General features: G+C 47.7%; 1 protein-coding gene across 1 annotated transcript; it reads left to right on the top strand.

The window, feature by feature from the left end:
• The first annotated feature begins 59,249 nt into the window (after window positions 1-59,249).
• On the top strand, window positions 59,250-61,384 carry LOC120646430 (serine/threonine-protein kinase ATR-like). Its single transcript, XM_039922999.1, has 5 exons — window positions 59,250-59,588; window positions 60,232-60,344; window positions 60,428-60,762; window positions 60,848-60,972; window positions 61,163-61,384. The coding sequence occupies exons 2-5, from the start codon at window positions 60,329-60,331 to the stop codon at window positions 61,176-61,178; spliced, it is 492 nt and encodes a 163-aa protein (XP_039778933.1). The 5' UTR covers window positions 59,250-59,588; window positions 60,232-60,328; the 3' UTR covers window positions 61,179-61,384.
• Window positions 61,385-72,089: the final 10,705 nt, after the last annotated feature.

The raw sequence follows: 72,089 nt of genomic DNA, 5'->3' as shown, positions 1-72,089 counted from the left end.
GCCGGTTGCTTGGGAAAAGGCATCAAGGATGCATTTGAAAGCCACCATGGATGCGATGTCACCTCGAGTCAAGATCAATTTGTCGTCAGCGTACTGAAGAACCGGGCATGGTAAGTTGGGATCAAGTGGGTGCTGGATCTCACCACGGTTAGAAGCTTGGCGGATGAGGCGCTGCAAAATGTCAGCCACAATGACGAACAGATATGGAGAGAGTGGGTCTCCCTGACGGAGACCGCGTCTACATTGTATCCAACGACCAGGGGTGCCATTAAGCATGATCACTGTCTTGCCACTCGTGAGAATGGAGGAGACCCAGTTTCGCCACCGTTGATCGAACCCTCGTGCAGCAAAAATCTTGTCCAGACTAGACCATTCGACGGAATCGAAAGCCTTCTTGAAGTCAAGCTTGAGAATGGCAGTGCATACTTTGCGTTTGTAGAAGCAGCTTAGGAGATCAGCCGCATACACGAAGTTTTCTGCGATGCACTGTCCCTGCACGAACCCTGTTTGGTCGGCATCGATGATGGTAGGAATGGCGGGTTTGAGCCTGTTAACCATGACCTTTGTGAATAGTTTCATGGGGGCAATTCTACAGGGAGATGGGCCGGAAGGCGTCAGCAGTGCAGATGCCTTCTTTCTTGGGAAGTAGGACTAGCAGTGCACGATTGAGGCCGTCGAGATCCAAGCAACCAGCATGGAAGCTGTTGAACAGGCTAAGAATGTTGTCTCGAAGGAGCCCCCAAAAATGCTTGTAGAAAGATGGGCCAAAACCATCTGGCCCCGGACTAGCATTCATATCCATGGAGAAGAGAGCGGTAGTGATTTCGCTTGTGCTGAAAGGGGCGGATAGATCCCAAGAAGCAAGATCAAGGGACGGGTAGAGTTCCTGTAACACAAAGCTCCAAGAGACGTCGCGGCTGCGTCCAAGAAGTTCCAAGTAGAAATTATGCAGGATGGCACTTTTCGCACTATGAGTGGTGACCGTGCCGCTCTCGCTGACTAGGGCAGCGATGTTGTTCCTACGCCGTCGGCCAGACACAATAGCGTGAAAAAACCGGGAGTTTTCGTCCCACTCGACGGCAAGCCGAGAGCTGAAACGCTGATGCCAAAACGCCAGGCTTTCGGCGTGAGTGTCCTGGAGGCCCTGGACAGCAGCACGGTGTAGGCGCAGCTCATCAGGATGAAGTGAACGTTGCTCCTCTAGAAGATCCAAGGCCTTCATGAGAATTCTGATGTCAGTAGCTCTTTGTTCAAGTGGTGGGAGGCTCTTGGCCCAAGAGCGACAGGCACACCGGCAGTGTTTGAGCTTCAGGATAAAGCCTTTGGCGACCTCACCGTGCATTGGCTGGCTAAGAGCAGCAAGGATTACAGAGCGGAAGTCGTGCCGAAACAGCCACGAGTTCTCGAAGCGAAAGCATGAACCACGTGGAATCCTAGTGCAAGCAGTGAGGAGCAAGGGAACATGGTCAGAGCAGAAATGGGTTAGGGAGGAGAGAGTGGTGTTGGGGAAGATCGCATCCCATTCCACATTGACAAAGCACCTGTCAAGCCTCACCAGGGTTGGATCGGCCCGGTTGTTGCTCCAAGTGTACACCCGGTCGGCCAGTGGGATTTCAATGAGACAAAGAGCATTTATAAGATCGTTGAAGTTATTTGCTTCAGCAAAGTTGAAGTTATCGTTGTTTTTGTTTGCAGGGTCGCGAGTGAGATTGAAGTCACCAATCACAATCCACGTGCCATAAATGGTTGCAGCAACGGACACGAGCTCAGTAAAGAAGGCTTGTTTCTCATCCCGGCGTATTGGCGCGTACACATTCGTAAGGGTGAACTCGGAGGCATCTGAGGCGAGTTTGAATTTCGTAGTAAGCGTGAAGGGGCGGCATCCGGTGCCGATCAGGGAGCAGACCTGCTGGTCCCAGGCCGTAAGCATTCCACCGGACGCGCCGATGGCGTCGCGCGCAACACAACTCCGGAGACGGCAAGGCAGGAACGAGGACGGCTTGTGCACCTCAAGGGACTGCAGTTTGGTTTCTTGGAGCGCCACAAAGGTAGGACGAGCAGAGATGAGTTCAGCCAGCACATCGTCGCGGCGCGTGGTCTGTCCTAGACCGCGAACATTCCAAGAGCAAAAGGAGAGTTGGCGATTCATAACACACAAAACAAACACCAGCAGTACACAAACAAAGCACTTATATTATGGCAAGGTAGGGGCGTACAACAAGCCAGACCAACTGAGGTCGGCGCCCTACCCATGGCAGCGCACAAGTTACACCGGCAGCTGCAACACCGGGACACGAACAACCGAGAGTACAACACATAACAAATCACCATGCGCTCACGACCTAGCGCAGGGAGGCCGAGCAAAGCATCAGGCCAGAGAGAGACGCTCTCCCAGAAGGGGATGAGCAGCTCGAACTTGGAGAACAGGACCATGCCCAGCCAAGGGGATCTCCCTAGTGGAGATGCCCCAGCACGCAACACAAACGGAAAAAATAAAACACCGGCATCTGAGGTATCTAGATCTTCCTAGAACCATAGAGAGCTCGACACTGATATGAGCAGTTTGATCAACCTGCGACACCTTGATGTCTATAGGGAGCGCATCGCGCAGATAGGTCAGGTGGCATTGGCAACATGAAAATGCTCCAAGGGTCGGTCGAGTTCGATGCGAGCAACAGGAAGAAAGGGCACGCCATGAGGGAGCTGGAGGAGCTGGATTCTCTCCGTGGGACGCTCGCCATAAAGGGCCTTGAGGCTGTGGAAAGCAAGCAGGAAGCTGACATTGCTCACCTGGAAAACAAGGGAGTACTCAAGGCTCTGAAGCTCGAGTGGGGTCACCGGAGTGAGCAGCAAGCTAAATCATCAGCTGTCCCGGGCTCCGACTCGATCGTCCTCGCAGGCCTCCGACCTCATCCCAATCTCCAGGAGCTGCACATCACAGATCCACAGGGTACAAGGGGACGACGTGCCCTGGCTGGCTCGCAGACGCCAGGGCTCTGCAGAACCTGAGGTCGCTGTGCCTCAGGAACTGCAGGAATCTGGTGGCGCTTCCTCCCGTTGGCGACCTCCCTTGTCTTGAGGTTTTGGAGGTCAAGGAGCTGCGCTCCGTGGAGAGGATCGACGGCATGTTCTGCGCCAAGGAGCGGCGCGTTCAAGTCGCGGGAGAAGATGGTGTTGCACGACATGCCGGCGCTGCTCGCCTGGGACGCTGCTGCTTCCGCTGATGCTGAGCCGCCGGCAGCGGGCGGCTGCGCCACACCACCAATACTGTTCCCTCAGCTCAGGGAGGTGGAGATCGTCGACTGCCCCAAGCTCGCGTCTCTGTCAGGTCTCCTCTGCTGCCGGGCGTCGCTCGGCGTCCTGTGCGTGAAGGGATGTCCGGCGGATACAGCAACTTTTAGCAGCAGCAGCAGCTTCCCAGCCCTCGTGAACCCGGACATACAGGAATGCCCCGGCCTGCAGTTCAAAGGGTGATTTCTGCTTCAGTTGTCTACTTTGCACTACTTGAATAAATTTGTTGTCGGCCGCCGGACCGGACTGGGCCAACAACGTACTCGTGGAACTGTAATAAGTTGCATTTGTTTTGCATTTGATGCTGTAACAGAAAACTACAACAAGTTGTGGTCATCTGTAATCGAACACTGCTACTGCTTCCAACTCTGCTCAATCCTTCCGACTGCCGTGTTCTATAGGCAGCTACAATATGCTTGGAGATATATTTTTTTCTTTCTCGAACACAGAGAGAGCTATGTGTCATCATTATATAATAGAATAGAAAGGAGTCTAGAAGACTCCTACAACCCCTAATGGGCAAAAATAGAACAAATGGACTCAACACTAAAGCACAACCAACGACTAAGATGGAACATCCGAAGCCTTTTGGCTCCCGCCATACACCATAGCATAGCGTCTTCTCTTATATCTTGCATAATGACATCAAATCTAGGTGAGGCTCCCTCAAAGACACATCAAATGTATTACCAATCATAGAAAGTAGCTTTTTCTCGACGAAAAAGAGAGTAAAAAATATCAATGCGGCTTTTGGTAAGTTTCTTTTACCCAGAGATCAATCATATTGATGATTTTTCAAAGCATCATGATCAACCTGCCCATTGTTTTGTTATAAAAATATGATGCTACGTATACATAGGATAAGTGAAAATATTATGCTATTAAAGTGACATGAGCAAGCAAAAAAAAAAAGAGTGACAAGTGCAAGCTGCACATAAAACCAAATCACAGCTATAAACTGAAGCACACCGCAACTTGAGCTAACCTGGACCATACCAGAAGATGTGCTAGCACCAGTAATTCTTTTTGTAAAGAGTCCAATCAATTCAGGATTCTCCTACTGCTACCATGTATTTTGACAACTGAATCTTTGCCCTCGAGTGTGTGTGATGATGAGAAGGTGTGTGGATGAGAAGTGGTGGGTAGTGAGTGATATGCGATTTATTCATTAATACTTCGCATGCATAGGAAACCCCCAGTCTAACTCTTTGAAAATGCACTCATGCCCCTGATTCTTGGCTTGCTGGCTTGGGGTGTTCGAATTAGTGACCTGTGCGCCTTCTTGGCACAGACTTAGTTAAGGTGGAGATCCCGTCAGCAAACTTCGCCAACAACAGACGAGAAGATGGAGGACTGTGGAGCTACGCTCAGCTTTTGCCTGTGGAGATCGGCGTGTCTGCTTCCGCAGTTCCGCTACGTTAGATGTTTTCTGTTTGATTAGCCAAGCTGTGCCTTTAATTCCTGTCTGCGACCGATGAGTTAGCCTATGTGAGGCTTGTATCTCTTACTTTTCTCTTTTTTTGTAATCAAAGTCTGGTTATGATATCAACAAAACGATGTTCTGTGATAGCTTCATGCTTCCTGGGACTATCACTGGTGGATTTAACCCGATTTCAGCACTTTGAAATCCGGGGTCGTTTCAATTCCTTTCTTATATATTCCTGTTCTCTTCCATTTGTAGCATTCACTACCGGAATTGGCTAATTCACCGTGTGCACCAAGCACACGGCAAAGGCTTAGTAGGCACACGACGACGTTTTCGTCGTCGGTGGCCGACGGCGAACCCCCGACGGCAGCGCTAGGCACGGCAAAGGCCTAGTTTGCTGTGTGCCATTTATCGGGCACATGGCAAACACATTCGCCGTGTGTATCCAAGGGTACACGGCAAAAAAAAGGCATTGACGTCGTGAGGACGGCCTAACGGCGTGACAGAAGACTTCGCCGTGTGCCAGGAAGTAGGCACACGGCGAAATTTCCCACTTCGCTGTGTGCCACGTGGATAGGCACACGGCGAACTTGGTCACGCGGGGCCAGCAGCAGAGCTCTTCGCCATGTGCCCAGGGCTTTGGCACACGGCAAAGTGTTTAGGTTCGCCGTGTGCCTTTTTCCTAGCACACAGCGAACAATAGTCAGTTCGCCGTGTGCCCGGTCTTGGCACACGGGGAACTTGCTGTTCATGGCTGGCCAAATGGTCACTTTGCCGTGTGCCTAGTCCCTGGCACACGGCAAAGTGACCAAACAAATACTATTTTTTTGGTTTTTCACGTATAAAGGACCCCATATCACAACATATATATCACATGCATTACATATCACATATATATCACAACAAATATTATAGGCACTATATATCACAATATATATATATATATATATATATATATATATCACAACTTGCCACAAATAACTTCAAACACATCCAGAAGTCCAATGCAAACTCCTACAAGTCCACAACATATCCAGAAGTTCACAAATACATATCCAGAAGTTCACAAGTCCATAAATATTGAAATAAACAAGTTATGGCTGCGGTGGGCCGTCGAACGGTGGTGGGCCGCCGAACTGAGGTGGGAACAACTGCTGTGGGAGCGTCGGTGAGATACCTGGCGACAAGTCTGCCGTATTCGATGCCGCCGATAGATTCTGCAAAAATGTAAGACAGTAAATTGCAGGTGAGACAAAAACCAAGTTCTCAAGTTATAATCTAAACAAGTCTAGATATGTAGGTCCCCTAAATCGTAAAGTGAGTAATATAAGTCACAATCTCTAAGTCTAAAGTTCTCTAAGTATCTAATACTTCAAAAGAAACTAAAGGGTTTTCAAGATACTCACCAGAGGAGTAGTAGGAGCAGGAGCCACAAGGAAGGCTGGGATGGGATTACCCATTTGGACAGAAAGAATTTGAATGTAGTTGTACATCTGGGCCATCTCGGCCGCCTGCTTCTGGTCATTCTCTTGTTGTATCCTCCTCTCTTCGGCCAACGCCGCCTCGTACGCCGCCTGTTGCGCTTGCATTTGGTGCTACAATAGTTCATGACAATGTTACAATGCAAAGCAAATATATGTACAAAACGAAAGAACTATGAATAAATAAGAAATAACCTGAAGTTCCTGCACTTGGAGCTGCAACGCGGATAGCCGTGGGCGTATGGCCGGGCTATTGGCCGTGCTCCTCGCTCGAATCTGAGAGAGGGTGGGAGTGCTGGCCGTGTCTACAAGCCCATCGCCAATGTAGTCGTGCCCATGTTTCTTGCCTCCTCCCACCCTCATAATGACTTCTCCATCAAGGGGCTGGGTCCTCGGATCCCAGTCTGGTCCATGGACATGTCTTCCCATCTCTATGTACGCCTGGATACGACTGTGGACGGATGGATTGCTGTACGCCGAGGGCGGGACGTCAGGGTTGTAGGTGATGTTGGATGTCGCCTTGCCCTTGCGGGCCAGAGCCCATCCCACGAACGGGTTGCACTCCTGGCCTTCATGTGAGGATGACTGCGAAAAAGGAAGAAGTTGTTTACAAATTATGCTGAACTGAACGTTAGATTAGAGAAATGAGTCTGTGTAGTGTGTACCCATCTAGCCCTGTACTCGTCGTTGTTGAGGCTGCCTTGATGGTGCGCCGGACCTGGCATCAGCAATCGCCGCTGCCGGCTAGCGTAGTGCAAAGCCTGGCACTCGGGGTCGAACCACTTGTCCACTATGCGCTCCCAGCACACGGTATCATTACGACACCACCACGCAGGAACCTACACGTGATCAAATGCATGACATGTAAGAAGAGAGACATTTAACGATGTTTTTCATCTTACAATAAATTTGAACTTACCTGTAAATATTGCTCTCGGGTCAGCTTCAAATCCCTCGCCTCAGTCTTCCCGATCTTCTGCTTTAGGAAATGTGCACAATAGTTGATGACGCAGTGGACTTGCGCCTCATAATGCATGTCCTTCACGAGTTTAACACATCGATTGTGAGCCACAATCGCCGCCCGCTCCTCATATCCCTCGTCACACCTGTAAAAATCCTGCATATAAAGACGATGGATCATGTCATTATTAACAAAATGTTCAATGAATGTGATGTATTGACCATTTTTTGCCGGGGAAAACTTACCCAGAGCTCGGCCTTTATCCGCTCCGCCTTGTTCTCAAAGGCTCTGCCGCTCCGATCCAACTGATCGTTGTTGGCGGCAATGTAGTGGTCCCACGTCCAGGCCGGCTCGTACCGTCCTTGATAGTGGACCAGGCCTGGGAAGTGGTCCCTGCACAAAAGACCCAGTATGTTGTTGACCTTGCATTTGTGAGCATCACCACTGAGGACAGTCCAACTCCTGCAAAAGTGATTAAGAGAAAATATTAGTTTGTACCATGATTTTCGAGTTAGGAAATGAAAAAGTAGTAATAACATGTCAAATTACTTACATATCCCCGCTCGGTCGAATCAGCAGGCGCAAGGCAACAGGTATCGGCCTATCTGGGAGTCGCGAAGGACCTTGCAACCAGACAGCCGGCGTAGAGGTATCCTCGGCCGTGTCCTCCTCAGACGACTCCCCCTCCTCCTCCTGCACGTCTGCCTGCCACTCCTTCTCCTCCCGCTCCTGCTCCTGGTCATGGGCAGGCTCCTCCTCCTCGTCCTCCTCCTCCTGAGACGGCTGTACAGGCGAAGGCTCTCGACGCCTCCTGCCTCCACCCTTCCCTAGACCCCTCTTGGGTCCACCCTTCCCTTGACCCTTGCCTCGTCCCAACCTGGAATTCCTATCGGAACCCTCACCAGCATCCGAGTGTGGCATCATTCTTCTATACAGTGAGGCGACCGATCGTTGAAGTCCGCCGCCCGGCATCTTTCTTCAATCACCTGCAATTACAAATAGTAAACCAATCAGCACATATATACAAAATGATCTTATAAAGAGAAAGAAAATAAATGCGACATAATTAGAAAGTAACATTAATAAATCAATTAGTACGGATCATACATGTATTAGAAATAATCATCTTCATCAGGATTAGCTGGATCATATGTCTCATCATCACTATCACGCAAGTCGAGAAGTTCAAGCCCGTGCTCTAATGGTGGAATTTCATCCTTATTGTGATTGCCTAATTGTAATCGCTCAAGTAATTCTAGGTCCTTCGCATTATGAACCTCCTCACCAGCGCCCTCGTCATCAACCATTTCATCATCGTGTACTTCCATTTCAATCACTCCGGTTAAGTCTATCTCAAAATGTCCTTCAAGCCCATCTTCTTGAAAGAATTCCCCGTCATATGTGTTTGGGTCTATGTTGTAATCCTCATTATTTGGAATAGGTACTTTACCGTGTGGTGATACCTTGTACACAACGTCCCAACCCATAAGGCGATCGTCAGTTTTGCACGGATATGAGAGATAATAAACTTGTGTGGCTTGTTGAGCCACAATATACACATCGTCAACTGGATACACTGATGACTGGCGAATTTCGACTAGGCCGAGATGAGGGGTCCGTCGCGCTTCATTAGGATCAAACCAATGGCATTTGAATATGACAGGCTTAAGAGGTTTGCAACCATGAAATGTGAGTTCATAGATTTCTTCAATTATGCCATAATACTCGACCCCATCAAGGGCTGTCGTACAAACTCCGGAATTTTTTGTTCTTTGATTGGGCCGACTCTGCTCGTTGCTTCTTGTGTGAAAGTGATATCCATTAGTGTCATAACCGGAATATGACAAGACCCTACAGGCACAACCGTTGGCAATCTGTCTCAACTCGGGACACATAGACGCGTCATTTTGGGCCTGCAGGTAGAAGCATGATGATTTGTCATACTATTCGCACGGATAAGAAACTTCAAATGTCTAACAAGCATGATGGTTTGTTATACCTTGTGCTTGAACCAAGAAATGAAATCGAGGGCTCTTTGTCCCGCACCGGATTTAAGAAGGACGTCAACTTCCTGCGGGGTTGGATCTCTTCGGCGATGCCAGAATTGTTGAGTAAATTCCCTATATAAACGAGAGGTAAAGGGGGTTGGATGCAGAATAGTTAATACTCGAGGAAATAGTTTGTTGAGAACTTACTGTATGTACGGCTCGACTTCCACTAGGTTTGTCAACACAAACATCATGATAGTGCGCAACTCTTCATTGAACAAGGCCTTAGGAGTCTCACCACTTGTAATTCCAAGTTGCCCTTTGAATAGGCTGAGGTTCGTTTCATTTTCGGCTTCATTGTAACGAGTGAGTGGATTGTGCACGCTTGGAAGGGTTTCACTATAGTATTTTGTTGTGTAGTTCGAGACCTCATCCAGAATGTATGCTTCTACAATGGAAGCTTCTATTTTGCATTTGGTTCGAAGGATTTTTTGTTGTCTCTCATTCGAGTAGCACCAACATCCCTGAACAGGCCCCCCCATCCGTGCCTCATACGGGAGGTGCAAAATCATATGCTGCATTGGATTGAAGAAGCCGGGTGGAAAGATTTTCTCCAACTTACAAAGCAACACAGGGGCCAATTTTTCCATTTGTTCAACTACAGCCCGAGACAACTCCTTAGCACATAGCTGGCGGAAGAAATTGCTTAACTCCGCTAGCACTTGCCAGACATGGTCAGGGAGATAGCCTCGAACCATCACCGGAAGAAGCCGTTCAATCCATATGTAGTAGTCATGACTCTTTAGCCCATTGATTCGCATAGTAGATAAGTTCACCCCTCTCCTTAGATTCGCTGCATACCCATCGGGGAACATTAAAGTCTGGAACCATTCTAGTACTTCTTTCTTTTGGAGCTTCTTTAGGACGAATTCAGCTGCAGGCTTTTTCCATTTCTTACCATCTTTGGGTGGCGGAATATTCAGTTTTGGTCTATTGCATAAACTAGCTTGATCCACTCGGGCCTTAACATTGTCCTTTGTTTTATCAAGAATGTCCATGATTGTACCCCAGAGTGCCTCAGCAATATTTTTTTCCGAGTGCATCATATCAATGTTATGAGGAAGAAGAAGATCATCCATGTAGGGGAGCCTCAACAGGCCCGACTTCTGAGTCCAGGCATGTTCTTCGCCATAACCCACAAAACAACCACCTTCTTTAACCCTCAGCGACTGTAACCACTCACAGACCGCAACACCTGACATCATCTGCGGTGGAGGTTCATCAACCACGACACCTTTCGTAAAGTTCTTGATGTCATGTCGGAATGGATGGTCAATAGGGAGGAATTGTTGGTGCTTGTCGAACGAAGAATACTTGCCACCCTTCGCCAACCAGATGAACCTCATAGCTGCCTTGCATACTAGGCAAGGGAACTTCCTGTGCACACACCAGCCGCAGAATATCGCATACGCTGGCAAGTCATGCAGGGAGTACATGTACCACACTCACATTTTGAAGTTTGTCTTTGTAGCTCGGTCATTTGTCCATACACCTTCCTCCCAAGCATGGAGCAAATCATCAATAAGAGGCTCCATATATACACTCATATTATCCCCTGGATATCCAGGAATTATCAACGACAAGAATATGTTCTGCCATTGAAAGATAACTCCAGGGGGGGAAGTTAAGGGGGATAACAAACATGGGCCAACAACTGTACGGGGCAGCCGTCATTCCATAAGGATTGAATCCATCTGTTGCCAATGCAACACGTACATTTCGAGCCTCCAGAGCTTTCATTGTGTGACGCCTGTCAAAATGTTTCCATGCTTCACCATTGGATGGATGTATCATCTTCTCAGGATGGTAGCGTTTGTCGTTTTTGTGCCATCTCATCTGTTGTGCTGAATCCTCGGTCATGAACAGACGTTGGATTCTCGGTATGAATGGAAGGTACCGTACGATTTTCACGGGGATTTTGAGCTGTTTCTTTTGACCATCACCAGATTCTACCTCCAGCCACCGAGATGATTTACATTTTATACAGTAATTTGCGTTTGCATGTTCTTTCCTAAACAATATGCATCCCTTCAGACAAGCATGTATCTTCTCATATGGCATCTTAAGACTACGAAGAAGTTTTTGTGCCTCGTAAAAGCTCTTTGGAAGAATGTGTCCTTCCGGAAGCAGACTACCAAAAACCGTCAACATTTTGTCGAAGCCATCTTGACTAATGCCACACTCAGACTTTAGGGCCAGTACGCGTGCAAAAGCATCGAACTGAGAAACATTGGTATGCTGGTGAAGTGGTTTCTGTGCCGCAGACAACATGTCGTAATACTGCTTTGCCGTAGGCTCTGGCGGTTCCTCTCTAGGTCCTTCTTCGAAGTGTGCTTCATGAAAGTCTACTAACATGTCTGCGCAATCGGCATCAGCATCATAATCATTGATGCGTTGTCTGACTGCCTCTTCTCTCACACGATGGGCTTCACCATGGCAGATCCACCGGGTATAGTTTTCCACAAACCCATTTTTGATAATATGTTTACCCATAGTGAGTTGTGATTGATGTATCCAATTTTGACACTTGGTGCATGGACACGGCATTCTACTCTGTCCTCTATCAAATGCCTTTTCCAAAAAGTCATTGACCTTTAGAGCAAACTCAATATACTCTTGTTCGCTCTGCCAGCCCTTGTACATCCACTCATGGTCATCCATCCTTTAACATACGAGCGAGAAATTTAAAAATCGATTTCATATACACGTTATCTAACAAACTCTAGTAGGTGAAGATAGGTCCTAATCCTACCCGATGATGCGTAGATATGGTTGGTTTCCATGATCCACTCCTAGCCGAGTGTTGGCGCTCCTTAAGTACCCATTTTATTCCTTGTTTATCCTTGATAATGGCATGAATTTAATATCAAAATCACTAACCGTCCTAACCCCGGCCTAATTATTGGTCATTTTCACACTTGCACATATATTTTGGAGGAACTTCGTTTTTGTAGGTTTTTGGCCTATTTTGGAGCATGAAATGACGAGACCCGTGATCGAGTGCTAACACGAAGAAAGACGAAGGCCAAAGCCCAAAGGAAGGACCAAAGCCCATGTTGATTCGAAGCCCATTCATGCACATCCAGCCTCCAAGAGAGCCCAAAGGACCGAGGCCACGAAGATGAGATCAAGATACTTCGGGATTAAGCAAAGCAAATGAAGATTTAAGGAAGGATTCCCTATCCTATCCTTTTCTCGAAGATATCTCCAAGATAACGATGTCCAAAGGGGTGCAATCGTGAAGGAATAAACTCTAGAAGATGTGAGGAGTCTACACGCGAAAGATGAGACCGAGGTGGGCCTGAAAGAGGGTATTCCGGCCGGCCTAGCCCGTTTCCAAGGCGGTTCGGCCTCCCCTTCGACTGGTGGCTTCCTCGGCTTATAAATAGCTTGCACCTTATTCAACTTGGGGCATCCATCCACCCAGAACTCGATGAAAACCTAGGGCCAAGACCGGAGGGAGACGACGGCCGCCGCAAGTCTTCGAAGTTGTCTAGGAGATGGCTTAGGCCGCCCCTAGCCGCGATGGCCTCCCTGTGTGGTTGTGCCATTGTGGAGTTCATGAGCTAGTTGGAGTTGTCTATGGTATGTACTCGGTGGTGACGTTCCAAACGAATCTATTATGTGAGTAATGATAATCATGTCTTCCGAATCTTTTAGCGACCATGTTCTCTCTTTCGATTTCGTTCTTTTCTTTGGGTTTATTTCATCCTAGATCTATTATCGAGATAGATCGCTTAGCATGATCTTGTAGTCATGGTGGCTAGAGGTTCATGGCAGAACTACCAAAGGGGGTTCGACTTGCTTCAGTGTGCTTTCATCCAAAGGAGGGGTGTCGTGACAGGGCATTGCTTTAAGTAGATGGGGTATCGAAGGATCGGATTGGAGATTTTGGGTTTAAAGATGCCATTGATTGAGATGCATGATTTATTTGCTCGTTAGCTTGAACTACAACTAAATGACAATAGGCCTAGTCATGTCTTTGGTTTTGCTATGGTTACGCCTATGTTCATGGATGAGATCAACCTTTACACAACACCCATATCTATTAAAGGTTACTCTATATGTGCAATTCATGCTTCATGTTAGGATAGATCCGTTAGATTAGATGGAAAACCTTGGGTAGTTCTTTGTTGATCCACGGATTGATAAACCTTGGGGGAATACTCTAAGGGAAAAGCTACACGATCCTGTGCGCTTGCGGTATATGAATTGGGGCGCTAAGGAGCATCAACAAGCTTTTCTGGCGCTGTTGCCGGGTATCGGCAACTCGAACCCTAGGGTGATCTATCTAGTTTTTTTGGACTAACCCTAATTTTTATTATTGCATATACCCTTGTTTTCTTGTCTGTGTCCTTGAAAGTAGGTGGAAAAAGCTAGACACCAAACTTGGACTTCGAGAAGTCCATAATCCACTTCAAAAAATTTCAACAATCGGCAACAAGATGATCGAGGATCCTCGACATGGAACATCGACAACGTCGACATCGACATGACGGAAACAACATCAAGATTCGCTCTTTAGTGGTAGGTGCTAACTTTTGTTAGTGGCCCAGCATCCGCTATCGAGTCCCCACTCCCCAAAGCAAAAGATGATAAATAAAGTACGCCGCCGTGTCAATTAATTTTAAAGACTAATGTTTTTGGGAAGAATTGTTTGTTCAAGCAATAGGTATGAAGCATGCCCGCGAAGAAAATTGTGCGATCATCATTATCTATGAAGTGTTACTATTGTGATGAGTTTTTCATCCAAGATCAGAGAAGTACCATGAGAAAATAATAGATTATTTTGAAGCTCCATCAAGTCTTCTTTCCAACGGATCAAGAACCGTCAACTTTGGAGATCGATGTGAAGAGTTATGGTAAAATCTTTCAATGCTACACGTTCTGAAATCCCTCTGGACAGATTGCAGCGCCGTAATAAAACAAGTATAACTTCTTTATCCGGAATCCAATTGGGGAGAATGACCACTTGTTGAAAAGATAATTTGATGCACCTTGCAATGGAGTAGAAGTTTGGTACACGTTCTCCACTGGATGAAGGGGAATTCAACGAGGACAGAGGCAGTAGCAACCGACGAAGAAGGTGATGACGATGTCAAGGGATGATTGGAAGGCTGTGTACGCAAAAGATGATGATTTGAAGTTGACCAAAGCTAGAGGCAACAAGATTAGAAGAACCATGACACCACCTATCTTCTCTAGTTGGATGCTCGATATACTTCTAATCGACTGATGCTATCAAGGAAGGAAACCGTTCGGATCATCAACACGAAGCACAGGAGCATCTTCCAATCCCGACACCTTGGGTAGAGCAAGAATAATGGAGAAGACACATCATTGAAGCCATGATATTTGTTGGTAATCAATGGTGATGACCTTGAAGCCTAGGGACGCACAACACTACGTTCCAAAGACCACATGATCGAGATCATTGACATCTTCGGATGAATTCACAAGAAGATATTGTTCTCATCAATGTCCAGCTCGACCTCAAAAGCAAATAGCAGCATATTTTTGGATATTCAAAAGCTCCACGAAATTCCCGTTCCAACGAATCAAGAACCAAGTCAATCGGAGATTCCTACAAGCGGTTATGGCCAAAACATTGAAGGGTGTGCACTCTGAAAATTTCTGGACAGCACGCAGCACCAAAAGTGAAACGGGCATAACTCCCTCGTTTGGACTCGGTTTAAGATGAATGACCAATCGTTGGAAAGGTAATTTCATAAACATTTCAATAGATCTATATTTTGGTATATGTTCTGTTGAGTATATAAGAGATATTCCATGAAGAAGAGGCAGGAGCAACGAGATGAGAACAAGATAGAGAAGATGACGATGACAACAATGAAGGGGAGCTTGGGCGATGCTTTCATCAAGCGTACATGATAGAATTCAGAGACTTGGAGTAGAGGGAAAACCCCAATGATGAAGGCACAAGCGGTCGACCTTCGACAAATGAAGATGTTGCAAACAAACCACGACGGATTACAAGAGCGCAACAATCGACACATGGAGACGTGAGAAGCAAACCACGACGGACCACGAAGAATGCATCAAGATGACATCTCGCACAAAGCACCACAACTCCAATGAGTATGAAAAAGCTTCGAGGCTAAGGTATACATTGAATTCTCAAGCTTCTATTGGTTTTGTTGATAATCTTTAAAAATCTCATGCTCGAACCGATAGTCGGAATGAAAGTTTAAATTCTATGCCTTATTCTTTTCATGATGATAGGCTAGATTTTCTTGAGAATGTTGATTTCATGCTTAAAGAACCTCTGCCTAATAATGAGCTCCGCACTATGCAAGAAGCACATGCTGCATTTAATTACACCATGCCTTGTTAATGAAATTTAATTGAGGATGTGATTATATTGCATATGTTTACAAATAATTGTAAATCTCGATTTTGCTTTGCGCTTGGTCAAGCTCATGACCCTAAAAGAGCACATGTCGGGAGAAGCCCCGAATTTCACTAACCACGCAGGACATGAAACTCAAATGATGAGGAGGAAAACCGTGCCCAAAATTTTGAACGCCATCATCAACATCTTCAAGTTTCAAGAACGGACGTCGCTAAGCCTCAACAATTTTATGCACAAGTCCAGAGATTTACAATGCAAGAAATTTGAATATTCAGGATCTCCATCAAGTCCTCGGTTCAACGCATCCATGATCGATACAATTGAAGACCCACGGGAGGAGCTATGTCTCAAACATCAGAGATGCACGTGCTGAAATCAGCACGGGATAGATTGCAGTGACGGGAAAAAGGGGCATAACTCCCTCAATTGGAATGCGTTTTGGGCAAATGAAGACTTGTTGGAAAGAAGATTTCGTGCACCTTGCATTGGATTAATTGGTTGGCGCAACTGCTAATCTGGACAGAGAGGAAAATCCGTGAAAAGAAAGGTAGCGACGAAGGACAACAAAGAAGGAGGTGACGATGATGTGAGAGACGATTGGACAAATTTTCCATTAAGCGTGATTGATCATGTCCAACATGGGAAGTGGAATAAGAGCTACATGGAACACCTTCACCTCTTGTATGAAGGACCATGGCTTCACATCAATTTGAAGGTAAGAAAGTCGAGCTCTATGACTTTAAATGAAGCGCTTTGCGGGAGGCAACCTGATCTTTTATTATATATATATATATATATATTAATATGACCGTCTACATTGCACTCTTTAATCGGAATATCAAGTAACATTGTACCATTGCTCTAACAAAAACCACAACTTCATGTTGTTCTTTCTAAATGTTATTGAGGGAGCACTTTGTTATTTGATCTTGGGAAACTTGTAGACCTTTTTGTGTGCCTATTAGTGTTTAGAGTCTTTTTATTTGTGTCCTTTTAGAGGGAAATATGAAGTGTTGCACCACCCTTTGATTCTAAACTTGTGGCTAGTTAATTTAGTCTAACTTTTTGTTTTGTTTTAGACCACCTCAACATGTCATATCATTTTATTCACCCACCCCGTGTTGCATTGCATACCATGTTGTTCGTCTCACCCTTGCATTGCATTGCATGTTGCATTTAAAAAAAACTTTTTCTAAAAACATTGACTAGCCTCGCTTTTGAGATCCTAAAACCCTTAGGAAAACCACTCATAGAGTAATCCTAAAACCATAGGTTATGTTTTTCATTCAAAAAAAATCTAACTTCTGTTTCTCTCTAGTTTTTTTAAAAAACCACCTTAGATAGAATTTCTATACCCAACACTCTCTCTTCAAAATTTTTGTTTTAAACCAAAAAAAATATAGGAAACCCATAAACCTACTTCTAAAATCTTGTTAGCTCAGTTGCTTGGTCCTTTTCGATAAATAACCATTTCATTGACAAAAGCCTCACTTCTATGAAGTGTCACGAAGGATTTTTGTCACTCTTAGCAATTGTTTTTGAATAAGCTAGTTGCAGAACAACATCGAAAGGTCCTTTCAACCTTGCTAACACTTGTTTTTGCTAACTTTGCATTTGCACTTTGCCTCCATTCCATTGTTCATGCCACAAGTTGAGTCTAGGGATGCTTTGTTTGTTGGCATTTGTCTCTACTCCCGACCATCACCCCGGGGGTAGTGTGTACACTTGATTGTTTTGCAGGTATGACAAAGTGTTCTCATGAATTAGTGATCAAAGAAGAAATCAAATTCGTCAACATCTCCAAAGTTCGAGAGCAAGCCCCGCTGTTTTCATCAAATTTTTGCACATGAACAGAGACGTACAAGGAAGAAAAAGTTGATATTCAGAAGCTTCATGAAATTCCCGTTCCAATGCATCCAAGATCAATGAATTTGAAGACCCGTACAAGGAGATATGGCAAGAACATTGGACGTTGCGCGTTCTGAAATTCGGGACAGATTGCAGCGCTGGGATGAAATGGACATAACTCTCTTGTTCGGAATCAATTTTGGGCGAATGAGGACTCGTTGGAAAGAAAAATTTGTGCACTTTGCAATGGAGCAATGTTTCAGTACATGTTCTGTTCTGGAAATTGAAATAAAAATTCGTGAAGATGAGGCAGCAATGGGACAACGAGGAATTGAAGGAGGCGACGACGATGTGAAGCAATGATTGGGACCATGACTTAGTACAAGAAGAAGTTGAAGGAAATTGAGGCAACAAAGGTGAATACACATTGAAGATGATATTCATACACATGAGGGAAGTACTTCAAGAATTGCAAGATGGTTCATCTTCTCCTTCCACGCCTAGCATCATGCTAAGCATGGGGGAGGATTTCGTGGACAAGAAAGAAAGATCTCATGGAGTAAGATAATCACTGTTGCCACAAGATGCTCATGATTCTTCTTCCATGCTTAGCACAATGCTTAAGTATGGGGGAGGCCGAGCTACACTTCATTAGAGCATCGAGAAGGACGGTAATTCTTCCTCAACTCTCTCTTTTTCTAAATGCTTGTACATATATGCCTTCAACCATAAATGCAACCTTTGTATATCTCTCTCTCTATAATAACATGGCTACTAGGAGTACAACCTAGATTTGTTTTTGTTTTCAATGAATGATAACCACCATCACTTTGTGCTCACCACATTGATACATTTTGGCAATGCCTTATGCTTATGGAAAAATGATGAAAGTTGCTGCTTTGTTTTACCTACACTATGTTGTATATGACTTGACCATTTGCTCTCAATTAAATGGAATTAAAATGATTAAATACCGGCTCTTTTATTTGTGGAGGTTAAATAACTAAATTCTAGATCCACATATTCTATGTTGCTCTTTGATTTAAGTCTACCGATGACCTTACACCTTGTGTTGTTTAATTTAAAAATATAATTCCAATGCTATCTACATTTGTGAATCTCTTGCAAAGTTCTACCTACCAAAGCCTATACATACATATTCTTTCCTGATGAAACCTTTAGATTGCAAACTTATATTTTGATGAGTTGGATTAATATTGATTTCTTTGGTATGAGACTAAGAAGCTGGTCATTCTGTTTTTTTTTTGTGTAACCTTCTTTCTACTAGCCTATTTATCCATGCATTGTGAGTTTCTACTTCGGGAATTTTGCAAACCTCACTGGATATACACCCTAAACCAAAAATATCTTTTTGTGATTACCTCCTTGACAAAAACCCAATTTGAGTATGGATTATCATTTCGACGGAATCAAAAGAATCAAGGGCACCATATAAAGAAAAGTTTTGGGAGACAAGGCTCCCCCGGAGATTCAAGAGGTTCTACGAAGAAGAAGGTGAATTTGAGATACTTACCCTATCTAGTTGGTTCTCCCACTATTCATACTCTAGGACAAGCATTCGTTCAAGCATGGGGGGATGGCTGGGTAAGTATTCTATGTTATCAAAAGTTCTAAGGAGCAAAAAGAAAGAAGAAAAAAAAGAAAGAAAAGAGTAAAATAGAAAAATGGAAAAAAGGAGAAAAGAAAAGAAAAATGAAAGAAAAAAGAGAAGAATAAAATGCTCCTTAGCTATTTTTGGCTTCATTAATTTTTCAAGTTACTTTGAAGAATTATTCCATACTCAAATCTTCCAACCATGTGCAATCCGATAACGAGAACTTCATTTGTGTCTCGGGATCATCCATTTGCCACTTGCACATGTCCACCTATCTAAATGTGTGTGTTTCATCTTTCTCCCTCTCCAACATTATTCTCCAATGGCCTTTTTGACTAGTCTCGGTAATTCCATTAGATCTCTCTCTTAGTTTGATAATATTTCAAGTATAATGTTTTGCTAGGATTGTTTTTACGTACCAAGCTCCACATAAGCCTTCCACTTTTATATATGAGTAGAATAGGTTGAAGACAATCTAATGTAGGCTTGAGCGACTAGATGAGATGAGTGTTTCCATGATCTTTTGCAAGAGAACCTCACTTATGTTTGATATGCATTCTTTTGAAAACTCTTCACGATGAAACAAGGTAAAGGTTTGAAGTTCGCTTAAGTTTGAGAGCATTGCATTTATTTATTATTGTGGCTTGTTCTTTAATTGCTAGTCTATCTTCCATAATGAAAAAGTAGCCGGTCACAACATGAACTTAAATGCTAAATACTTGAGAGAGCAATATGTCTTGTTATGTATGACTAAGTGCAGAGATGACATTGAGGGGCAACGCTTATTTCTTTATAAGCAAAGCTCCTGGACTTACTCGAGGATGAGCAAGGTTTAAGCATGGGGGGAATGTTGGCGCTCCTTAAGTACTCATTTTATCCCTTGTTTATCCTTGATAATGGCATGAATTTAATATCAAAATCACTAACCGTCCTAACCCCTGGCCTAATTATTGGTCATTTTCACACTTGCACATATATTTTGGAGGAACTTCATTTTTGCAGGTTTTTAGCCTATTTTGGAGCATGAAATGACGAGGCCTGTGATCGAGCGCTAACACGAAGAAAGACGAAGGCCAAAGCCCAAAGGAAGGACCAAAGCCCATATTGATTCGAAGCCCATTCATGCACATCCATCCTCCAAGAGAGCCCAAAGGACCGAGCCCAGGAAGATGAGATCAAGATACTTCGAGATTAAGCTAAGCAAATGAAGATTTAAGGAAGGATTCCCTATCCTATCCTTTTCTCGAAGATATCTCCAAGATAACGACGTCCAAAGGGGTGCAATCGTGAAGGATATAAACTCTAGAAGATGTGAGGAGTCTACACGCGAAAGATGAGACCGATGCGGGCCCGAAAGAGGGTAGGCCGGCCGGCCTAGGCCCATGAGCCGGCCGGCCTAGCCCGTTTCCGAGGCGGTTCGGCCTCCCCTTCGACCGGTGGCTTCCTCGCCTTATAAATAGCTTGCACCTTATTCAACTCGGGGCATCCATCCACCCAGAACTCGACGAAAACCTAGGGCCAAGACCGGAGGGAGACGACGGCCGCCGCAAGTCTTCGAAGTTGTCTAGGCGATGGCTTAGGCCGCCCCAAGCCGCCATGGCCTCCCTGCGTGGTTGTGCCATGGTGGAGTTCATGAGCTTGTTGGAGTCGTCAATGGTATGTTCTCGGTGGTGACGATCCAAACGAATCTATTATGTGAGTAATGATAATCATGTCTTCCGAATGTTTTAGCGACCATGTTCTCTCTTTCGATTTCGTTCTTTTCTTTGGGTTTGCTTCATCCTAGATCTATTATCGAGATAGATCGCTTAGCATGATCTTGTAGTCATGGTGGCTAGAGGTTCATGGCGGAACTACCAAAGGGGGTTCAACTTACTTCATGGTGCTTTCGTCTAAAGGGGGGGCGTCGTGATAGGGCGTTGCTTTAAGTAGATGGGGTATCGAAGGATCGGATTGGAGATTTTGGGTTTAAAGATGCCATTGATTGAGATACATGATTTATTTGCTCATTAGCTTGAACTACAACTAGATGACACTAGGCCTAGTCATGTCTTTGGTTTTGCTATGGTTACGCCTATGTTCATGGATGAGATCAACCTTTACACAACACTCATATCTATTAAAGGTTACTCTATATGTGCAATTCATGCTTCATGTTAGGATAGATTCGTTAGATTAGATGGAAAACCTTGGGTAGTTCTTTGTCGATCCACAGATTGATAAACCTTGGGGGAATACTCTAAGGGAAAAGATACACGATCCCGTGCACTTGCGGTATATAAATTGGGGCGCTAAGGAGCGTCAACACCGAGACAGAATTTCGGCAGCACCTCCCCGCTGCTCTCCAAATACACGTCCTGTCAAGGAGATTGTGTATCCGGGGAACAACAGGGAGGTGATGCCGAAACTCTGGCACGGATCAGAGTTGACCATGAAAACTAACCATATCTACGCACCCTTGGGCTGTCCAAATGACGTGGACAATTCGAAACACATACGGTTCCATATATGCAAAGAGCTGCATATTTCGAATCGTATCTCTTTTGAACGGGAGACGCCTAGGTTACGTGAAGCACAAACAAGATAAGTAAATGAAAGTCTGTGATGACTCACCTAGCTGTCCTGTAAAGTGACGAGTCAAGAACGGTGCCACAACCTCTCCTAACAAAAAACAACTATATAGTATCAATAATTGAAAATTTCAGTTTCAAATTCTGCAAAAATAAAACAACACAGTGCTCGACAACCAACAAACATGCCTCAGATATGTTCCCATTCATTTGACCTTGAACTTGAAGCATAAGAAACCTAAAATAAATTCATGACCGCCATTAAACGATGTGACACATCCAGCCCAATCTTAACATCATCGCATCCGAGTTGTTGCTTGGGCATGGATGTGTCACATGGTTTCATGACAACCATGATAAGCATATCCATAGAACAGAAATAACACACTTTGACTAACACTCATGCTCAAGCTCAAGGTCAATATATATATAGCATATAAAAACACAGGCAATACAATTTTCTATCCAAAATACTCTCCAGCTTTGGCGAGAGCGGCAAAGTGAGATACAACTACCTACCAGGCAATCGAGTTTTCTATCTAAACTAGTGACATACAACTACCTACCAACAAACTAACTAAAAGCACTACCAAAATACAGGATGCAAAATTTTTGTTCAAGTCCACACCTAGGAGCATAACGGCGAGCGACCTTCTTCTTCTCCTGTAACGGCGAGCGGCGAGAACATCCGATCTTCTCCTCTTCATGGCCGGCTCCTCTTCCTTCTTGTCCCCACAGCCGCCGCCTCCTCTTCCTGCTCTTCTCCCCACGGCCGCCTCCTCTGCTCTTCTATGTTCGGCCGGCTCCACTTCCTCCTCTCCTCCTCCTCCTCCTCCTCTTCCTCCTCTCCTCCTCCTCCTCCTAGGCCCGCCGGCAGGGGCGTGTGCCGCGCGCCTCCTCCTACTGGGCCCGTGGCCGGCGGGGGCGTCGGTCGGCTGGGGGTGCATGCGGTCGGGGCGGAGCCGGCCGGCGGGGGCGTCGGGCGGCCGCGGCGTTAGGCGGAGCTCGGCCGGCGGGGGCGTCGGGCGGCCGCGGCGTTAGGCGGAGCTCGGCCGGCGGGGGCGTCGGGCGGCCGGGGGCGCGTGCGGCCGGGCCCGGGGGCGGGCCGCGTGCGGCCGGGGCGGAGCTCGGCCGGCGGGGGCGCGTGCGGCCGGGGGCGTCGGGCGTAGCGCGGCAGCGCGTGAACTCGAGGGCGAGCTAAGTGAGAGAGAGTGAGAGAGTGAGCAGGCGCAGCACAGGTGAAACGGCTAAGTGTCTGCTCGTTCGCCGTGTGTCAGATCTAGGACACACTGAGAACACGGGGGCAGACGGCAAACTTTTTTTTTTCAATTTTAAATCAGTCTATGGAAAAAAAATATGGCAAAACACCACTTTGCCGTGTGCCAGGGGTATGGCACATGGCAAAGAAGTTATGGCACACGGCAAACATTCTTTCTTTTCATTCAAATTTGAAAACATGTTTCACTAAGTTTAACGAAATGTATGCTGCAAAGGATTATCAAATTAACTAAACATATCACTAGAAGTCCTTATTTCAAAATTTTATATTTTTCTATGCGTGTATATCTCAATTTGAATATTTCGACTTTAATTCTAAGGGTACTAAAAATTCAAAAAATAGCAAACAAATTCAAAAATTTATCATGATTGAACATTAACTACTTTTATGTGGTGTATTGCCCATATAAAAAGTTTAGAACTCAAATTAATACTTGCAAATCATTACGCATACACACAAAACTTAAATCTTTAAAAGTATATGGATCTTTTCCGGAGAAACAACAGTTTGTAAGCAACATTTGTGAAAAAAGTGAATAATCAAACCATATTTTTACCAGAGACTCTATATATCATGACATGAGATCGTGACAAATTTCATAATTTTTAGTTCACATTTCGAATTTATATAATTTATAAATGTTTATCCATAATATTTCTATTCATGAGCTAGTTTAGTGCTTCGTGCTGTTTATTTTTATTTGCCGTGTGCAATAGGGCCAGCACACGGCAAAACCTAATGTTTGCCGTGTGCCTGTCTCTAGCACACGGCAAACACTAACCTTTACCATGTGCCTAACTCTAGCACACGGCAAAGGACATGCCTTCCACGAGCCGTTATTGAAGCGTCAACAGGTTCATGACTTCGCCGTGTGCTGCCCCGAGGCACACGGCAAAGAGTAAGGTTCGCCATGTGCAAACCTGTGGCTCACGGCGAAGTTTGACAGCGTTGAGCCGCAACCCACGGCCGTTAACGTGGATGGCCGGCAGGCGCACATGGAGCCCGCTTCGCCGTTTGTCGTGGTTGGGGCACATGGCGAACTTAATCTTCGCCGTGTACCAGTCCGGGAGCACACGGCGAACTTAATCTTCGCTTTGTGCTTTTTGTTTCGCCGGGTGTTTTGTTTTCTACGCACGGCATATTGGCTCTTTCACCATGTGCCCGAGAAATAGCACACGACAAACCTTTAGGCACACAACGAACTCGCGGTTTCCGGTAGTGATTTTAATCCATTTAAATACAGGTGAACGAGGTCTATTAGAAACTCATTTTATCTTGTGTTTTTCACTCTTGATCCTTCCAGGCCATGAGTAGATGGTACTATAGCAGTAACAAATGTGGATGAAGTAGATGAGCATGAAGAAGTGTAACAGCCAAATTTTGGGTTTTTCTAAAAATTCACTAAAAATTTGAATTTTTGAATTCATAACTAAAATTTTGCATAGTTTGAATGCGATAGGATTTATTTCGCGCTAATTATTTCAAAATTCAAAAACTTTTACAATAAAAACCTCACAAAAATATGTTCTAGTGCATCTTTGAGTTGTTTGGCTTTTAATGAGGTGTTTAAGTCATGTTGTGTATTTGAACCTTTTGAATTCAACCCAAATTCAAATTCAAACTCATTTAGAAATTGTTTGAACATTTAAACCTCAAACGGGCCGCCCTAACCCTTTTCCCCTCTCGGCCCGGCCCGACCGGCCTTTCCCTCCCCTCCCTAGGCTGCCGCGCGCTCCCGCGCCCGGCCCGCGCAAGTGCCCACCGCCTCCGCCGCTCACCTCGTCCGCTTACGCCTCGCATCCGCTCCCCGGCGCCCGTGCGTCGCCGCCGCACCACCGCCTTCTTCGCCGACTCCGGCCCCTACACCCCCCCCCGCGCAATGTGGCCCGCGCTCGCGCAAGCTCACCCCTGCCCCACTCTCCGCTCCCCTTCCAGCCCATACCCCTGCAGCGCCCGCGCGCAGCACCGCTTCCCGCGCGCTCCCGTCCCCTACCACCATTAAAGTCGGCGAGGCTCCCCGAGCTCGCTCTGGCCCCTACACCGACCTTGGCCTCCAATAAAAGGAGCTCCGGTGACCCTGTGCCCATTTTTGCGCATGCCCAAGCTTCAGCTTCGCCTCCAACCCGAGCTCCAGCGCCGCGCACCCCAAGTCCCCAACCCGGCTATCGCCGCTCCGCCGCAAAATTGCTGCCACAGATCGCCGCTCCGGCCAAATTGAACCCTAGGTAAGCTCCGCCCAGACCCCCTCTACCCCATGCGCCAAAATTGCTACCGTGGCGTGCTCGCTGCAGTGCGACGCAGCCTCATTTCCCGCCCTGCTTTCACTTGCACTCGCTCCGCGCACGCTCACTGAGCCCGTAGCTCACACTCCCGAGCCTCAGCATAGCCCAACACGTGCTTGCCGGCGAACCTCGCCGCGCAGAGCCGCCACCGCCGCCGCTCCCGCTGCCCCGAGCCACTCCGAGCCCAACCAAAGGCCCCAGGTGGATTACGCATGACGCGTAGTCCATCCCAGACCCATGCCCGGGTCGATTTGACCCCCGGAGCACCGAATTCGGTGAACTCCGGCGAGCCCCGAGCCGCGCTGCCGCGAAGTTCGGTTGCCGGCGCCTCGCGCCTCCGCCCCGCGCGCCAACGCGCCCTTGACCGTCCAATCAAGATCCAGCGCCCCAGATTAGATCCCAGATCCATCGAACCCGAGCCGACCGATCCCAATCCAGCGGATCAGATCGCGAGATACCGATTCGCCTGGTATTTTTGTAAAAGAGCTCTTGAGTTTAGTTAGAATCAACCCGCAGTCCAACCCAGTTCAAAAATAATTACGAAATAGCTCGGGTTTTTACGTTTTAAACCCCAAGCTTTTGAATATTAGAACCCGCTGTCCCTGGCCGAGTTTTTCACCCGCAGCCCCCTAGAACTTTTGGATAATTATGTTTAAGCCCCTAGTTTTTGCAAAAAACCCCTCCAGAGAACTTTTCCTCACAAATAAGCCCCTAGATCACCTTTTTCAGCAAATCAAACTTCCCCAAGCCATAACTTTCTCATTTCTCATCCAAATTCGATGATTCTTGTTCCTAAAATTTTCTAAATTCAAAATCTATCCAACCATACCAAAGTTTACCCAAATTGAATTTTATTTCCAAATAATTTGTATTCAAAATTAAATGTTTTCTCCGGAGAATCATGCTTAACCTTAGTAATCACGCCAGCTTTAAAGATCTAAAAATGGTTAGTTTAATAAGTTAATATGGGATAATCATAATCACCTAAATAATACAAGATTAGGTTTAATAATGATTAATCTTGGTTCTCACATAAAATGATAAGACAACTATATCCGTATAATTTTATGTACTTATACAAATTGCTTAGCATTAATATGCTTAGTTAAGAAGAGTAATGTAACATGCTAAGTTAATAATACAAATAGGGTTAAAACTAATACAACTTGTTGAGTATAAGTCATCGCATGAAATAATAAAACCTAGTCGTTACGTAGAACCATCTCACACACTCTAACAACCTCGGTTCCTAGGAGAAAATGTCTTTTCAAATCCTATGGTTCTGTTGCTTGTATGATTTGATGTGTGATCTGCTTGTGCAGTTAGTAACGTGACTCGACGCTTATCGCGTAGGTTTAAACCATGATGCTTTTAGCGACCATCCGTTCGACGGACTTTCATGAGACGAGAAGGACGTGGGAGAGCCAGTCAAAAATGTCAGAGAAGGCAAGTCCTACCTTTCCTTGATCATGTTGAACCCAGTTTTTCAAATATTAAAAATTGACCAACCAAGAACCTGTTATTGCATGTTGTTTTGAAAAATAAAGCTATTATCATCTGCTAGCGCACCCCATCTTGTTCAAGCCACCCCTTGACTTTTGCTAAACCTTAATCCTTGCTTAACCTAGATTAGTTGATCATTAGCTATGCTAATGGTGAACGTACATGCATTATGCTTAGGATTTAGCGCTACGCTTTTAAATAAACTATTTCAAAAAGGTGCATCATGTTTTTGAACTTTTGCAACCATTTTGGAAAACTGTGTAATTTGTGTGAGTTCAATGGTGGGTGAAGGTTTATTGGGTTGTTTTCAAAAACAAAATGTTTTAAGGACTGGGGTAAGCATGGCCGTGTGCCTACTTTGTACACGTACTAAGGAGAGCTTATCTCGGCCGATTAAGGACCAGTTCGTTGAATGCGGCTCACCTAGCATTACCGTACAACCACACATCCGGTATGGGACAAACTTGGATTCAAACCCATTGTCTTAGCACAGCAATCCACCTGGAGGCAGGGTGCAACGGGCGCCATGAGGCGACATGTGATCTGGTGGGATCCGTGGTCTGGCTCGGCACGGGAGATGCGCATGTACCATGTTACTAAGTTAGGGGCAGTATCAATAAGACCTCATTCATGGCCAAAATCGGTTTACGAGCCCCTGGCGTGTCCTGTGGTGGTTGCTGGTGTGAAGGAAGTGGGTACGGATCCTCGTTATACTTGATTCAACTCAAGTATATCGTGTGGGGAAAGTGTACAACCTCTACAGAGGGTATAACCTATCCGGATAGCCGTGCCTGCGGTTAAAGACATCACTATGGTGAAGTTTCATCGATTAGACTTTGGCGTGCGTAACCTTTGGTGTGAGTTTCTTAAAAACATTTTCGGATAAAACCAGGGTTTGGTTTATTCTATGTGGGAGAATGGAATAGCCTGTGTGGCAACATGAAGAAAGGCTCAACGTATGAGCATGCTCCATATCCTTTAAATGGGTTGAGGTGTGTTCAGGGTTTTTCGTGAAACTTGGGGAACTAGGGGGATCAAAGTATCTCCCCCAGGGCCCAAACCCTTATATTTTATATTTATCAAAGTGCTCTTCCTCTTGTCATTGTTTTTCAATAAACAATCTAGAGGATTTCACCACTTGCATAAAAAATCCAGCATTTCCACAAAAACTAAACCCTAAGCCTTTCCTTGATCCGACCCTCTGCATCTAAATACTTTGCAGTAGTGGTGGGACTTGCTGAGTACCTTATGTACTCATGATTCTATTATTGGTAGTTTTCCAGAAGAAGGATGCGAGTATGACTTCGATGTGGAGTTCGACGTGTAGGCTAGGTTTTCCTCTACTCCCAAGTTTGCCTATGGCGCTTGGGACTGCTATGTAGGTACCGCTGCAGCGCTCTGTAAGGCCGATGTGCCCTAGTAAGACAATATAATATTAGTTCTTTTACCTTACATTGTATGGTTATGGTACCTTCTCTTGTAACCGTGCGTGTCAGCTACTGATCTAGGGACTGACACGGTATACACGGAGGATCTCAGAAATTGGGTCTGACAACAAGCCCGAGGTGCATGCTCCACTTCCTTGCTAGCTGTCAACTAAAAGTGGAACGTCTCCAATCCTCGAAGGGAATTTACAGAATCCCTCTCTTAATTCAGATCCTGCTAGAGGGCCAGACAATGGGAGGTTGAGGACAGTGGCTGTACTTGAGCTGATATTGATAGAAGTGGCAGTGAGGCTCACCTTGCACATAGCCCCGCCCGTGTCTTGCTGGACTACAGGCTGCGTGCACGCCTCATCGTGAAAGCAGACAACCTCTTCATTTGGGTTTGATCATTTAAGCAGTAAATTGATTTGATTGTGGCTTCAATTCCAGGCCATGAGTAGATGGTACTATAGCAGACAACCTCATTGGACCTTGAGCTTGATCATTTAAGCAGTAAATTGATTTGATTGTGGCTTCATTTATAGCAGTAAATTTAAGTATTTCTCTTTGTTGATGCTAGCTTGCCTATTCAATTAAGGAAATTGTTAGCTTGTAGATTCAGTTACCTTTATGATAACATATTTGTCGGTATCCCAGGACTGGGGTACCCTCTCTTGCTGTGTCTAGGCAAGAGCCTCGTAGTTATCCTTAACTGCGTGCTGACGGGCTGAGCAGCCAGACCCCTGCGGTCCAGAGCCCTTCTCACCCGGCCAATGGCCCCGGACCTGCTCCCTTCTTAGGAAGGGTCTGGTGACGCCACGCGTCCCAGAGAAAGGAGCGCTCAGGCCCACGCCAAGGTGCACAATGCAGCCGCTGGCGCCGCCCACGCCACGCACGTCAGACTACTACGCCAGTTGGACACGACAACTCAGCTTTGCCCATCATGACGCCTATGCGGTAGACTCAACAGTCTACGCCGCAACCTATGCTACCGCAACGAGCGCCTCGACGACAGGATAGGTGAATCCTCCCCTCTGTAACATCCTGTAATTTTACGAAATGTTATAATCTTAAAAAATACGAATTTTCAAAAACTTTTTGTGTGGAAGTGTTGGTAGCTAGGATCACTTAAGGGATAATGCTATTCTTTCCCAAATTCATAGAATCTAAAATATAATTTTAACACAAGGACCTAAATGTTAGTGTGCCACATTTGGATTTGGAGTTTAATTGCCTCTACTTGTTTCAAATTCGTCTGAATGGTTTTTGTTTGAATTGTGTGGTATTTGATTTGAATTAAAACCATTCAAATCAAATACAAAAAGCTAACCTAAGCCTACTAACTAAACCGGGCCGAGACCCACCTAACCTAGCCGGCCCAACCCACCTTTCAACCCCGTCCAGCATAAAACCGGCCGCTGCGGCCCGGTCGCGTGCGCCCACGCGCGCGGACGCCCGCGAGGCCCAGCCAGCCTGCTTCGCCTAGCCCGCTACCCTTTTCCCCATGCCCGCCTGTCAGCTTTCCCTTCCTCCTCACAACCACCCGCGCTCCCCTGCTTTTTTTGCCGCGGCGCTCTGCGACAGTACCCGGAGCGCATCTCCCATCGGCCGCCTGCCCAGCTAACGCCCGCTTCTGCCCTCGCTGTCGGCCAAGACTCCCGCCGCGCGCGCGCGACCCGCCCGCGCCCGGGAAAACCCTAGCACGGAGCCCCTTGATGATGCCACGCGTCCGCCCGGCGAGCCCGTCACATCCACGCCGTTCCTCGGCGTCCGGGTCACCCCTAAACCCTAGCGCCTCGCCTATAAAACCCCCACGGCCGTACCCCGAAACCCTAGCCACCCAGGGGTTTTCCCCTTCGCCATCGCCGCCAAGAGAGAGGAAAACAGAGGAGGCAAGGAGGAGAGGAAGGGAGAAGAGAAAGGAAGGAGAAGGACCCGCCGCCGGAGCTTCCCCATGCTGGCGACCTGAACCTCCACGCCAATGTCGCAGCGCTGCACGACACTGCATCAGCCCGCCTGCACCGAGCCGCCACCGCTCCGAGCCCCTCGTCCACGAGCCGCCAGGTGAGCGTCGCCGTTCCGTTGCGCCTATCCTCCCCTTGTGCCGACGATGCCTTGGCCGCCGCTGAGCCGACCCTAGACAGCCCTAGGGAACCCTTTCCCTCTTGTGTGTGCACGCCTACAGGAGCCCGATGAGCCGCGCCACCGTTCACCCCGCAACCCGCCAAACCCTTAGAGCCGCCGTGCGAAGCGCAGCCACGCCGCGGCCCTGGGACCTCAGGTGCCTGCGCGCGTGCACCTCGCCTGCACCTCGCCGCCGTAGCCTCGTAGTGGATGACCGCGCCGCCGCCAGCACGCCATGGCCTCACTAGGGCCTTGCCGGCGAGCGTGCCCGCGCGCTGGCCGAAGGCCGCGCCCTTGGCCCTAGCTAGTGCACGCGTGTGTAGGCCAATGCCCAAGGATGGGCCTTTGCTAGCTAGAACACCAGGCCGAGCCGCCGTTGCCATGGAACGTCGTCGCACCCACGCCACGACGTCGCTTTGCGGCGTGGCGAGCCTGCCCAGCACACACAAGACACACACACGCACACACGCGCTAGAGTTCGCACCGGATCGAGAGGAGGCCGCACGAGATCCAGGAGTCGCCGACTAGTGGGCCAGAGTTGTCAGTCGTAGCGAGGAGAGAAGAAAAAGAAAAAGAAGAAGGAGTAGAGGACGGGCCGAGTTCGGCCCATAAGTCCACGGAGGAAGAGAAACCCAGGAGGACATTCGGCCCAACGACACACGTTTTCTTTTTCTTTTCTTTCCAAGGCACTGACACGCGGGTCCCACCTGTTGGTGAGACCCGCTGACTGACCAGTGGGCCCCCTGAGACTGACGGCCGTTGACTGTTGACCGGGTCAATGTTGACCTGGTCAACGATGACGTCAGCATGGGGCCATGCTGACGTCATCATACCCGACCCCCCTGATGATGTCATGCTAACATCAGCATGCCACGTGGCACGCCTAGAGGCTGCCACATGTCACTGATTTTTATTTTATGTTTTCCAAAATCCTTTTATTATTTCCGGAAATGCTTTTAGGCTTAGAAAATTGATAATAAATCAACCGTAGCTCCGAAAATTATGAAACTAGCTTCATATTTCTTCTAAAATCATGACCAACGCGTTAGAGTAGGAGTTGCTATGTTTTGGATCTTCTTTTGAGGAGTTTTGTGCATCTTTGCACTTGGACCCTTACACTTTCCCGTATTTACGAATTAGGACCTGATGCCGAGGAGCAGACCGGAGGCTACGACTACCCCGACTTCCAGGAGCACTACGAGGAGACACCAGGTTCATGCCCATCCATGTTTTGAGTACCTATTAGGCATCGCTTGCTAGACACGCTACGCCCCCCAAATTGAGTGTTGACATGAGCTTGCATGGCCATTTACTACTGTATTCCTTGTTACCCATGTTTATCATTGTGGTTGTATGTTATTGCTACTATGTGTGTGAGATTGGGGTTTGGGGAATACACATATATGATATAGTCCTTGCGTGCTGGAAGATGCCTCCACCTATATAGGAGTTGGGGATAGGTTACAGCGGGGCGAGCGGACCCTTTATCCAACCTTAGGGTTGGGAGCTGCGGGTTGTGTGTTGGGCACGACCCTGTGAGCACCTGTGATGGGTGACGAGCACCTGTGGCGGGTGCAAGTCTATTCCTGTGGGAATATGAGTTGAGGAGTTGAGGTGGCGATACCTGTAATGGGTGCCGATCGCGAACCGTGTTTACAAAACACAAACTATGGACGAAAACGCTCGCCCTTGCGGGATTAAGGACTTGACTTTGTGGCCCTAGTGACGGAACTATGTCAAATGTGCACACCACTTATCATTTATGAGGGGGGACCCAGCCTGAGCTAGCTACGCGCGGCACCATTACTGCAGGAGGAGAGTGTTTCAGTGTCAGGGGGAGTGGGCAGGACCCTTTAGCCCCCGATCGCAGGATCCATGGAGATTCCATTCTAGATAGCTTCACAGCCCCGGGTGACCTACTGCGGGAGGACGCGCCCCAGACCGGGAGTAGGATGGTGCCGTAGCCGTTAGTTTCATTGACTGGGGCCTCGGAGATAGTCGAAGTTGCTTGCCGGCTGGATTCGGGGCGAGTGGGTACAGGTGTAGAACCCCTGCAGGGTGAAAACTATATATATAGCCGCATACTCGGTCTTGTACAACTCTTGATCTGGCCCCATGAATGTAGTTAGATCCACATATACTTTTTTACCTTCCTCTAGTCCACTTTCCTGCTCGGATAGCAGCTGAGGTGCGGGGAGAGGGAGTTCCCGCACCGAACTTGGAAAGTTGTTGTAGTGGAAGTTAGTTGACCGGGAGTCTGGAGTGCCGGAGCTGCCCGTGTCTGAAGGAGAATGGATGACTTATTATAAATGCTTGCATAGGAAACCATAGCCTTTCCTTGGCATTTTTTTTACCTTTATGCATCCACATATTGCTTCATGTGGATGGTGACGTGGACCTATCCCATCCTTAGGGATAGATTGGGTAGATGTAGGGTATGACTTAGAGTACGATAACAACGACGACGGGTGGTACGACTGAAGGCGTGCTACACTCAAGGATGCCTGTGGAGAAGAGGATTCCCGGAGGAGTACCAGCATGAAGACCTAGTTACCATTACGCTTTCTGTTTGCACATCATTTAGCCCAGCGGGCTTGTACTCGGAGATTATTACTGTTATCCCGAATGCTGTAATAAGTTAAACCATGAATGTTCTGTAATCACTGGTATGACTGTGATTTCTGTCTGAAATGAGTTCTGTATGTGATAGCGACTGATCCAGGGTCTATCACGACGATACAGGGAGTCGGGTTGCCCTTTCGGGAACCCGGTTTGTTTCAGTTGGTATCAGAGCCATACTTGACTGTAGCACGAGCCCTAGAATGGTCGTTAGCTTAGGAACGATGTAAAACTATTCTGTTTACTCCTATATACCCCCTTGAACTATAAATAACTACTTTTTGTCTCTACTTTACTCTTACCTCCTTTTTTCATCTAACCATCTCACCTTTTGCTAACGCTTTCTCTACGATCACGCGCAGATGGACAAGGTCGAGGAGATCGAGCAGCTCTTGAGGGAGTGTCTCTGCCATGACGAGGAGGCTTACCAGCTGCACTGCGCCGAGGCTTTCGGATGGTTCGAGCGAGTCCTCAGGAAGGCCGACATCCCCAAGAACCGCATCAAGTTCGCCATATAGAAGGTGACTGAGGGAGACTTCGAGAGCTACGACGCCGACTTGGTCGTGATGCCTGATCCGACTACCCCCAGCTCTACCGGCTTGTCGGTTAAGGCAGTATCGACCACAGTCACCGCCTGCGCCCAGCTCACGGTCTACCGGATGGTGAAGAAGGTGCTTGCTCTGTACTGGGAGAGCAAGTTTCGAGACAGCAGCTACCGTCTTCTTCCCCGAGCAGTGCTACCCGGAGAGGACCCTGACGTCACCCGTCTGGAGACATTCTCAGCACCCGTCCAGGAGGGGATTAGAGGTGGTGCGTTGGTACACACCACAGGTTTGTACTTGCTCAGTACGGAATGTTTGCTAGAGGACGTTGTTGAGGAGAACCGCCAACTGGACTTTATCTCGCGAGGCCACGCTGTTATCGCCATAAATTAACAAGGTTAATTAATGGCCCGCGGGTGAGTTGGGCTTAATGAAGAGATTAAAGAAGGCTTACGAATCGGCTCCTGCGTGAGCATTTGGGCCACATGGGCCATGTATCTTTAGATTTAGTTCAAGATTAGAGACAGAGTCCGATCGGGACAAGATAGGATTAGATTGTTTCCCAAGTCTCCATACTATAAATATGTACCCTATGTTATTCATGAAAAAAGGAGAACGTCATCACATCACGCAAACAACTCTCGGCGCATCGCCACCCCTAATCTTAGGGTTTCATCCAAGTAAGCGCCATGCTGCCCTGATCGCTTCTCACGATCAGGGCAGCATTGTTCTTGCTTTTACCTTGGTATTACTCGTACTGAAGCATTTTTTATGGTGAGTAATGCTAGTCATCCTGATGTTCGTAGCATGGCTTTTAGTAGATTCATCATGCTTTTGTTGCTTACCATCTACGAATATCATGTTGTCTCTGTGCAGTCACGTTTCAATCTTATGCTAATTCTTGTTGCATAGAATTAGTTGCATGGAGGCAACATGTTGCTTCTCTTCTATCTAGTAGATCCAATCTATTACGGTTTGTTCTTATTTTATAAGGATTAGTTTATATCTGCTAGGTTAGGCCCTGCAAACGGATTGGATGTTCCGGTGATGTAATAGATGCTTTATCTTAGCCTTGATAGGGATTGTTCTGGGAATCGGCTCTTGCTAGTTTTTAGGCCTCTGTTTTCGGTTATGGTTCAGTTATCTGTTATGTTCGCTAGGCCTAGTTACGTGTAGGATGTTCCGATCTAGCAGTGAGGCTTTTACCGTCGTGGATCGAATCAGCTGGATTTAATTAAAGCAAGTTTTCCATAATTATTTGCTTTATTCATCATTATCCGGATAGATGCAGATCCAATCTGACACCGGGACACGATCGGCTCTTTAAAGCTGATGCAAGAGTCGTTCCGGGGAGCCGACCACGGCTCGGACTTACGTTTCCACGTGTTTGTGTATGCAGGCAAATCATTACAAGCACGTTCGCACCTTCCTGATCGGGTATAGATCAGGTGGTACGCCTTACATTCTCCGGAATCTCCGGGCGCGTGACGGAATTGCGGGCCGTTGTCCGAGGAAGCAGTGCCTGCCAGCGCCGGCGGCCTCCCGGCTCTTCATGTTGCCTGTCGCTACTCGCCGGTGGGTTTCGACCGACAACACATTCTAGCACGCCCAGTGGGACCTTCATCGACAACAACGCCTGCCGCAGAGATGACAGGATCTCAGGACCAAGTGCCGGTTCCGCTGGTCACCAAACCTGTCACATATGAAGAGCTGACTCTAGAACACAAGCAGAAATACGATGAGGTCAAAGCTCAGTTCGAAGCCGATCTCATCGGCTCTTTTGAGAGGACCCGCAACCATGGCATCAGGTGGAAGGGGTTCTCACCAGAGGGTGCTCTTGACAATGTTGATCTGTCCATGCCGTCAGAGGAGCGAACCAGGGCCCTACGCCAGGAGATGAACTATATGGTGGCTCATATGCTCCATTGGCACTCAGAAAGCCTGTTGAACGAGCTTGAGCGCATGGCACATCGCGTTGTCCAAGAGGTGATCAAGAACCAGTACTCCCCATCGGGACCAATTCTGGGGAGTCATAGGGGGGAAGCTGCATTGCAATCTAGGCCACCGGTGTCCTACTCGCTCGCGGTAGCAGGACAGCAAAGCTCGCCGATCTACGTTGTGTACAAGATCGGCGGTGATCCTGGAGAGGGCCAGTTCCTGAACGAGCCGCCTAAGGAGATCTCGCATGGCTACACATGCGTGTACATACCTGACAACATCAGCGCAACACACACGGGGTAGCTGGTGGGTATAGGAGCCTCAGGAGCAGACGCAGAGAAACAGGCATGGCTGGCAAAGTACGCTACCGGGCCGAGTGCTGAGCCCTTGGCCCCAGGAGTTCTTAGTGTGGAGCAGGTCAGTGCAATACTAAGGGACCAGTTTGGCATCCTACCCAAGAGAAAGGTGATCGGCTATTCCAAGCCGTATCCAAGTGACTACGATTTGATCTCATTGCCACCCAAGTATCGGCTTCCGAAGTTCACCAAATTCAGCGGATCAGAAGGGGCCAGCTCCATTGAACATGTGAGCTGATACCTGACGCAGCTTGGGATGATCTCAGTATCGGATCCTCTGAGGGTCCGTTTCTTTCCCAGTCTCTCACAAGTTCAGCTTTTGGGTGGTACACATCACTGCCTCCAGATTCGATTCGGACTTGGAGGCACCTGGAAGATCAGTTTCACACTCAGTATCATTCATAGGCTGCTGAAGCCGGGATTGTCGACCTCGCCCAAGTCAGGCAGAAGAGAGGTGAAAGTGTTTCAGAGTACGTACAGTGCTTCCGAGAGGTCAAGAACCGATGCTACACGTCACGCATAACAGAAAAGGAAGCGGTTGATTTGGCAGTTCTGGGACTCGCTAAGCCGATCAAGGATCTGGCTTTTTAGTTGGAATTCACCTCTCTAGCACAGATGGTGCAGAAGCTTACGGCATATGAACACTACCACCCTGATCTGTACCAAGAAAAGTTCAAGCGCCATGTTAATATGGCCCAAGCTGGTGATTCCGATGATTCTGGCGAGGAACAAGAAGTGGCTGTAGCAGAGTGGACCCGGGGGGCAAACCCCGTCCCGTGCAAATGGGTCAAACAGAAGGGGCTTGTGAAGGGCTTTGACTTTGATGTGGCCAAGGCAGAGCAGATATTCGATCTACTGCTCAAGGAAAAGCAGTTGAAGATCCCAGAAAGTCACAAGCTAAAAACGGCACAAGAGCTGCAGGGAAGGCTGTACTGCAAGTGGCACCACTCGTTCACCCATGCCACGAATGACTGCGAGGAGCTGCGTCGGCAGATCCAATCGGCTATCGAGCAGGGCCGATTAATTTTGGCCCAACACACGATGAAAGTGGACAGTCAACCGTTCCCACAAGCTAACGTGGTGGAGCTATCAGATTTCGGATCCGAGGGCCAGAATTTGGCATTCCAGATCAACATGGCGGGACCCATGCACCGCCGTGACGAGCAGTGGAGAGAGGCCGGTTCTGGCAAACGGCCCTAGGATGAAGACAAGCCAGAGCAGCAACATGTCACTGAAGAACAAGTGTGTCACATCCGCAACTAGCTCCCAGCTTCCAATCGGCTTCTGGAAAAATACCAGTACCAGTACAAGTTGCGCCGCCGATATGAATCGGAAGAGGAGGAGTACGAGCACCGCACAGGGAGGACGCTGGGGAGACGTCAGGCTATACGAGACCACTGGCATTGCCTGTTCTTCAGGTACTGTTGGAATTTCGGCATGAGCCGATTGCCTACTATAGATGACTACTTGGAGTGCAGGCCCCAGGGACGCCAGCAAGGCGAGACATTAGTGTTCCAGCGCTTAGGGCCCAGAACACGTCACGATGACTGTGTGAGGCGGCCATCCAGGGATGATCTCGAGCCAGAAGAGGAATACAAGTATCATCATCCGCGATGGTGTCCCGATAGGCTAAGCCGATCACAGAAGCGCAGAGTGCAGCGCCTGTGCAATCTCGAAGAGGCGGAAGCAAAGTACCTCGACGTGCTGAGGAAAGCGCGTCCGGATCTCGTGGAGCAAGTCAGGCGACCGCGAAGGGAGGAGAGGCATCCTCCAAGGAGGGAGTGGCGCCCCAAGCAGCCAAGAGCCGATGAGAAGCCATCGGCTGATGTGAACATGGTGTTCGTGGTCCCGTCGGAGTTTCGGGCACCCCAACCGGAAGAATTGGCCATCGCGCAGCTGGATCTCGGCCCACAGCTGATCATCCTCGAAAAGCCCAAGGAGAAAAGCTACAAGCACCTGAAGGGATTGTATCTCAAGGGCCTCTTCGATGGCAAACCTGTGAACAGAATGTTGGTCGACACTGGCACCGCAGTCAACCTGATGTCGTACTCAGTGCTGCGCCGGTTGGGTTGTTCCACTGCTGATCTTATCAAGACCAATGTGATGCTCAATGATTTCAACGGTCAGCCGTCCGAGGCACAAGGTGTCCTCAATGTGGAGTTGACAGTCGGCCGCAAGACTGTTCCAACATCATTTTTCATCGTCAACAGTAAGAGTACATACACAGTGCTGCTTGGGAGGGAATGGATTCACGTGAATTGTTGTGTTCCTTCCACGATGCACCAGTGTTTGGTCCAGTGGGACGGCGATGAAGTGGACGTTGTCTGTGTAGATGATTCTAGCGAGGTTTCGCTTGCAGACATGAATGCCTGGGATGCGGAAGGGCAAGAGCCGATCTCAGGGATCGCGCTGGAAGATTGTGATCGGATTGAAGCGACAAAAAACGGACTGAGGCTGGTCTTATCCACTGGCCTCACAGAGTAGACACATCCTGGCAAGCTACGGAATCCAGCAAGAATAGAGAGGCCGGTCCCAGCGACCGGCCCCAAAAGATGAGTAATATGTACTTGGGGTTACAATTGTTACATTATGTACAAATGATGGCCTTTGCTGAGCATTCAGTTTTGAATAATAACGGAAATGTGGGAACAGCCAGCCCGTGCGGTTGGCCAAAAATTTTTCTTGTCATCTCCCTGTGTTTGCTGTTGATATCGATCTTTCAGACGGCAGCAAGTTAGGGTACGGGTTTACGTCTGCTGACGATTTGGAGGAAGTCGATATCGGTCCCAGGGATAAGCCGCGACCGACATTTATTAGCAAAAAGTTAGACCCAATCTTGCGTGAACAAATGATAGCACTATTGAAGGAGTACCGAGATTGTTTTGCATGGGATTATACCGAGATGCCCGGTCTAGATAGAAATATCGTCGAGCATCGGCTCCCGCTCAAGAAGGGATTTCGGCCATTTCAGCAACCAGCACGGTAGATGAAGGCCGAAGTCCTAGATGAGGTTAAGAAGGAGGTGCAAAAGATGCTGGATGCAGGATTCATCAGGCCATGTCGGTATGCGGAGTGGATCTCCAGCATTTTCCCTGTACAAAAGAAAGATGGCCGATGGTGAGTCTGCGTGGATTTCAGAGACCTCAACAGAGCAACGCCAAAAGATGAGTATCCGATGCCTGTTGCAGAAATATTGATCAACACAACAGCTGGCCATAAGATGATGAGCTTTATGGACGGTAATGCCGGCTACAATTAGATTTTTATGGCCCCAGAGGATGTACACAAGACCGCGTTCAGAGTACCAGGTGCAGTCCGGTTGTTCGAATACTTGGTCATGACCTTTGGATTGAAAAATGCCGGTGCAACATATCAACGTGCCATGAATTACATTTTTCATGATCTCATCGGCAAGTTGGTAGAGATCTACAATGATGATGTCGTGGTCAAGTCCACATCGGCTGGGGGACACCTGGAAGATTTGCTTCAGGTCCTAGAGCGGACTCGGAAGTTTGGGCTCAAAATGAACCCAAAGAAATGTGCTTTCGGCGTATCGGCCGGTCAATTTTTTGGGATTTCTGGTGCATGAACGGGGAATCGAGATTGGCCTGAAGAGTCAAGAAGCTGTGAACACGATGAAGCCACCTACTACGAAGAAAGAGTTGCAGAAGCTCATCGGTAAAATTAACTTTGTCAGACGATTTATTTCTAATCTGTCTGGGCACATCGAACCGTTCATGGGTTTAGTGAAGATCAAATCCGATGATGAGTTTCGCTGGGGGCAGAACAGCAGTAAGCTTTTGATGAAATCAAAGAATATTTATCAAAGCCTCCAGTGTTGGTTCCTCCTCAGCAAGATAGGCCGTTCTATGTGTATCTATCCGTGGGTGACACTTCCATTGCTGCGGTGTTAATCCAGAAGCACGCCGGCCAGGAGAAGGTGGTTTTCTACCTCAGCAGGCGCATGTTAGACGCCGAGACCAGGTATACTGAAATCGAGAAGCTTTGCCTTTGCTTATTCTTTACATGTATAAAGCTTCGTCATATTTTGCTCTCGGCGGAAACAATTATCATATGCAAATCGGATGTCATAAAGCACATGGTGTCGGCTCCTGTTCTAAAAGGCCAGCTTGGAAAATGGATGTTTGCATTGTCAGAGTTCGATATTCGATATCAGTCTGCAAAAGCAATCAAAGGACAGGCATTGGCGGATCTTGTTGCAGACAGGAACAACACTGATATTGCTGCACTATTTATTCGTGCTTGGGCTATGTTTTTTGACGGATCGGCTTGTGATGATGGGTGCGGTGTGGGAATTCTGTTGGTGTCACCTCGAGGGGTGACTTACTCCTTTTCCATCAGGATGACTGCCCCATGCACCAATAATTTGGTGGAATATGAAGCCGTTCGCAAAGGGATGGAACTGCTCCTCGAAGCTGGTGCAGAAGCGGTGGAAATATTTGGAGATTCGAAGCAGGTGATTTCTATGCTCACGGAAGAATATAGATGTGAGAGTGAGGCTCTTTTTCCGATATGGATGCAGTGCCGTGAGTTGATGTCACAATTCAGGTACATCAATTTCCACTGGATACGCAGGACTCTGAACAATGAAGCCAATGATTTGGCATAGATGGCTTCCGGGTACAAGGAAACGGCCGATGGGGTCGACATAGAGATTCATTTTCTAGAACCTGGAGACTGGAGAGCCGATATCTTCAATTACTTGAAGGATTCGGCATGGGGGGCACCCAGGAGGATAAGACTCAAGGCTATGAAGTATGTTCTTATAGGGGATGATATGTTTTACAGAACCTTGGAAGGACTACTGCTTAAATGTCTGGGACCTTCAGAGTCAAATCGGCTCTTGCATGAGGTTCACGAGGGAACCTGCGGTACTCATCAATCGGCTCATAAGATGAAGTGGCTGATTAGGTGATCGGGTTATTACTGGCCCACTATGCTTGAAGATTGCTTCAAATATTACAAGGGATGTCAGGCATGTCAGAGGTTTGGCAAAATTCAGATAGTGCCAGCATCAGTAATGAATCCTATCATCAAACCGTGGCCATTCAGAGGTTGGGCCATGGACATGATTGGTCAGATCAACCCATCATCTAGCAAGGGTCACCAGTGGGTCTTAGCTGCTACAGATTATTTCACAAAGTGGATAGAGGCAGTGCCCATGAGGTCAGTATCGTCAAGAGATGTGATCAGCTTTGTCAAAGAGCACATCATTCACAGATTTGGGATTCCTCAAACCATTACAACCAATGGAGGATCGGTCTTTATATCAGAGGAATTCAGGAAGGTCGCCGATGACATGGGGATTAAGCTGATCAGATCATCTCCATACTATGCCCAAGCTAATGGACAGGCTGAAGCATCAACCAGAGCCTCATCAAGCTCATAAAGAGAAAGATTGATGAATATCCTAGGCGCTGGCATGAGGTGTTGTTAGAAGCTTTGTGGGCAGTATCGTATTTCATGTCACGGGTCCACCAAGACATCGCCGTACCATTTAGTCTACGGCCAAGACGCTATGTTGCCATGGGAAATTACAGCTGGATCAAGGCGTGTCGAGTTCCAGAACTGATCTGACAACTGAACAATATGCAGCCTTGATGAATGACAATGTGGAGGACCTGACAGAGCTAAGACTTTGGTCATTGGAGAGGATTAAGGAAAACAAGGCTAAAGTTGCTCGGGCGTACAACAAGAAGGTCAAGTCAAAGAATTTCCAGGTTGGAGACTTGGTTTGGGAGGCAGTATTGCCATTGGGAACTAAAGATAAAAAGTATGGAAAGTGGTCTCCAACTTGGCACGGGCCGTACAAGATTGATCAGGTTTTGCCTGGGAATCATACATGCTCGAGGAATTGGACGGCGTCAAGTTTTCTGTTGCTGTCAATGGCCAACACCTCAAGAAGTATTTCCCGAGCATGTGGGAAAGCGAGTAACAAGAGCCGATGAGATCCATCTGGCTGTACCGAGAAAGGCCAACACGTTGAGTTGGCCAGTAAAAAAAAAGAAAGAAAGAGATAGGCCAACACGTTGAGTTGGCCGGTAAAAAAAAATGAATGAGAGGCCAACACGTTGAGTTGGCTAGTAAAAATACATATGAGAAGCAAGATAGCCGATGTGTAACCATCGACTTAAGGTGTTTTAAATAAGTACAAGTTTCAGGTTTAACAGGCAACATCAAATGTTTTCTGAATAGTTCTACTAGTTCAGGAATCCTTCTATGGCATGGATGGCTTCTACACGTACAGTGTCAGCTCTTGCAATGATTTCTTCGTCGTCCTTGTCATCGCCTAATATTATCTGTCGACTCAAGGTGCTTATCTCTGCAAACTCTGCTTGTATTTGTTCAGTCATTTCTTGGGCTTCCTGCTTGGAGTTTGCGATCGAAGCTTTCTCCTCTTGGATTAGTCTTTAGGTATTGCGGACCTTTTCTTCAAGTTCCATCAGTTCCTTTTCCAAGAGGTTGAGTCGTCTTGTGCTCTCGGAGATATCAACTTTAGCATCCAGAGTTGCCTTCTTTTGGTTGAGTAGTTTGCACTTCTGAGCGATGTCGGCTTTCAGAGGGATTTGAGAATGACACAGTTCTATTCTCTGTTGTGCTGCCTTCACCTCTGCCCGAAAGAAAGGAAGATGGCCGGCTGGCCAAAGTTTTACTCGAAGTGATTCTGGAAGCTGGGATTCTATCTGCTCAAGAATTTCTTTTATCTTGCTGGAATCATCAACTAGAGTAATGATCGGAGCAGATAGTAGATCCTTGATGAGTTGAAGCTGATTTGCCAAGTTAGCCGATTGCTGCAAAGATGGTGCTTTTGCTCCAAGGGCAGTCAGACCCATTGATGCCGGGTCAAAGGAAAGCAAACCTGAAATGTCAAAGCCCTATGGACATATCTAAAGTTAGAGCAAGGTGCATTTATGAAGCTATCGGCTGGTTCAGAATTGGTTCTTGTAATTTTACCTGTTCTGAAGAAGAAGCGTTGGGCGGTTCAAGAGCGATCGTCCTAATAGAGCTTGTGTCGACATCAAGAACATTGATTGTGTCAGCTTGCCCCTCGCTTGCCTCTATCAGTACATCAGGATTTGCAGTCATCTCATGTTGTACTGGGCTTTCTGCATTGGGGATGTCTTCAGCCATGTCCTGAAAATAAAATTACGGTCAACCAGAATATATGTGCATAAGGAAGAAGTTTTAGAAAAGATGAATTACCTGGTTGGAGTTAGTATCTAATGGACTTGGGGAAGATTGGACAATTTTCTTAATGATCCTTTTTGTAATCATCTTCCTCTTTTTGGTTGGAACTCAGGGGGCAAAAATTGTAGAAGCTTGTCTTCGTTTGGAAGCCGACTGAAGTAAGTCTGGCTGAATAATCATTATCACTTTCTTCATTGGTGGTGATCCCTTGCAAAAGAGTACATCAGGGCCAGTTGGAAGAAAGTGGAATGGCTCCCCGTTGCTGGTCATAGGTTCTGGACCATCTTGTTGCTGCAAACAGGGTGAGCAGGATTAGTTAAGAGAAAAAATAGAGGACTTAGAAAGAATGAATACATAAATTCAGTACCTCTTCTTCGGGGATTACGTATTCAGGGTCAATTTACTGCAGTCGAGGACCTAGAGCTTTCCTGAATACATGTGTTTTCCACATTCCCCACCATGTGCTAAAATCGATTGATGAAGGATCAAAGGACAGATCGGCTGGTATTGGAATGTGGAGATCATCGAACATGCTGTAGCATCTTGAGCTGGTGAGACCATCGGGCAGTTCGGCTCTACTCTCCACCAAGTGGTGAATATGGAAGTGGGGACTTGTCCTAGGCTAAATTGCCGAGCTGCTATGACTGGTTGGTAAGTTTCGTAACCTGGCTTGATAATTCTATTGGAGGTGCTGATACCAACAGGAAGGAAGCCAGGTCAGATCATTAAAGAATACAGATGCCGAGTGATGTTGTCATCGGCAAAGCTATCTAATCTGAAGGCAATTGGGTTCTCAAAGACTTCAGATTCAGTGAATGGGAAAAAGAGAGGGTTGTCTAGACCTTTATAGAAGACTCTGAACCATTTTGCTACATCTGTCGGGTTCAGTTTACTGCCAGGAAGACTAAATAAAGCTTGGCCATAACTAGTACATCTAATTGGTTTGCCACTCTCATCAGGAAAGGAATTCTTGGTCAGGCCTTGGAAGTTTGGGATCTGGTGTTGAAAGTACAGTTGTGCCCACAACTGAATAAACCACCAATGGCCTCCAGTTCTCTGTTTCTTTTGGTTAAGCAAGTTAGATGTCATCAAATGGAGATATCTGTAGGTTTCTCCAAGGAAAAGTTTACCTAGGCCAGTGCGGTTGCCATGGGCCAGATGATAGGCCAAGGGAAGATAATTCTTAGTTGGAGCTAAAGAAGGGCCACAGAAGATGAAGTGCTCTAGCCAAAGATTTAAGAAGGCTATGTGTTTCTTTTTGCTCACTGAGCCTTTTGTTTTCATGTGCTGATTCATATATGTGCTCCAGTTTGTGCAGTTAGCTTTAGATGAAAGTTTGAAGGGAACTTCTGTCATTCTGTGAGCAGCAGGATTTGGATATTCAATATCAAGGCCAGTAATCATGGTGACATCTAGCAGAGTAAGGGTCATGGGTCCATGACCGAAGAGGAACAGTTCAGAGCATCGGACCAGAAATAGCCGATGGTTTTCAGAAGGTTTTCATCTTTGTCAAGTGGCGACAGTGATAAGCTAAGTGCATCAGCTATGTTTAATTCTTGCCACAAGAGCATGTGAGCTTTTGCTATTCTACTATACCATGTAATCCAGCTTTCAGGTGGATTGGGCCAGGCTCTTAGGCAGTTGGCCCAGGAATTCAAATCAATGTTTTGATTCATGAAAGGAACCCTATTTGCTTCACAAGAGATCAAATCTATGGGGTTTTCATAGGTTCGTGGGCCAAGACAGAAAGATTTTGGATTGGAAGGATGCGGCAGAAGAATGTCTGACACCTGAAGTTCAGGAATTCAGAAGTATGCATATAGTGTCAGGTTTCAGAGTTTAATGTTTCAGAGGCTTAATAAGCTAAAGAAAGTTAAAAGGATTGGGCTGGATATTACCTTCAGGCCGCAGATTGCCGCATCATCGATTGCAGAATTTATTGTCTGAGCTGCAGAATCTGCCATGGTTCAGATCTGTTGACTTAGGGATTGGGCTCTGATTCAAATTCCGGATGCTTAGCGAGTTCTTGCTCGAATTTGTAGAGCTGGGTTTTCGAATTACACTCGGATTTTAGAGTTTGTTTCGAGTTCGGTTCAAGGTGGAAGTGATACTCTACTCTTGTGCGGGTTGCTTCTAGTTTGAATTTCGTCGGCTCTTAGATATTTATAGAAGCCTGATGCGTTGCCATTGGCTTTTTGGAAAATAAATCAAACACACAGCAATTGAAGGAAATTAACTTCATTAAAAGGAAAGGTTTTTGAAAGGAAAAAGCTGATTTTTACAAAGGAATTAATCCTTCGGCTTTACAATCCTACTCCTACCGTACTACTTCTACTGCTCGTAGGTACCTAGTACCTACGGCGTTTGGGGCTCTGGGCCGGCGCATCTCCGCAGTCGTTGCCGTCATCGTCGTCGTCATCGCTGTCGTCGTCCTCATCGTCGTAGCTGTCGTCGTCGTCGAAGGCGCTGCTTGCTGCCGCCCTCGGACCCGAAGTCGCTGCTCCGACCACCGCCGCCGCTGTTCTCTTCCTCGTTGTTCTCCTCGGAGGACCCGAGGAATCGGAAGGGTTTCCCTCCCATTAGGTCGTCGCCGGAGGAGGAGTCGATCTCCTCTTCCGAGGAGGAGTCGACTCCATCCCAAGAGAAAGCATCGTCGCTGATGCTCTCCAGTTCCTCTTGGAATAGGAACTGGAGGTCTTCCCCCTCGGTCTCGGTCTCGGGCTCGTCCTCCTCGGAGACGACCCCGAAGTCAAACTCCTCTGCATCCCAATGCAGAGGAGCCAGCGCCTCGTACGCTGCTGTCGGGTTCCACTCAGGAGTCGGCTCTCAGCTCTCCGTGATGGAGTCGATAGAAGAAGCGGAGAGGGAAGAAGAAGAAGGAGAAGAGGAGGAAGAATCTCTGAAGGAGTTGGAGCCGGAGGAGGAAGAAATCGCCATGGTTACTAGAGGTGGGGTTTTTTGTGCTACTTGGCTTTGGAGGAAGTTGAGTTTGCCGTGAAGAAGAGCCGATTCGGGGTGAGATTAAATAATGAAAGATGGAAGACAGATAGGCAGTTTTCACATTCTACGAGGAGCCAGTTGCAGAGGCGTTGCGTCTTCCTTGGTGGTTGTCGTGTGTTTTAATGAGCATTAACGGGAAGATGAAGCGACGGAGTGGTTTTGGAATTATCATTGCCAAAACCAGGGGGGTATGTGTTATCACCATAAATTAACAGGGTTAATTAATGGGCCGCGAGTGAGTTGGGCTTAATGAAGAGATTAAAGAAGGCTTACGAATCGGCTCCTGCGTGAGCATTTGGGCCACATGGGCCATGTATCTTTAGATTTAGTTCAAGATTAGAGATAGAGTCCGATTGGGACAAGCTAGGATTAGATTGTTTCCCAAGTCTCCGGACTATAAATATGTACCCTATGTTATTCATGAAAAAAGGAGAATGTCATCACGTCTCGCAAACAACAACTCTCGGCGCATCGCCACCCCTAATCTTAGGGTTTCATCCAAGTAAGCGTCATGCTGCCCTGATCGATTCTCGTGATTAGGGCAGCGTTGTTCTTGCTTTTACCTTGGTATTACTCGTACTGAAGCATTTTTTTATGGCGAGTAATGCTAGTTATCCCGATGTTCGTAGCATGGCTTTTAGTAGATTCATCATGCTTTTGTTGCTTACCATCTACGAATATCACATTGTCTCTGTGCAGTCACGTTTCAATCTTATGCTAATTCTTGTTGCATAGAATTAGTTGCATGGAGGCAACATCTTGCTTCTCTTCTATCTAGTAGATCCAATCTGTTACGGTTTGTTCTTATTTTGTAAGGATTAGTTTATATCTGCTAGGTTAGGCCCTGCAAACGGATCGGATGTTCCGGTGATGTAATAGATGCTTTATCTTAGCCTTGATAGGGATTGTTCCGGGAATCGGCTCTTGCTAGTTCTTAGGCCTCTGTTTTCGGTTATGGTTCAGTTATCTGTTATGTTCGCTAGGCCTAGTTACGTGTAGGATGTTCCGATCTAGTAGTGAGGCTTTTACCGTCGTGAATCGAATCAGCTGGATTTAATTGAAGCATGTTTTCCATAATTATTTGCTTTATTCATCATTATCTGGATAGATGCAGATCCAATCTGACACCGGGACACGATCGGCTCTTTAAAGCCGATGCAAGAGTCGTCCCGGGGAGCCGACCACGGCTCGGACTTACGTTTGTGTATGCAGGCAATTCGTTACAAGCACGTTCGCACCTTCCTGATCGGGTATAGGTCAGGTGGCACGCCTTACATTTTCCGGAATCTCCGGGCGTGTGACGGAATTGCGGGCCGTTGTCCGAGGAAGCAGTGCCTGCCAGCGCCCCGACGACCTCCCGGCTCTTCGTGTTGCCTGTCGCTACTCACTGGTGGGTTTCGACCGACAACACACGCGAGTCTGATACCACGGTTGGAGCGAGAGAACAGGAACATGGCCTTCGCTCAGACCCACTTGGTGTCGATACTCCGCCAGGTCCGCGAGTCCGAGTTGCAGACAAACAAGATGATGGATGCCAAAGACAAGGCTGAGGATAAGCTGCGACAATCTGAGGCAGAGCGCCGCAAGATGGCCAAGCAGATGGAGGATCTTCACCCGATCATCACCGATCGGAAGATTCTGGAGACTACTGTCAGCGGCAAGGTCACTGAGCTGGAGACCCGCCAGAGGGAGAACCAAGACAACCTCACCCAGCTACTCCGCTCGGTCACGTACTACCGCGACAAGGCCGACCGTCTGGAGCAGACTTGGAGGCTGACTGATGCAGTGAGGGTGTCCGAGCTACAGGAGTTGCAGGACCAGCTTCCAGATGGGAGTAGGACCAAGATCCGCAAGGAGAACTTCGAGCCTATCCCTACGAGAGCTTGCCGCCAGCTATCGAGACCCCGGAGGTTCTACAGAGCCTGAAGACCGTCAGGGAGATCTTTCCCCATGACTACCTAGAGGAGATCAAGAGGGTGTTCCCGTTCCACAAGCGCCCCCGTTCAGAGTAGGGTGTGTTACTAGTAGAGCTAGAATAAGGTAGTTGTAGAGCAGCAGCCGCCGATGTCCCATCCCGGCGTGAGAGTCATGAGTGGTGCCGAGGACCAAAATGCCGGTAGCATTGTCATGATGTGTCATGTAATCGCTAAGAGTCACCCCTTTTGAGTTTTTCACGATGTATCTCTCTAGAGCGTGAGTTGGGTGTGCTATCCAAGGGTTAGGGTTTTAGCCTCAGATAAGCACTAGCGTCTCTTGTACTTTATGCATGTTAACTGAGTGATTGGATCTTATACTGATGCTTTATGTTATTGTTTCGTTCTTCACATTGATTATATAATTACTAAGTTTTGTATGACTCTTCTTTTTGAGTGACATTCGTTAAACCTTTTAACCTTCGTGTTTTGGAAGATGTCGATCCGTCGATCCAACCGGATCATGGCCCGCTTCGAGGAAGCCGCTCGTGAGGAAGCCGCTGTCGCCGCATGTGGCCGTGGACGTGACCAAGGACGTGGCCGCGGACGCGGACGTGCTCCCGCGCCAGCACTGCCTGCGGGCATGGCAAGGGCGCAGCGCCGGCTGCCCAGGCCCCTCAATAGTACCAAGGGTAGGCAGAGGGAGAAGATGATGAGGACGAGGAAGTCGACGAAGAGATCGAGGTGGATCTACCACCACAGCACCAACAGGCACCGCCACTGCCACCACCACTGCCTAACCTCGTTGAGGTCATGGCTGCTCAGACTCAGTGGATGCAGCGCCTGACCCAGATCGCCGAGCAGGGGGTTCAGCACAGGGGACCATACCCCGCCCCCAGGAGGAAAGCCTGCAACGGAAGATCAAGAGGTTCATCCGTCTGAAGGCGCCGACGTTCAGCTACTCGAAGGACCCGATGGACGCCGACGACTGGCTCAAGGTCATCGAGTCGAAGCTTGACCTCACCGACTGCAATGACGAGGAGTGTGTCGCCATTGCCGCGCACCAGCTGGAGGGACCCGCTAAGTCCTGGTGGGACAGCTACTGCGACTCCCACACAGATCCCGCTCACATCACCTGGGAGGAGTTCGCTAAGGCATTTCATGACCAGCACGTGCCGAAGCAAGTGATGATTCAGAAGGCCCAGGATTTCCGCACAATGGTCCAGGGTACCATGAAGGTGGAAGAGTACGAGCGCCACTTCATGAACATGATGCGATACGCCCCTGACGACACCAACACCGATGAGAAGAAATAGTTCTGGTTTCAGCGTGGCTTGCACCACGGTATTCGCCAGCTGGTGGCCGGATGTGAGTTCCCCATGCTCCGCCTCCTGGTGAACCGTTGCATCGCTGCAGAGAAGGAAAGGCTTACCTGGGAGGATCGCCAGTGCAACAAGAAGAGAAGGGCTGACCAGCCAATGCACGACCGCCCTTTCCAGAAAACAGGAGTGCACCACCACCCCTATCCAGGAGCAACTACCGCTCCGGCTCCGTCCCACCAAACAGGAACTTCGGAGGGGGAGGCAACCAGAACAACTACAACAGGGGACCAGCTCAAGGTGGAGGAGGCTACAACCGCTTCCAGCAGGGGCAGCGAGCTAACACCGGTACCGCTCTGGTTGTTTGCTTCACCTGCCACAAGCCTAACCACAAGTCCTTCGACTGCCCCGACAAGAGGACCCAAACGCCTGCGCGCGGCCCAGCACCCGTTGACCGTCCTGCGTAGACACCTCGCACCACCGACCGTGGTCGCCTGAACCACATGACTGAGGAGGAAACTCGTGAAGCACCAGAGGTGGTGACAGGTATGTACCTAGTCAATGGAGCAAAAGCTTTGGTATTGTTCGACTCTGGAGCGACTAGCTCCTATATTTCTACCAAGTTTGCTACACAGAACTCCCTCCCCATGACCATTAGAAGCCGACCCATAGTAACCAGTTCCCCACTGGGAGATCTTAGGTGTACCCTTGAGTGCAAGGGGGTGAGGATCATGATACAAGGAATGCCTTTCATGGTTGACCTGACTGTACTGAAGTCAGAAGGGATAGATGTAATTTTGGGAATGGATTGGTTAACGAAACATAAGGGAGTCATCTCATGCTCACCTCGTCTTGTAACCTTAGAACACCCTAGTGGAAGAAAAATAGAGGTAGAACCCCTAAAGTCCCGAGATGTACCTTGGGTATACCACCTAGAAAGTGCAGAGGAGCAAAAACTACATGATGTACCAGGATGTGTTTCCGGAAGAGTTGCCAGGACTACCGCTTGACAGGGACATCGAGTTTGCGATCGACCTAGTACCAGGTACAGCTCCGATTGCTAAACGGCCCTATCGGATGTTGGTGGAAGAACTGGTAGAACTAAAGAAGCAGCTGAAGGATTTGCTAGATAAGTGTTATATCCGACCTAGCGCTTCACCGTGGGGATCACCAGTCTTGTTCATGAGGAAGAAGGATGGGTCCATGAGAATGTGCATTGATTACCGCTCCTTGAATGCGGTAACCATCAAGAACAAGTATTCGTTGCCAAGAATTGATGATCTGTTAGATCAACTCATGAGGGCCAAGTTCTTTAGCAAGATAGACTTGAGGTCTGGTTACCACCAGATGAAGATTCGCCCGGAAGACATTCCGAAGACAGCTTTCGTGACCAGATACGGCCAATATGAGTTCACTATTGTGTCCTTTGGACTGACCAATGCCCCGGCCTACTTCATGAACATGATGAACAATGTGTTTATTGAAGAATTGGATAAGTTTGTCGTGGTCTTCATTGACGACATTCTAATATATTCCGAGACCGCAGAAGAACATGCAGAGCACCTGCAGATTGTACTCGAGAAGCTAAGGCAGAACCAGCTATACGCCAAGTTCAGCAAGTGTGAGTTTTGGCTAGAGAAGGTTGCATTTCTGGGACATGTCCTGACAGCCGAGGGTGTTGCAGTGGACACCGCCAAAATAGAAGCCGTAACAGAGTGGCAGCAACCAAAGAAAATCACTGACATCAGAAGTTCTCTCGGATTGGCCGGATACTACCGCCGATTCATTGAAAACTTCTCGAAGATAGCCAAGCCAATGACAAAACTGCTCAAGAATGGTGTACCTTTCATCTGGTCAGAAAAATGTGAAGCCAGCTTTCAAGAACTCATGTCCAAGCTTACTACTACCCCGGTCCTTACACTCCCGGATATCCGGAAGGACTTCGTGGTGTATTGTGATGCTTCTCGCCAAGGTCTTGGATGTGTACTGATGCAAGAAGGCAAGGTGGTTGCCTATGCTTCACGCCAACTTAGAAAGCATGAAGAGAACTACCCGACGCATGACCTTGAGCTCACAGCAGTTGTGCACGCGTTGAAAATTTGGAGGCATTACCTGATTAGCAACAAATGTGACATCTACACCGATCACAAGAGCTTGAAATACTTCTTCACCCAGTCAGAACTGAATATGAGGACAGATATAGCTGAGTATGTGGCTAAGTGTGACACGTGCAGAAGAATCAAGACCGAGCACCAACGTCCGGCAGGACTGCTCAAGCCTTTGGATATTCCAGTATGGAAGTGGGATGACATCAGCATGGATTTCATCCTGGGATTACCACGTACTCAGAATGGACATGATGCTATATGGGTGATTGTTGATCGATTGACCAAGGTGGCTCACTTTATACCCATCAGTGACCGATACAGGGTTGCCAAGTTGGCAGATTTGTATGTCGACAACATTTTTGCGACTGCATGGGGCACCCAAGAGTATAGTATCAGATAGAGGGCCACAGTTCACCGCCCGGTTCTGGCAGAGCTTGCATGAGTCCATTGGAACCACACTAAAGTACAGCTCTGCGTACCACCCCCAGACAGATGGTCAGACGGAAAGAGTCAACCAAATACTCGAAGATTTGCTGAGAGCATGTGTCCTGACCTATGGCACAGACTGGGAAAAGAGCCTGTCATATGCAGAGTTCACCTACAACAACAGCTTCCAAGCTAGTCTCAAGATGTCACCTTTCGAGGCATTATATGGCAGAAAGTGCAGAACACCACTGATGTGGTCAGAAGTCGGAGAGCGACCCTTCTTCGGACCAGAATCAATCGAAGAAGCAGCCGAGAACATGACCAAGGTTCAGGAGAACTTGAAGATAGCCCAGAGCTGACAGAAGAGCTACGCAGATAAGAGGCGAAACGACCTTGCCTTTGAAGTCGGGGATCATGTGTACCTGAAGGTATCACCACTTCGTGGAACTCGGAGGTTCCATGTGAAAGGGAAGCTTGCACCAAGGTACATTGGCCCATATCCAGTGATCCAGAGGATCGGAGAACTAGCGTACAAGCTGCGGCTACCAGAAGAACTTGGTGGAGTACACCCGGTTTTCCATGTGTCTCAGCTACGCAAATGCTTGCGAGTGCCAGATGAAGCTATACCGGCAGAAGCAGTGGATCTGAAGGATACTCTCGAGTATATGGAATACCCGGAGAGAATACTAGACAGAGCTATCAAAGAGATGAGGAGGACCTCTATACCCTACTGCAAGGTTCTGTGGAGCAATCACACAGAACGAGAGGCCACTTGGGAGAAGGAGGCCGACCTGAAGGAGAAGTACCCGCACCTGCTCGAAACCCAGGTAAACCCTTAATCTCGGGGACGAGATTCTCGTGAGGGGGGAAGACTTTAACATCCCGTAATTTTACAGAATGTTATAATCTTCAAAAATACGAATTTTCAAAAACTTTTTGCGTGGAATTGTTGGTAGCTAGGATCACTTAAGGGATAATGCTATTCTTTCCCAAATTCTTACAATCTAAAATATAATTCTAACACAAGGACCTAAATGTTAGTGTGCCACATTTGGACTTGGAGTTTAATTGCCTCTACTTGTTTCAAATTCGTCTGAATGGTTTTTGTTTGAATTGTGTGGTATTTGATTTGAATTAAAACCATTCATATCAAATACAAAAAGCTAACCTAAGCCTACTAACTAAACCGGGCCGAGACCCACCTAACCTAGCCGGCCCAACCCACCTTTCCACCCCGTCCAGCCCAAAACCGGCCGCTGCGGCCCGGTCACGTGCGCCCACGCGCGCGGACGCACGTGAGGCCCAGCCAGCCTGCTTCGTCCGGCCCGCTACACCTTTTCCCCACGCCCGTTCGCCGCCGTGAGCCACTGACAGGCGGGCCCCGCCTATCAGCTTTCCCTTCCTCCTCACAACCACCCGCGCTCCCCTGCTTTTTCCGCCGCGGCGCTCCGTGATAGCGCATGGAGCGCATCTCCCGCCGGCCGCCTGCCCTGCTGACGCCCGTTTCTGCCCTCACTGTCGGCCACGACTCCCGCCGTGCGCGCACGACCCGCCCGCGCCCGGGAAAACCCTAGCACGGAGCCCCTTGATGATGCCACGCGTCCGCCAGGCGAGCCCGTCACATCCGCGTCGTTCCTCAGCATCCGGGTCACCCCTAAACCCTAGCACCTCGCCTATAAAACCCCCACGGCCGCACCCCGAAAACCCTAGCCACCCAGGGGTTTTCCCCTTCGCCACCGCCGCCAAGAGAGAGGAAAACAGAGGAAGAAAGGAGGAGAGGAAGGGAGAAGAGAAAGGAAGGAGAAGGACCCGCCGCCGGAGCTTCCCCACGCTGGCGACCCGAACCTCCACGCCAACGTTGCAGCGCTGCACGGCACTGCATCGGCCCACCTGCACCGAGTCGCCACTGCTCCGAGACCCTCATCCACAAGCCGCCAGGTGAGCGCCGCCGTTCCGTCGCGCCTATCCTCCCCTTGTGCCGGCGATGCCTTGGCCGCCGCTGAACCGACCCTAGACAGCCCTAGAAAGCCCTTTCCCTCTTGTGTGTGCATGCCTGCAGGAGCCCGACGAGCCGCGCCGCCGTTCACCCCGCAATCCGCCGAACCCTTAGCACCGTCGTGCGAAGCGCGGCCACGCCGTGGCCCTGGGACCTCAGGTGCCCGCGCACGTGCGTTTTCCCGCGCCAGGACCGCCAAGAATGAGCCCTGGCCGTCCTATCTCCTGCACCTCGCTGCCGTAGCCTCGTAGTGGAGGACCGCGCTGCCGCCGGCGCGTCTTGGCCTCGCCAGGGCCTTGCCGGCGAGCGTACCCGCGTGCTGGCCGAAGGCAGCGCCCTTGTCCCTAGCTAGTGCACGCGTGTGCGGGCCAACGCCCAAGGATGGGCCTTTGCCCGCTAGAACACCAGGCCGAGCCACCATTTCCATGGAACATCGCCGCGCCCACGCCGCGTCGTCGCGTTCGCGGCGTGGCGAGCCTGCCCAGCACACACAAGACACACACAAGCACACACGCGCTAGAGTTCGCACCGGATCGAGAGGAAGCCGCACAGGATCCAGGAGTCACCGACAAGTGGGCCGGAGTTGTCAGCCGCAGCGGGGAGAGAAGAAAAAGAAAAAGAAGGAGGAGAGGACAGGCCGAGTTCGGCCCAGAAGGCCACGGAGGAAGAGAAGCCCAGGAGGACATTCGACCCAATGACGCGCGCTTTCTTTTTCTTTTCTTTCCACGGCACCGACACACGGGTCCCACCTGTCGGTGAGACCCGCTGGCTGACCAGTGGGCCCCCTGAGACTGGCGGCCGTTGACCGTTGATCGGGTCAACGTTGACCTGGTCAACGATGACGTCAGCATGGGGTCATGCTGACGTCATCATACCCGACCCCCTGATGATGTCATGCTGATGTCAGCATGCCACGTGGCACGCCCAGAGGCTGCCACGTGTCACTGATTTTCTTTTATGTTTTCCGAAATTCTTTTATTATTTCCAGAAATGCTTTTAGGCTTAGAAAATTGATAATAAATCAACCGTAGCTCCGAAAATTATGAAACCAGTTTCATAATTCTTCTAAAATCATGACCTACATGTTAGAGTAGGAGTTGCTGTGTTTTGGTTCTTTTGAGGAGTTTTGTGTATCTTTGCACTTGGACCCTTATACTTTCCCGTAATTACGATTAGGACCTGACGCCGAGGAGCAGACCGGAGGCTACGACTACCCCGACTTCCAGGAGCACTACGAGGAGACCCCAGGTTCGCACCCATCCATGTTTTGAGTACCTATTAGGCATCACTTGCTAGACACGCTACGCCCCCAAATTGAGTGTTGACATGAGCTTGCATGGCCATTTACTACTGTATTCCTTGTTACCCATGTTTATCATTGTTGTTGTATGCTATTGCTACTATGTGTGTGAGATTGGGGTTTGGGGAATACACATATATCATACAGTCCTTGCGTGCTGGAAGATGCCTCCACCTATATAGGAGTTGGGGATAGGTTACAGCGGGGCGAGCGGACCCTTTCTCCGACCTTAGGGTTGGGAGCTAGGGGTTATGTGTTGGGCACGACCCTGTGAGCACCTGTGATAGGTGACGAGCACCTGTGGTGGGTGCAAGGCTGTTCCCGTGGGAACATGAGTTGAGGAGTTGAGGTGGCGATACCTGTAATGGGTGCCGATCGCGAATCGTGTTTACGGAACGCAAATTGTGGACGAAGACGCTCGCCCTTGCGTGATTAAGGACTTGACTTTGTGGCCCTAGTGACGGAACTATGTCAAACGTGCACACCACTTATCCTTTATGAGGAGGGACCCAGCCCGAGCTAGCTACGCGAGGCACCATTACTGCTGGAGGAGAGTGTTTCAGTGTCAGGGGGAGTGGGCAGGACCCTTTAGCCCCCGATCGCAGGATCCATGGAGATTCCATTCTAGATAGCTTCACAGCCCCGGGCGACCTACTGCGGGAGGACGCGCCCCAGACCGGGAGTAGGATGGTGCCGTAGCCGTTAGTTTCGTTGACTGGGGCCTCAGAGATAGTCGGAGTTGCTTGCCGGCTGGATTCGGGGCGAGTGGGTACAGGTGTACAACCCCTGCAGGGTGAAAACTATATATATAGCCACGTGCTCGGTCATGTACAACTCTTGATCTGGCCCCACGAATGTAATTAGATCCACATATACTTTTCTACCTTCCTCTAGTCCACTTTTCTGCTCGGATAGCAGCTGAGGTGCGGGGAGAGGGAGTTCCCGCACCGAACTTGGGTAGTTGTTGTAGTGGAAGTTAGTTGACCGGGAGTCTGGAGTGCCGGAGCTGCCCGCGTCTGAAGGAGAATGGATGACTTATTATAAATGATTGCATAGGAAACCATAGCCTTTCCTTGGCATTGTTTTTACCTTTATGCATCCACATATGGCTTCATGCAGATGGTGACGTGGACCTATCCCATCCTTGGGGATAGATTGGGTAGATGCAGGGTATGACTCGGAGTACGATAACAACGACGACGGGTGGTACGACTGAAGGCGTGCTACACTCAAGGATGCCTGTGAAGAAGAGGATTCCTGGAGGAGGACCAGCATGAAGACCTAGTTACCGTTACGCTTTCTGTTTGCACCTCATTTAGCCCAGCGGGCTTGTACTCGGAGATTATTACTGTTATCCCGAATGTTGTAATAAGTTAAACCCATGATTGTTCTGTAATCGCTGGTATGACTGTGATTTCTGCCTGAAATGAGTTCTGTATGTAATAGCGACTGATCTAGGGACTATCACGACGATACAGGGAGTCGGGTTGCCATTTCGGGAACCCGGTTCGTTTCACCCTCGGTCAGAGAGTCCACAGGGCGACGAGGCGTATCCGGGAAGAGATCCTCGGCCACTATAGCATCATTAATGCCTTCTGTGCTGTATCCTATACATCCACGTTGGGCCCACCTGTCAGGATCTCAATGCCTGTGTACGCGTCTCCCTTGAACTATAAAAGGGAGACGCTCGTTAGAGAAAAGACAACTCTTTCGACTCTTAGACATTCTAGATCCATCCTCAGTCCAGAACAAGGCAGAGGATAGCCATACGCAAGAGCAATACAACTCACAGTGGACATAAGGTATTACGCTCCGGCGGCCCGAACCACTCTAAACCTTCTGTGTTCATCATGTTCTTACTCCCTAGGTAGATCTGACGAATCGCTTAGCACTCCCCCGAGTTCATTCTCCCTTAGGGTTTAGGCGGGTGCATACTACCACTCGGCTGTGGATTTGCACACCACGACAATATTTATTCTGTGTCGGCTGTCTTGCACTTCATCTTTGCATCTGAACCTGTTCTTTGCTCTATCTAGTGGGAGTCTCCTATCTAGTGCTCCAGTGCAGTCAGTTTACCAAATCTGTTATCTTGGCAATAACTTTTTCTTGTCAGCTCATATGGTGAATTTTTGTTAACTTTTTTCAAGGGATAGATTGATTACGCATGATGATGAGAACTTGAGAAGATTGGTTTACTGTGAAGAATTAGAATGTGTCCTATTATTTATTTCTTTTTGAATCTGCATGTTCTGCTATTAGAGAAGTATGGTAACCGTGACCTTCTCATATGTTACACTTCTTCCATGCATCTGTACCATAGTCATGGTGGAAAGATGAAAATTATTTTTGATTCTCTATGGCTGTTTGCGTATGAAATTGGTATGCATGTTGAAATGGATGTAGACCATGATAATATTTTTGATGTTATTATCTGTGATGTTTTTTGAAATCGGTCGACAAGTATATATAGTTGGGCCTAAATTTATGTGACAAATCAACTTGGCCCATAAACAAATGCAAAATCAATTGTGGGCTGAAATGGGCTCAAAGCCTAAATAAAAGAAATTTTTATGCAACAAATCAGCTTGGTCCAAAACAAGTTTATGACGATTAAATTCGTCACAAATTTCATGCCATGTCAACTGCCACATCACTTGCCACGTAGGATCCCATCCATTGCCATGTCATCTGCTTGAGCTGGTTTATGACATTTTGAATAGAGCTTTATGACAGAAATACACCGTCATAAATTTATGATGTTGCAAGGAATGTCATAAGATTTATGACAAAAATATATGTTTTCATCACTGATCAAGAAATGTGACCCTTGATTGGTGACGAAAGTATTTTCGTCCCTCGGTTGTCATAAACTTTGATTGATGACGTTAATTTATTGTTTAGTGACAAAAACATAACGTCATTGGATGACAAATCTCTTGAAGTGATCCTTGGGCACCCCACCTCCTCCTTCATCCCCCGTCGCTTGGTGCGGCATCCCCTTCCGTGGGTTTCACGGCCTCCTCGGATCCGCGACCGTCAGATGAAGCACGAGCGGCACGACTCAGTTGAGACCTCGACGCATGCTCCTCCATCGTTGCCAACGCCGGCGCCCACGAGGTCAAGCACGAGGGCTCAGATGAGGGAGATGACCCCGAACTCGACGTCAAGCAGAAGTCGGCGAGTCAAATTGCAACCTTTGAATTGAGATGTTATGGTTTGTGATTTGAGATGTTGTATGAGATTATACGATTTCATCAGATGAAATTTAGTGCTGTAATAGTTGAATTCGAGTGTTGCGTGCATTATTTTTCGATGTTGAATACATGCATTTCTAGTGTTGCATGAATTTTGCGTTGTTTTTTAATGTTGTGTGAAACATTTACTAATGCTGCGGTGGGATTGTCCCCTTTGAATGGGTTGTGACGCAGTGATTTTTTTCAAACGTTGATGTTATAGCAGTTGATTTTCAATATTGCGTGTATTGTTTTTCGGTGTTAAAAATACGCATTTATAATGTTGCACGGTGTTAAAAATACGCATTTATGATGTTGCACGGAGCATCCAACGGGGAACAATGCCATTAGACGTCCGGGCGGTAGACCTGCCCTTTAACAAGCGATTGCTGTCGGGATCGGCAGCCTTTTATTATGGCCGGACGCAGATGCAGTAGTTGTTGCTTCGACGGTCTGTGGGTCCCGCCACCCAAAATATCCACTCTCACCTTTCATCAGCCCGGCACGGCACTATGATCATTCTTAGAATGAGCCACTTGTTCCGCCGCCTAGTTAGCTTATATTCCACTCGTTTTCCGTTCCATCCATGCTTCTCTTGCCTGAGTTGCCTCACCACCCTCACGCGCATGCTCTCTTCGCTCCACTGATCCACATAGCTTGGCAGGTGGAAGACTCTTGCGAAGCTTTAATTTGCCGCTCCTGCTAGAGCTCGTTGGATCTGAGGGGAGAACTTCACTGGCCCAGTTAACTTGCAGCTGTTTAATTTCTTGCTTGGCCTTTTGCACGCAGAGGCCACTACTACACAATATATCATTGCCAACGCCCCATCACCGCCGGTTTGTTTCGAACCGACGGTGATAGACTATCACCGCCGGTTCGTAATACGACCCGGCGGTGATGCTCTCGACAACATCACCGCCGGGTCGTATTACGAACCGGCGGTGATACATAAGCATCACCGCCGGGTTGTAATATGACCCGACGGTGATGTGTTGTCCACCTATTTTTTTTCATTCTCCCCTCCCCCCTCTCTCTCTCTTCTCTCCGGTATTTTTTTTCCGCTCCGGCGGCGGCGGCGATTGCCGGCCATGGCCAGCCACTTCACCTACATCCACGAGCTCCGCGAGCTCATCGCCTCCTCCACCACCGCCTCCGCCGGCTCCACCCCGGGCTCCGCGCACCTCGAGGTCAAGCTCCGCGAGGTCCTCCCCAACCTCCTCCGCGACTACATCATCCCTTCCCCCAAAGGTTCGTGCGCCGCCCCCCTCCCTCACTCAACATTCATTTGAGCTGACCCGTTGCTCAAGCTGGTCGCCTACACGGCGCTCAAGTTCCCCGGGGTCTTCTACAACGGCCGCGCCGCCGACGTCATCAGCGTCATCGGCCGCATCTGCCCGATTTCAGGTACCTGCCTTCTCCCCCATCTTCCCTCCACAAAACTCTAGTCCAATCACTCCTAATATTTGTGTTTCCTTTCATCCTGGAATAGAATGCGGTATGAATGTGTAATTTGATTGGGACCACGTGGGCTGTACATCTTTTTCGCTAAAATTTAGATACATTTATCCGGTTCGGGTGTGTGCAGTGGTGTTGCAACTTCCATGCATTGTCCATTTGATTCCATACTCATTTGTTTCCCATCCAGACATGTGATAAATTTAGCTGATAATGTGGGCGTGGACACTAACTAGTCTTTAGTGTGGCTACCTACATGTGTATTGATTTTGTTTTTGAGGGAAATGCGTATTACTTTAGAACTCGTCCAGGATGATCTGAGCTGTGGAGAAGCTGCCGGTTACATTGTAGGTGTTTTGCTTCCTATTCTTGATTGTACTAGTGGCTTTGTGTTCCAGAACTTGTAACGTGATAAGAGGGGAGTGCTGTCACTGTCCTGATGGGTATGTGTGCCATCAGCTGCGCTGTAAGCTGAATGATGGTCTTTAGCTTGCTTAAAACAGGGGCTATGTTCCTTTAAACACCAGCAGATTCCACCTGTTAGACATCCCCACCTGTCATTTACATGTATGCTGTTTCTTCACTGTTGCAGGTCGAGCCATGAGCTTATATTCAGTGCAGTTTGGAATCTGCTCTCCATTCTTCGCACAGGTGACCGAGAAGCCTACAGACAGTTCTTCCTGGATGCTATGGTCACAGTAGAAGGTATGTGTTTTGCTTTGTGCTCTTAATCTTTAAATTATGGGTCATGCAGAAAGGCTGAAACTTGAGCTTGTCCAATCCAACAGATCTACTATATGTGGCATCAATGCATGATGAGAGTCCTAGTGGTGTGCCACCTGGAAGGTGTTTAGTTAAATGCCTCTGTGGATCCTTCTCAAATATATTAGACTCACCTGGGCCTTATAGTGAGCTCCCAGCCAGTTGCCAACCTAAGAATGGACCTGGCGTGCTGGTTGATCTGACAGGCGATGAAAGATGGCGTCCATTTGCCACTTCACTTATTAAACTAGTTAACAAGTGTCTTGCAGATGGGACCTTGTATGTTGATGGGCTTGTTAACATGCCATTTGTTTCTGCTGCTTGTTCTATCCTCTGCTATGGGGATGGTTCTCTGCACAAGGTTGGCATCAACCTTTATGAATAATTTTAACATTTGGTTAACCCTGTGTATCTTTAACTTGCCTGTGTTTGATCTGTTGTCACAGGTTTGTTTTGATTTTGCACGCATTGTTGCCACAGTGATGACTGCTGAGATTCTTCCTCTAGAAAATATTATCCGTTCAATCACATGCATTTTGGGCCAAGATGTTGCTGAACTTTCTGATATCAGGTAATCATGTTAGTACTCATTGCTTCCCTTTATCGAACACCCATTCAAGGAGAGATATGTTGGAATTAGATATAAACTGTGACAACATGAGCCTGCATGTTCAATTAATTTCCTTTCTATCATGTGCTGCATATGCATCATCATCCTTCCAAGTTGATCGTATAACCAAATTTTCTATTGTTTTCTCCAGCCTTGCGCCAACTTAAGTGAAGAATGTGCTGCCAACCTACAATGATGCAAACATATATTGTGCTATTGAACCTAGCTAGCTTAGTAGTAGCTGATAGGTTGAATGCATGTTTAAGTAATGAGATAAGATTACCTAATATAATTCAGTTAAGCTAATAACAGAATCTGCTTGTTCTTGAGCAAATGAGGTGTTCCACAATGATGCAATATTATTATATGAAAATATATTTTTTTTTTTATGGGAAAAAGGTCTTCACCGCCGGTTCGTGTCTTCAACCGGCGGTGTTGATGTCCCCATCACCAACGGTTCTGGAACCGGCGGTGATGGCCCCGCTATCACCAACGACTTAAATCCAACGGTACCCAAAACCGTTGGTGATGCTGTTTTAGAACCGGCGGTGATAGGGGTGGCTGTAGTAGTGGGCAGACGACACTACACTGCTCATCTACATCCCCAAGCCATCATATCGGTACTACACTTCACATTTTACTTCTTTCAGACAATCCTTTCATGATATGTACTTTTTGCATTGAGTAAATTCATTTTATGCCATCGAAATCTATATCGATCCCCATTGAAAATTATAACTTCCCTTCTATGCCATCGGTTTTGATTTTTGGATCCCTTCTATGCCATCGCCGTTAATTCTTGGGAAACGGCCTCAGTGCGCTCCCAGCTACAGCCTCCTCGCGCTGCTCTTCCGCTCCAGCACGCGCCGCCCGAGCCCTGAGCCCCTGACCCAGCCTCCTCCATCGTCGAAGCGAGGGAGCGTGAAGGGGCGGCCGGCGCGAGCGAGCGGGCGGGGCAGCCGGCTCGCCGCACGCGCGTGGGGGCGGGGCGGCCAGCGCGCCGCGTGCAGGAGCGGGGCCACGCCTGCGCGAGAGAGCAGGCGGGGCGGCCAGTGCGCCGCATGCGTGTGGGACAGGGACGCAGCCGCGCACGTGGGGGCGGGGCGGGGCGGCCAGCGCACCGCGCGCGGGAGCGGTGACGCGGCCGCGCTCGAGCGAGCGGGCGGGGCACGCTCATGCGTACACAGGTTGAAGAAAGTCACTTTTGCACAAACCTCCCTAAAAGATATGGTAACTCTCTTTCTTTTCTTTGTGTCTTCGTCATTCTACAAAGAACCCCCTGTAAACCTTAGATTTTACAGCGATGCTCAGAAAGTTAACACCGTTTGATTTAAAGTAATGGCAATGGCACTGAAGGGATGAAAAATTAAAACCAATGGCATAGAAGGGATCGCATAATTTCCGATGGCACATAAGGGATTGTTATAGTTTTCGATGGCATAAAAAGAATTTACTCTTTTGCATTAGGCTGTAGAAAGTGCATATGGACAATTATCCATACGATCTGATAAATATTATTGCTATTTCTTTTTAATTACTCTACTAGAAAATGTTGACCCAAATATTTCTTGATATTTATTTGTTTTAAAAAAATACTTCAGTTTGTAAAAACTGAAAATTGAATTTATCATTAAAAGGTACAGTATATCCTAAATCAGTTTTGGAATCATCAAATCAGTATTAGTTTTTTAGAACATCTGAATGCACAACCAAATTCATTTGAAAATAAGGAAACAAATTTGGGAAATATATTATCCCATTCACATTCAATCCCTTCCACCCCTAGTAAACAAGTATATATTAGAAGGGATTTATATGTGTTTGCTTTGCAACTTGTATCATAATAGTGGAACCAACTAAAACAGGACATTGGTGATGGTACTCTGGTTTCGTGCGCGAATAGAATGTGTATTGGTTTCGGCCAGGTTTCACATTATGAATTTTTATATATGCGATTTGGATTTATTTAAAATAGGGGTTCATGTTCTATTATAATTAAGAACATGTGTCCTATTTGTAAGATTGGTTGATTTAAAATTTAAATGAAGGACTCATGTTCGATTGATTTTAAATTAAGGATTCATTTCTCAGTACAATCGGACATGTTTCCTAACATGATTAAGAACTTGTGTCCTAATGGAATTCGTATCCACCATGTGGGTGTTTGTGAGCGTATTTTAGTGGCAGATGTATTTTAATGGCTGTGGGCTGCGGAAGCATTACAACTTTTAAATGACACATGTATTGTGTGGCATGCGTCCAGGTAGCTAGGGCAGCTGCCCCACCTTGCCTATAGGGTGGCACCTCCCCTGACTGATAAGACAAATCGAAATGTATAAAAGAATAAAATTTAAGGGGGCTGCCAAGACAAATTGAAACTTATCAAACTCCTTTCGTTAACCAAGTAATATGATGGCCCTTTTTATAATATTTATTTGCAATGTGGGCTAGTGAAAATCCCTTGGGAAAATGGGGTTGCCAAAAGGTTCCCAAATGAATTTATCAGCTCCTACCAAATTAGTGTTTCTTAAGGAATGATACCACGCAAATGAATTCCGTAGACAATTTCCTAGTTATTTCAATATGTAGATTTGTATAAAAATTACTTTCACAATGCTTTAGCTCTCCAGAAAGTACTTCAGGCCATGGAAAGCTACAAAGTTTGTCATTGCCATCACCAAACACCACAAAACAAATTAGGAATTAACTCTGCATAAAGTAACATCAGCTCATTCATCTTGTGGCGGTTGGTGATTTTTTTTCTTCATTTTGGCACATGTGGCCCTAAATATTGTATCTTCAGTAAAACGTCGCCAACTATAATGTTGTTGGCATTGTGTTTTGAAATATTGCCAAACGAGCTTAAAAGACAAATTGCATCAACAAATTAGTCCATAACAACAACTTGTGGCAGAGAAACAACTTATGGCCTACGAAGAAAGCAACTCAAAAATCAAATATGTGGGCAAACACCTACTACTCAACAGGCATAACATGACAAAAGCTCCAACCATCAAACTAAATCTACAACCTAGCTCTCCAAATTAACTACAAGAATGGAATAGTTCCGAGGGAATCAGCCAAACTCGAGTATGCAGGGAGACAAGTGTGATGAGAGAGCGACCGCCTGAGCTCCATTAGCAATGACCAAGGAACAAACACCTAGGAACAAAGAAGCAAGCCAACAATGGCAAACCCGTTGTTATTGGTGGCAAGGATGAATCCTCAAGGCGACACCGCCCACAAGAACACCACATTCAGTGCACTAGCATTATTCATGTGGCTAATTTGGACTAGCTAGGTTTTCACCCAAAAACTACAGGGACACGGGTTGCCTTGAAAATATGCCTCCAACTAGGTGATTGGTATACGAGAGCATCACCACTGTAATATTCAACCAAAGCCACACATGACTTTTGCCCACGACTCCAAAGACCCTTCCTTCATACCAATCATTGCCGACAATGGAGTATGAAAGTGTAGCATCGACTGTGATGTTAGAAGGCGAAATGCAAAAGAAGCAATAGCTACTAGGGTGAACTCCTTGGTGGCATGGTCTATTCAACGGAGAAGAGAGGCCCTGTTAGGCTATCCGCAACGATGTCCCCTATATTTTCTCCTCTAAAAGAATATTCATACACCTCTATAAAAGATTCTATCCTCCAAATCGTGTTCTCCCGCAACGGAGTCCTCAATACCCCATCCTCCATACCCCACTGTCAAATAACCTATCTATATGATTGTCTCACTGACAACCGGGACCCACCACCTCTGTCCGTTTCTCCTTCCTGTGGCATAGAGCCGCTGCCCCTGGCCCCGTATCACGCGCATGGTGCCGGGCTGGACCAGCGCCGCGACCGCCGCCACGTGCGCCCCCGCCGCTGTCCACCAGTGCAGGCCACCACCACCCACCGACGCTGCCCATCAGCTCAGGCCGCCATTGTCCGCCATGCTGGCCGCCGCGAGCGCCGCCGCGCTGGGCTGCAGCCAGCCATCCGCCGTGCTGGGCCACCGCTGGGTCGTCGTCGCTGGCCGCCGGAGCCCACCACGTTCGCGACGCGCAGCAGCTGGCCGCCACGTGCGCCGCCGCCGTCCGCCGCGGTGGCCTCGCCTCGAACGTGCGCGGAGAGAGAAAGAGAAGATACGGGAAGTTTATAGACCTGGAGATTTGAAGGGCGCAAGCCTCACCCCGTAGAATACGGGATGTCTTACGGGTCACCGCTGCGGCGGATTTTTTCCACTTCGTCCGCTAATTTAGAGGTCCAGGGCCATTTACCGGTTACCACTGCGGATAGTCTTACGTGGGGCATTCCACCTCAATAGTGATAACCAAGAGCCGTGAAGGAGGAACTACCAAACAAGGCATTGGAGATGACCAAGCCCTGCACGCAAAATAAGGCCTGCAACTTTGTCCAGTGGTGGCGACACCACATGTGCCATTGATGCAGCAAGGCCCCTTCCCCTAATTGAACGATGCACATACAATGAACCTGTAGCTGCTACCCCACAGCGGCCCTGCTGTCCACATGTTCAGAGATGATAATCGAAGGAAACGACAAAAGGGGCCAGGTGTGACCTCTTGGAGCCCTGGCCATGCAATGTGCAAATCAGCAAATGTCCACTGGCGCACTTTTTTTTTGCATTTTGACCCCTGACTAAAGAGATTGCAAGAATAACCTTTCTCCGAAACTATTTGCACAGAATGGCCCTTTTTGCGGCGAGTGGCGCCACAGTAAAACGTTGCGGCGCCACGGGTGATGACGCCGCAATATTTGCCACGAAGGAACCGTCCGGGGTGTTCTACAGTGGTCTGACACGTCATTTGCCGGGTCAAAATCTTGCGGCGCCACACAGTCTGGGGTGAAAGGAGTGAAGGGAAATGGGGAACTTGACTAGATGACCTAGGAGCCGAAGGGAGTGAGGGAAAGGGGAGGACGTGGGAGCATGTAAGTCAGTGGTTTTTAAGTGACCAAAATATGGTGTGCATGTATTAAAAAAAAATCAAATTTTGTAACCTTAGAAAAAAATATTTAGACTAAAAGGATACCCTTCTTATATATCATCATTCATGTATGGTAATAGAAATTTGATTTTTATAAATTATTTCTAAATAAGGATCAATGAAACCACAAGCGAGGCATATGATTTAGAAATTGTTACACTAATTATTGGTCAAATATTATGAAGTTTGACTTTTCAAAATACATGCATGCCTTAGCTTTTGGGATATATGGAATGTGTGACGATTTTTTGTTTATGGGAAATATAACTTGATTGTTTATCGTCGAAACATAAATCGAGCGAGATCTTGTTTTGAAGCGGTCCTTGGTCCAGACAATCAGAATGGTTCAATCATATTTTGATTTGAAAGTTTAGTTTTAAAACTCGAGCTTTTTATTAGATTGATGAATTTGTTTTGCATGTGTTACCATCATCCATATTGTCCTTTCCATGCGTGACCCTGCTCTTCAGGCTACATGCGTCCGGCGCGTGACCTTGCATTTCCATGCATGAATGCATTTCAGAGCGGATTAAGCAAGCAGAGGTGGTAGCGATGGGAGCAGCAGGCGTGGTGGCAGATGCGTGGAAGGAATGGGGCATCCGGTCACTGGTGCTGCTGAGCTTCACTCTCCAGGTCTCGCTCCTAATCTTGGGGGAGTTTCGGCGACGCATCGACTCCAGTGTCCTGAGGTTGTCTGTTTGGTCGGCGTACATGCTTGCCGACGCGACGGCCATATACCCCCTGGGCCACATGACAGTCACCAGCAGGTCCGCTGAGCATCAGCTGATGGCGTTCTGGGCCCAGCTTTTTTATTGTAGGGGTCGAGCAGAGCTGAAGCGTTGGGGGTTGTACGACGGTGACATCGTACGTGTATAGCCTGACCTGGAGCCTGGACGAGCGCATCCTTGTCTGGCACATCGCCACTAACATCTTCTTGAGTTGGTGGCGGTCAGAGAAGAAGCAGCATACCACCAACAACGACGACGACAAGAAAGCCGAGGTGGTCGAGGCGCTCTCCAACTACATGGTGTTCCTCCTCGCTGCAGACCCATACATGCTGTCACCCGCCGCCAGCCGTAGCTCATACATCGAGGTGTGCTATGGCCTCACCACTAGGGGCCCGCGGTACGGCTCGGCTGAGGAACTGGCCAGTGTGCTACGAATCTACGGGGATGGATTGTTGGAGGCAGTGGAGACGGGATCGACTGACAACCTACACATCAAGTACGGTTTCCGTCTTGATTTTTCGACGCAGCAGCATCTCAGATTGATGCTGCAGACTGGATGCAAGCTTGGTGCGAAGCTCATCAGCTCGGAGGTGGAGTTACCGGACACGACAACAGGCACGCTGGAGGTGGTCGCTCAAGTATGGGTGGAGACGCTGTGCTACGCAGCCGAGCAATGCAGCGCGGATTCTCACGCCAAGCAGCTAAGCAACGGCGGCGAGCTCATCACCGTCGCTGCGCTTCTTCTGAAATACCTCAAAAAAAGGCATTTCCCCACGGCGGGCACCGGGTTCAATCCCCAGCGCTGGCACCGGGGAGGCCCCTTTGGCAGCCCCCCACCAGATGAAAATAAGAACCCCTTTAGCAGGGCTTTTCCATGAGCCTCTCTCCATCGGCTTTGGCCAAGTCCTATCAAACATGTCACACCAACAGAGCCTGTTGGAAATAGAAGAACAATTTACGCTAAAGATGAAAAGAAAAAAAAATTGCTTCACCTAGCTTCTCTCTCTATATTTAGTCATCACCTCAACTTCGTGACGGAAATTCTTGTATCGTTACATGATGGCAACTATTATATTTTCGTAATAAATACTCGATTTTCTTGCAGCAGCTGAAGTGGGGAGAGAGAACTAGAGAAGCAAGCCACTTCAATATATATCTATCCCTATATCTACTATTGACGTCGGCGTACCCTTTGGTCGACGGCAATAATAAAGCCTTATGGATGTCAGCTAGATTAAGCCGACGGTAGTATGTTTACTTACGTGTGGTTTTGGCCAAGCCAACAACAATAACCATGGCCGGTACGTGGAAAAAATCCAGTTTCCTGTGGTGTTTCACCAACGATGTAATAACACGTGGCAATATCTATGTAACCAATCTGTTAGTCGATAGTTCAGTTTAGTTCTTTTTTGTATGTATTGAACATAAGACATGTGCTCCGATAGATTCTGGCTCTACCGTTGGGAAGAAATGAGTACTCAAAGACGTACTTTAAAAAGGTAGAGCTTGCAGGCACATGAAATTTCATCATTTGAATATTGGGAACTATACTAATAAAGAGGGAAAAGAATATCACTAGCTTTTTCCTTGCTTGCGTGCCAATCAAGAAGAGCAAGGAATCATACTTTGGTGAAAATTAAAGGCAAAACCCAGCGGCCAAGGAACCATATTCCTTCTTCCTTAGGTCGTCCGATCTGATCCTTCTCGCAGCTCTGGTAATATACCTACTCTATCTGGTCCTAGAGATAGAGCACGCACCGTTCGACCCAGATCTGTATCAACATAATCTGAGGGTCCTGTGGATTATTGGCGCTAGCTCCTTGTTCGTCGACATTTATCAACCTGCTGGTATACTACTAGTATGGAAAAAGGCTCCACCTAGCTTCTCATGTGTCTCTATGTATTTAGTCATCACCTCAACTTCATGTTTGAAATGCTTGTATTGTCACATGATGGCAGCTATTATGTTATGTTATTTATTTTCGTAATAAATACTCAGTTGTCTTGCAGCAACTCAAGTGGGGAGAGAGAGCTAGAGAAGACCAGTAGGGGAAAACTGAAATGACGCCTTATAGACTTTGCTTTGCCTCGACAGTTCCATCTCGATGACCATGTCCTTGATCCAATCCTCAGCCACCTGCAATTTTGGGTGAAACCGAAAAAAAGTTTCTGGGTGTGGTTTTGAGGTGAAACCACTAACCCTCTCAGAGCCTGAAGTGTGTCCCTCCATTATAGGATTCGACCTCCAAGTCCCAAGCCTAGACTGGACAATGCCGTTGCCGCTTGTACCTTTGTGTGTCCTTGGACATGAGCCAGTATTAGATTGCTTGCAGCCCTGCACAACCTCATTTGGCCAAGCCTCCTGCTTTGTCCACCACATGGTCATAAGCACAAGTTCCCTAATGTGATTTTGGTGGTTAAAGTGACAACATGAACCATTTGTGACTAATATTTGTGCAAGTATATTTGTTTGAGTTCCAAGGTGGAAGAGATGGACTTGGGGTACAAACACCTCAAAGGAGGGCTTGAAGAGCACAAGAGAAGACCCTAGACACCATTGATGAAAATCATGAAGTGCGACATAGCGGTCCCGCTGACCGGATTTTTGTACGCACCGGATGGTCCAGTAGTGCACACCGGACGATTCGGTGAGAAGAAAAAACCTCGAGTTGAAGATTCAAGATCAGGTGCGAATTTCATGCACCAGACAGTCCGGTGGTCGCACCGGACGGTCCAATGGTCCACTACCGGATGTTCTAGGCAGAGAAGAAGGGATCGATCACGTTTAAACTTTGAACGCACCAGATGGTCCGTTGTATACATCGGATGTTCTGGCCCGAGAGCTACATCAACACAAGACTGCAGGTGGTAACATGCACCGGACGGTCCGGTGCTCACAACGGTCGAATTTGAAGTACTAACGGTCGACTCCAATGACTAGTCAGCTGTACACATCGGACGGTCCGGTGGGTGCAGTCTGCGCAAAGCAAATTTCACCTAATAGCTAGTTTGGAGGTTTGGGCTATTTATACCCCTTTGCTCAGCCTCCACAATATGGTTGGTGAATCCTGAGTTCATTCTAGTGTTGAGAGACATATTTGAGAGACCAATCCATCAAGAGATCACATATATCATATCTAGGCATATCTAGTGCTTGCGAGCATCTTGCTTAGACCTTGTTTCACGCATAGCTCTTGGTTGCGACCAAGTGTTGCAGTGAGTTTCGCAAAACTCTTGGTAATTTGTGCTTGCGCGCACGAAGACTTGTAAGTGGGGCTTGTAAGTCCTGCGAGACCCTTCAAGTTGTGGAGAGGCCGCCACCATACTTGTGAGAGGGATGGAGGCCCTCAGCGTTTTGGCCAAAAGCTCATCTAGTGGAGATGGCGGTGAGCATCCGTAAGAGGCCCCGGAAGACCCCAGCTTAGCATGGGTGTGTACCGGGGATATCTGGAGTTACCCGACCATGGTTACTTAACCCTTGCGTCGGTCACCTTGCCAACCTTTGCGCGGATAGAGGCCATAGTCCTTGCACGGACTATGCGAGAGCAAGGCCTTGCGAGAGGCACCAAACGGGGAGTAGGGGAAGGCTTGCGCGCCTTTCCGAGACCTTGGTTAAAAGTCTACCTGTCTCCAACTTGTGCTACTGTTCCCTTTGTCAATAGGAGTTTGCAATCACTCTACTCATATCTTTAGCTTCTGCATTTATATTCTTGCAATTGTGTGCTTACATTACTAGACTAGTTTGATAGGTTAGTTTTCTAGGTGGAACTAGGTTGCAAGACTTGGCCACAGTAGAGTTAGCAACACTTAGCAAAACCTTAGTGCACATATCTTGTTTATCTTGCATAGGTTTTGATAAGTTGTTTTCACCCCCCTCTTAGGACGTTAGCTCATCGGTCCTTGGCATGAACTTCAGCTGCGTCCATGTGCTCGTCACCAAAGGTAAATTCGAGTCGGGCACCAAGATTCTTCCGATCACCATCTTGCACTAGCCATCATGCATTCCGGCAAGTAAACACTAAGTGTAGAGATGTCAATGGACAATTCCCCACTAGGTTGCAGCACCACATACCCATACCCATCCCCATTTGGGTATGGGTCCCCAATAGAGCCCCATCCCGGATAAGAGAAGCATGAGCACATTATATTTTGCATGACATTAACAACCATACGACACCCAACAATAGTACTGTCGTCACCGAAAACCGTTGGGCTGGGGCCCAGCTTAGCCAAAGGACACATCAGGGAACCGGGAGGTACGCTGCCGCTATGGTCAACCCCTCCTAGTGGCGGTTCCAATGGGGGGTGGTGGTGTACCGGACATGCCACTTGGCTTGGCCTTCTAGCCAAGGAGGTTGTTGCGGTTGGATGGTCGTGCGCGTGGTTGGACAATCGTCCTGCATGATACACGAACAACATATCAATATTAAATTCCAGCCAGATCGCTGGGATCAGCTTGAGGCATCTATGTGGATTGGCTCCGAAGAGCCAATTGCCTCCTTAGTCTTGATGGGTTAGTGCATCGACAAAGCCTAATCAAGGAGAAAACTACCATGTTTAAAGCATGAACCTTCCTAGGTTGACATCTGCTATGCATACGACTAGATAGATCTAAACATACGCATGAACATAGATCGGAATCCCCAAGGGAGTTCACCTAAGAAAGCTGATTCAATCTAGAAACATGTAAACACAGGGGGCCAAGCGTGCATCGATCTCTCGAGTTGCCGTATTGCACATGTTGCGGCGCATGTTGTGGATTATAGCAACCGGGCAAGCTACACACTCTTGGCAGCACACTGCTAATCTATTAGGTGAAGCATAAACAGACATGTAGATCGGTAGCATGCGCGATAACTGACGGATCCCGCGCCAAGTAGAGCTTGACGCAAGATTTGTCGGGATAACTAGCAGACTTCGCCATAAAAAATGCTTCAGTACAAAGTCTACCGGGTAACCAAACGCTCAACATGCCCTAAAACGACCTGGACAGAAGGACTAGAGCTGCATGGCACTTACTTGGAGAAAAACCCTAGGAGCCAGGGGTGGCGATGCGCCGAGATTGACTTGACGAAACACCGCTGCTAGGGAACAATGCTGTCATGTTTATTATGAACAAAGGGTTACATATTTATACTCCGGAGACTTGGATAACAAGTTCGACTTATCTAATTATACTCTAGATTGCTTTCTATCTACGATACATGGCCTAACGGGCCCAAAAGATACATGAAGCCACCACTATGCGGGCAGCCCATTAAGCTCCCAAGCCGATCCGATGCTAATTCTTAGTCCGGCTAGGATCCGGCGGCTACAAGTACATCACTAATAAATCAGACATATAACCA

The sequence above is a fragment of the Panicum virgatum genome, chromosome 8K (genome assembly GCF_016808335.1).
Source record: "Panicum virgatum strain AP13 chromosome 8K, P.virgatum_v5, whole genome shotgun sequence".
Taxonomy (NCBI): domain Eukaryota; kingdom Viridiplantae; phylum Streptophyta; class Magnoliopsida; order Poales; family Poaceae; genus Panicum; species Panicum virgatum.
Note: the sequence above shows the minus strand (reverse complement) of the source record. Positions and strands in the feature narration are given on the sequence as shown.

What these genes read in the sequence shown, in the direction of transcription:
- LOC120646430 (XM_039922999.1), top strand. An exon ending in GGGATGGTTCTCTGCACAAG is followed by an intron (nt 60,763 to 60,847) that starts GTTGGCATCAAC and finishes CTGTTGTCACAG; the next exon opens with GTTTGTTTTGATTTTGCACG.